General features: G+C 41.8%; 1 protein-coding gene and 1 long non-coding RNA gene across 2 annotated transcripts in view; one reads left to right on the plus strand and one right to left on the minus strand.

Annotated features, from left to right (window-relative positions):
• Nucleotides 1-26,876: 26,876 nt before the first annotated feature.
• Nucleotides 26,877-41,541, plus strand: LOC115478609. The gene is made up of 3 exons (XR_003943554.1): nt 26,877-26,888; nt 28,898-28,901; nt 41,456-41,541. It is a non-coding gene; the product is annotated as an uncharacterized LOC115478609 (long non-coding RNA).
• A 19,687-nt stretch (nt 41,542-61,228) lies between these two features.
• LOC115478393 (ephrin type-B receptor 3-like) overlaps nt 61,229-72,089 on the minus strand; it is a 27,482-nt gene continuing 16,621 nt past the window's right edge. Inside the window, 5 exon segments of the mRNA XM_030215691.1 lie at nt 61,229-64,565; nt 66,974-67,129; nt 68,415-68,608; nt 68,691-68,840; nt 71,016-71,231. Of these exon segments, the coding sequence (XP_030071551.1) occupies nt 64,457-64,565; nt 66,974-67,129; nt 68,415-68,608; nt 68,691-68,840; nt 71,016-71,231 (825 nt within the window). The 3' untranslated portion in view covers nt 61,229-64,456.

Consider the following 72,089-nt stretch of genomic DNA (forward strand, 5'->3'; position numbering starts at 1 on the left):
CCAGATGCAAAAAAAAGAAAAATTAGCCCCTCGATATTCAGTCAGTGGAAGGCTGTGTGCGGTCAGCTGCCGCTGCCAGCACTAACCGCAATATTCAATGCTATGCTGAATCTGGCGACCAGCACTGAATATCTGGTTTCAGTTTTGTCTGTGGCAATTTAACCGGTTAAGCCGATATTCAGAGGTAACCAGTTAAATGTTATCGGTTAAAGATAGAATGCTGAATATTTGATCTTAAGTGGCTAAGTCACGTGACTAACCGTTAAGCGCTAATATTCAGTGGAAATAACGGCTAAGTGTTGTTTAACTAGGCAGGAGCTGTTCCTGGTCGGTTAATAGCTTAGCATTGGCTTTCAGTACTTGTTACCTAAGGGAGTGTTATTCTTTAACTAAAATTAGTATTACCTGCTACAGTACAAGATTTATTCCTATGGGCCCTGCTTGGGATAACATGTGCCAATCCTTAGTAAAAGACTATCTAAATTAGGCTCATAAATCTAGATCAATGTGTGGCAGCCCTATTGAAATCCAGGCTAAAAGCCCCCCTTTTAATAGGTTCCTTTTAAATCTTAACCTCTTTATTCTCCTGTTTTAAAATATTCCCCTCTCTCTCTCTCTTCTCTATCCTGCACTGCCTCCATCCCCCACTCCCTACCCCCAGCACCTAGCAGGAGCTGACTGGTATTTGCATGCATCCTGCCTTCCTCTTCTGCTGAAGTATTGGTGGTCTCCATGCAGAAGTGCCTTCTCACTGACACCAGCAGATGCTGACAACCCCAATGCTCATCAGCTCTGCTGTGCTGTGCCTGAAGCTGCTGGATGACAGAGGCAGGTCCCAGAAATAGCTAAGATTAGTCAAGCAAGATAATGAAGAGGGAATTCTGTCACTCATCCTCCTTGTGTCATTATTTCCCCTCTCTGTCCCATATGGAAATACAGACCAACCCCTCATAAAAAGGAACACTGGAAATACATTTCCTCCTGTACTTTGAAAAGCACAAAGATATCAGAAAGAAAATCAAAGAACAAGCAGACAGAATTCTAGGGGACAGATGAGAAAGAGAAACAGAAATGCATTGGCTCCTGCACTGTTGAAAGCACAAAGATATCACAGACATACATTTCCCACAGCTGAGAAAGAAAATCAAAGAATGAGCAGGAAAAACTCTGTTGTTCTGGGAGACATAGAAGAAATAGAAACAGAAATGCATTTTCTTTTACACTGTTCAAAGTGCAAAGGCTGCACATTTCCCAAAATTAAGAGAAATATTTATTTATTGAAAAGATTTTTAGCCCTGCTATTTATAAACATTTGACAGGAAGCAACTAACATAATCAAATTAAACAAACACAATATAAGAGATGTACTAAAAAAAACTAGACATATAAAAACCTAATCAAACATGTAACAATGATAAGACAATAGATAAAAGAAAAGAAAAATTTGGCTTCACCTGCAAAAACCTACTACTACTACTTATCATTTCTAAAGCGCTACTAGACGTACGTAGCACTGTACAGTTGAACATGAAGAGACAGTCCCTGCTCCACAGAGTTTACAATCTAATTAGGACAGACAAACAGGACAAACAAGAGATAAGGGAATATTAAAGTCAGGGTTCTGAACAAGTGAACAAGGGTTAGGAGTTAAAAGCAGCATCAAAAAGGTGGGCTTTTAGCTTAGATTTGAAGATGGCCAGAGATGGAGCTTGACGTACCGGCTCAGGAAGTCTATTCCAGGCATATGGTGCAGCAAGATAAAATATGATATTATCATCATATTTTTTAATTTTATTTAACTAGCCTGTTGAAAAACAGACACTTTCAGTTATTTATAAAACAGAATTACATTAGTTATCAATAGCAATCCATCTCAAAAAGGATATAGTGGAATTAGAAAAGGTACAGAGAAGGGTGACGAAAATAATAAAGAGGATGGGATGACTTCCCTATGAGGAAAGGCTGAAGCAGCTAGGGCTTTTCAGCTTGGAGAAAGACAACTGAGGGGAGATATGATAGAGGTCTATAAAATAATGAGTGGAGTGGAACAGGTAGATGTGAATCGCTTGTTTACTCTTTCCAAAAATACTAGGACTAGGGGGCACACAATGAAGCTACAAAGTAGTACATTTAAAACAAATTGGAGAAAATAGTTCTTCACTCAATGTGTAATTAAACTCTGGAATTCATTGCCAGAGAATGTGATAAAAGCAGTTAGCTTACCAGAGTTTTAAAAAAGGTTTGGATAGCTTCCTGAAAGAAAAGTCCATAAGCCATTATTAAGATGGATTTGGGGAAAATCTGCTGCTTATTTCTAGGATGAGCAGCATAAAATGTATTGTACTTTTCTGGGATCTTGCTGGGCAATTGTAACCTGGATTGGCCACTGTTGGAAACAGAAGCTGATGGCTTGATGGACCTTCAGTCTATCTCAGTAGGAAGGAAATTGGCTTCCTCTCTCAATCACCCCTCCCCTTCTATTTGCTCTCCTCCCTTGTCAGTTTCCTTGCCTAATTTTTTCCTTCTTTACATCCTTCCCCCTCATGCTCTCATCACCTCTTTCCTTCCTTCCTTCCTTCCTTCCTTCCTGCATCTTTCCTCCAGCTCTCCTCCCTTTCTTTCTGCCTCTCTCTCCTCTCTTCCTGTATCTTTCCCTCTTGCTTTCCTCACCTTCTCCCTTCCTACATTTCTCCCTTGTCACGCTCCTTGCCTAATTTGTTCATTCTTCTTTACATCTCTCCCCTCTCACTCTTCTCATCTTTCCTTCCTTCCTATCTGCATCTTTCCCCTCTTGCTCTCCTCCCCTCCTCCCTTCATTTCTGTATCTCTCTCACCTTTCCTTCCATCCTTTCTGCGTTTTCCCCCTCATTCTCCTCCCCTTCTCCCTTCCTTTCTGCCTCTCGCTCTCCTCATCCCCTTTCTTATTTTCTGTATCTTTCCCCCTCACTCTCCTCCTCTCTTTCCTTCATTTCTGCATCTTTCCCCTTTCACTCTCCTCACCTTCATTCCTTTCTGCATCTTCCCCTCTAGCTCTCCTCCCCTCCTTTCTTCCTCTTTACCCTCTTGCTCTCCTCAACTCTTTCCTCCCCTCCTTTCTGTATCTTATCCCTCTTGCTGTCCTCCCCTCCTTTCTGCCTCTCACTCTCTTCACCTCCTTCCTTCCTTCCTGTATCTTTCCCCTCTTGCTCTCCTCCCCGCCACCCTTCCTTTCTGCCTTTCTCCCATCTCACTCTCCTCACCTCCTTTATTCCTTCCTTCCTGAATCTTTCCCCTCTCACTCTCCTCCCTTCCTTTATTTCTCATCTCATCTCTTGCTCTCACCTCTTTCTTTCCTTCCTTCCTGTATATCTCCCATCTCGCTCTCCTCACCTCTTTCCTTCCTTCCTTTCTTTCTGTATCTGTCCCCTCTCGTTCTCCTCACCTTCTCCTTTCCTTTCTGCCTCTCTACCCTTTTGCTCTCCTCACTTCCTTCCTTCATGTATCTTTCCCTTTCGCTCTTCTCCTCCCCACCCTTCCTGTCTGCCTCTCTCCCTTCACCTCCCTCCTTTTTGCTTATCCTCTTTGTCCTATTCCTCTTTCTTTTGAGATCTGCTTTCAGGTATTTCCTCCTCTTCAGTCCTCCGTTTCAGCTCTCATCAAAGTTTTAGTCTAGCAGTCACCTCTCAGAAGCAGCATGATGAAAAGATCAGACTAGATTAAAAGTCCCAGATATTTGGGATTGATTAATCAATAATTAATTAACAGTGTGACACCATTTATCACCTGATGCAGGGGAAATGGTAAGTCGGGCAAAGATCTTAAAAGAAAACCTCAGACTCTACACACACACAAAATGGATGAAAGTAAATGAGGATAGATTCTAAAAATGATCTTGCTCCATTTCCCTTATTCTCTTCCATTCTCTTTTCCATCTTTCATCTCTCTAATCCAAGTTATTTTTGCTCTTTTATTCTTATTCTTTCTTTATTTTATTTGCTTATTGGAATTTATTAACTATCTTTACAAGGAGATTCACCCTAAGCAGTGTACATCAGGTTCAGTTTGTCATCAAATTTACAATTTTGTTAATAGCTTAACAATAGTAAAATGATCATACAAAAGCATAAATATAATCAATGAGGAAAACTTGGAGACTGCAAATTAAATCCTAGTAACAGGAGTAACATGATATACACATTTAACAGCACTGGAAACAACCATGTAACAGAAATATGATGTAACCTGCTTAGATGAGCAGGATATAAATTTGATGTGTCAGCAGAATACAAATGGTACCATGATAGACAGCATAGAAGAACATTCAAGCAACACAGATGTCAACATAACACCAATGAAACACCTAATAGGCAACCATTAGAACGAGGCTACTCAATGCCGGTCCACAGGCAGGAGAGGTTTTCAGAATATTCACAATGAATATGCATGAGAGACATTTGCATACCAAGGAAGCCGTGCTGCAAATCTCTCTTATACATATTCATTGTAGGTATCCTGAAACCTGTCTTGCCTGTGGAACTCGAGGACCAGACTTGAGTTGCCCTGAATTATAACATTCAAATAATATAGATGTGATGCTAACACTGTTTGTACAATACAATGAATAATCTTAATAGGTAGCCGAAGGGGCAAGTGCAGTTTATAATACAAGACAAGATGGCTAGTAAAACGTCATTGAGATAAGTAGATGGGTGGCAAATATGTGTGGAGGTCCAGGTATGGAGTGAGTGTATAGTCAGTCACCACATGTAGTAAAGGCTGGGGAGAAGAGCCAGGCTTTCACCTGCTTTATGAAGTAGAGGTAGTCTTGAGTTAGAAGTAGCCCCTCTTGGAGCGAGGGTTACTCCTGAGGAAGCTCGCTAGCAACTATCATATTGTTCAATTTTGATTTGATGAGGGTAAAAAGAGAGCTTTCCCTTGAGAGGACCTAAGGATGATAGACTACATCTATGACATCCTTGTTCATTCTTTCATTATCAGCAAACTTGACTATGGTAATGCCTTGCTAAATGGTATTCATACTTCTGATAGTCAACAAATAGTTCAGAACATGGCCATAAAATTAATTACAAATTCATGCAAATTTGACCATGTGAGCCCCTAGTCCTAGTATTTTTGGAAGGAGTAAACAAGCGATTCACGTCTACCCGTTCCACTCCACTCAGTATTTTATAGACCTGTATCATATCTCACCTCAGCCTTCTTTTCTCCAAACTGAAGAGCCCTAGATGCTTCAGCCTTTCCTCATAGAGAAATCGTCCCATCCCCTTTATCATTTGAATTGCTCTTCTCTGTACCTTTTCTAATTCCACTATATCTTTTTTTAGATGTGGTGACCAGAATTGTACACAGTATTCAAGGTGCGGTCACCCCATGGAGTGATACAAGGGTATTATAACATCCTCATTTTTGTCTTCCATTCCTTTCCTAACTATACCTAACATTCTATTTACTTTCTGAGCCACCACCGCACACTGAGCAGAGGATTTTAATGTATCATCAATGATGACACCTAGATCTTTTTCCTGGCGGTGATTCATAATGTGGAACCTTGCATCATGTAGTTATAGTTTGGGTTTCTCTTTCCCACATACATCGCATTGCACTTGCTCACATTAAATGTCATCTACCATTTGGATGTCCAGTCTCCCAGTCTTGTAAGGTCCTTGTGCAATTTTTCACAATCCTCTTGTGATTTAACAACTTTGAATAACTTTGTGCCATCAACAAATTTAATTACCTCACAAGTTTCTCTTCATATTCTCCTTTAGCTTTCTTTATCAATGCTTTTCATCTAACTTGCCAGTGCTTATGTTGCTTCTTATTTTCTTCATTTGAAAGATGTTGTTTTGACTCTAATAGCCTCTTTTACTTCACCTTTTAACCATGCTGGCTGTTTGCTTTTTTTTCCACCTTTGTAAATACATGGAATGCATCTAGTCTGGGCTTCCAATGCCAGACCCTGGCATCTACCCAGCAGACAGAACCTGGACCAAATTCGAGACACTATCAGAGGATATCATATCCCAAACGCTCAAAAGATATGCCAAATATCATTGCAAACTAGACATATGTCCAAACAACCTAATGACATCTGCTCCTCAACAATTTATAACAGACATAACAAAACACTTGAACTATATGTTACAAAATGGACTCTTCCCGAAAGAGAAAGGAAACATTCTACTCACCCCCATACCCAAAGACGCAAAGAAAAGTGCCAGTGAACTAACCAACTATCGGCCAGTAGCATCCATTCCCTTAATAACCAAACTAACGGAAGGGCTGGTGATCAAACAACTCACAAATTATTTAAATAAATTCTCAATACTACACGACTCCCAGTCAGGATTTCGGGTCAAACCACAGTACTGAAACAATACTAGTTACTCTCATGACTAAATTCAAACAAATGATTGCAACTGGAAAGAACATACTACTTTTACAATTTGACATGTCAAGTGCTTTCGACATGGTTGATCATGGAATACTACTACATATCCTTGAGTACTTCAGAATTGGAGGTAACGTTCTCAATTGGTTCAAGGGTTCCTAACCACACAATCATACCAAGTGTCATCTAACTCGACTACCTCAGCCACATGGATACCTGAATGCGGAGTCCCACAGGGATTCCCCTCTCGCTGACTCTATTTAATTTAATGATGATACCCCTGGCCAAACTATTATCAAACCAAAACCTTAACCCATACATTTACGCAGATGATGTAACGATATGCATCCCATTCAAACAAGATCTAAAGGAAATTTCCAATGGCATTAACCAAAGTCTCCATATCATGCACTCATGGGCGGATGCATTTCGGCTGAAACTCAATGCAGAAAAAACCCAGTGCCTAATACTCACCTCTCAACATAACAAGAAGAAATTCACCGCCATTAATACACCAAACCTGAATCTTCCAATTTTGGACACCCTAAAAATTCTTGGAGTTACCATTGATCGACACCTAACACTCGAGAGCCACGCAAAAAACACAACCAAGAAGATGTTCCACTCAATGTGGAAATTAAAAAGAGTAAGACCTTTCTTCCCAAGAAACGTTTTCCATGGCCTGGTACAATCAATGGTGCTCAGTCATCTAGATTACTGCAACGCACTCCACGCTGGCTGCAAAGAGCAAATAATCAAGAAACTTCAGACAGCCCAGAATACTGCAGCTAGACTCAAATTCGGCAAAACAAAACATGAAAGTGCTAAGCCCCTATGAGCTCCCACTCAAAGAACGCATCACGTTCAAAATATGCTCCCGAGTTCACAAAATCATTCATGGAAATGCACCAGCCTACATGTCAGACCTGATAGACTTACCACCCGGGAATGCCAGAAGATCATCCCGCACATTCCTTGATCTACACTTCCCGAACTGTATAGGTCTAAAATACAAACTAATGTATGCGTCAAACTTTAACTACCTGATCACACAGCTATGGAACGCACTGCCGCGCAACTTAAAAGCGATCCACGAACTAACGAACTTCCGCAAACTACTGAAGACCCATCTTTTTAACAAGGCATACCTCAAAGACCAACCAATGTGATTATACACAACTCCTACACATATTAGAACTGTCTTACAATATCTGATTGTTATATTATTTTCATGTTTTATCATTATCATGTTGCCCAGTATCCTTCTGTAACACTAAATGTCTATTTTTTAGCATATTCCCAGTACACATGATGTATTGTAAGCCACATTGAGCCTGCAAAGAGGTGGGAAAATGTGGGATACAAATGCAATAAATAAATAAATAAATAAATAAATAAATAAATAAATAAATATGGTATTTTTAAACATCATCCATAACTGATTTAAAATCCTAACCTTTGCAGCTGATCCTTTTAGCTTCTTTTTAACCATTTTCCTTATTTTATCGTATTTGATACAGTCTTAGTCACTAGGTTAAACAGTTTCTTATAGCAATCCCAAAATATGTACATATATACAACTCCTCCAGTTCATTACCCATCCCTTTGGGCTGTATAATCCTAGGCTGTACTAACAGTCACCAACAATTTCCTCCAGTATCAGACCTCCTTTTTTGTCCTCTCCTCCAGAGCTGCACTTCACTGAGCTGCATCCTCTGGCCTTGAACAGGCTCTTCCCTGTTCCTGCTCTCAAGCTGGGCTCCCCTTGCCCACCCAGAGCACTCCATTCAAACAATTACTGCCTTTGGCTAACAACTCCCCCTTAACTCAACCTTAGGTCCTGGTGGGGGTGAAGGCAACCAAAGACCTTGTGCACTCTCCATCAGTAACATTATCTCTAACCTCCCCCCCCCCCCCACCACCACCACATACTGTCACTCAATATCTATTTCACACTGTCACTCAATACCTATTTGGAGAGGATCTGGAGAAGCTGGTCAAGAATTTAGACAATTCTTACCTGAGGGTAAGCCCTGGTCTTCATTCCGGATGGTCCAGCTGCATTCTTGGTTGCATGAGGTTAAGCACTACAGGTCTGGCCAAGATCAAGCCTTTCAGAGGTCCAAGTACCAACTGAAACAGTCCATTCAGCGTAACAAAAATGGGCTCATCCCAGTCCTCCCGATCTTCATTTCTTCCCATCCAACCCAATGATGGGGCACTGGTCCACTCTTCCACAGAGAAGATGACAACTTAAGGGGGAGAGTGAGCCAAAATTACCTCAGACCAGTGAGCTTTAGAACTCATTGGAAATGGCTACAAATTAGAGTTTTCTGCTTCAATCTCAGATTTTTATTTAGAGTCCTCATGCAAAGCCACAAGTAAAAGGCAGGCGGTGTTGAATACTCTTCAGTTTGGAGGATTTGAGAGTGGTATCCCCCTTTCATCCTTCTGAGTGGGGCCTGGGTTGTTATGTATTTTATGGTGCTGAAGAAAGTGGGAGCCTTTCAGCCTGTGCTGGACCTCAAACACCTCAACAGATTGCTCTGATTGAGACATTTCAACATAGAGGCAGTTCGCTCGGTTATAGCAGCTGTGTGTCCCTGGACCTCAAGAAAGCTTATTTCCACATCCTCATCTGGCCTCTTCATCAGTGTTTTTTGCACGTTGTGGTCCTCGGTCGTCACCTTCAGTTCTCAGCAATGCCCTTCAGACTGACTACGGCCCCCAGGATCATTTCCAAGATCATGGTGGTAGTGGTGGCCTGCGAGGGCATGAGAGTTCACCCATATCTGGATGACTGGTTGATCCAGGCCTCCTCCATCCAGGAGAGTGTGCGAGTGACAGTCAGCATGCAAGTTGTTCCAGTCCATTGGCTGGGTCATCAGATTCCCATAGAGTCAGTTGATTCCTTCCCAGGACCTGGAATATCTGGGGGTTCAGTTTGACACCTGTCAGGGAAAGTTGTTCCTTCCGGCTGCCCCGCGGAGGAAGCTGCAGGCTCAAGCGTGGCTCCAGCATCTGAATGTTCTGAATTAAGTAAGGCGTGGGGGGGGGGGGGGTAGAGAGTGAGGCTTAGACATGGTGGAGAGCTGGAACTGAGAATGAGACAGAGCCTGGTCAAGAAGGGACAGCAGAGGAGGGGAGTTTCTTTCTCTCTTTCCTGAGCCAATTTCTGTTTACCACAGTAAACAACCCCCTCCTGGCCCTCCTTCTTTCTTATCTTACACATTCCCTGCTCCTTCCACTACCACCACCATTAAGATCAGGTTTAGCACAGAACTAAATCATAACAATTTAGAATAATATAAAGTGACACATTTTTATTCTACCTAGATAATATAGTCCTAAATCAAGCAGGTCAAATTTTACCCAACTAGACTTAAAACAACTTTCCAGTCAAAACCTAGTTCAGGTTTTGCTGAAAAGTCATCTAAGAATATGTAGCTGAAATTGACCTCTAGTGATCCCTTTATACAGTAGCAGGTACACTGCCAAATTAGCATTACCCGCAGAATATCATATATTATTGTCAGCCATTTCTTTCAATGGAGGAGGGTGAATAGTGGAGTGCCTCAAAGATCGGTACTGGGACTGGTGTTATTTAACGGTATATAAAATGAATAAATAAATGAAAAAATAAAATAAGTGATCTGGAAATCAGAATGACCAGTGAGGTGATTAAATTTGCAGTTGACACAAAACCATTCAAAGTTGTCAAAACACATGCAGACTGAAAAACTGCAGGAAGACCTTAGGAAGTTGGAAGACTGGGCATCCAAATGGCAGATGAAATTTAATGTGGACAAATGCAAAGTGATGCACCTTGGGAAGAATTATCTAATAGTTACCTGATGCTAGGGTCCATCTTAGGAGTCAGCACCCAAGAAAAAATATTTAGGTGTTATTGTAGACAATAAGCTGAAATTTTCTACCCAGTGTGTGGTGGCGGCCAAAAAAGCAAACAGAACGGTTGAAATTGTTAGGAAAGGGAAAGAAAATAAGACCAAGAATATTATAATGCCTCTTCATTGATTCATGGTGTGACCTCTCCTTATGTATTGTAAGTTATAGCAGAATAGAAAAGGTTCAAAGAAGCGCAACCAAAATGATAAAAGTGATGGAACTCATTTCATATGAGGAAAGGCTAATGAGGTTAGGGCTGTTCAACCTGTAAAAGAGAGACAGCTGAGGGGGGATATGATAGAGTCTACAAAATCCAGAGTGGTTTGGAGAAGTTTTTGGAGGAAAAGTCCATAGTTTGGTATAGACATGGAATTGGTAGCATGGAATGTTGCTACTATTTGGATTTCTGCCAGGTACTTTTGACCTAGATTGACCACTGTTTGAAGCAGGATACTGGGCTAGATGGACCATCAGCCTGACCCAGGATGGCTATTCTTATGTTATATGTTTGAGTTTATTTTCCTGTTTTATTACTATGAAGTTCTTTTTTTATGTATGTTTGGTTTTACTTTGTAAAGTACCTAGATATGATGTGGACTGTGCAGTATTTCAATTCTAATAAAATTAAATATGCTAATTAAGGGGACCTGCAGTATAAATAGGCCTTTCCCACATGCTAAGGCCATTTTTACCGTGACCGTAAAAACCCTGGGGGTTGATATTTAATTTCTTGTTCAGTGCTAACCAGTCATATTCAGTAGCAGATAAATGAATAGAGTCACTGAAAATGGCCAGTTAGCTACTTTGGTGGCATTTCAGGGGCAGAATCAGTCAATATTAAGCAATTAATCGGCCAAGGTAACTGCATAAACAGGTCCATATAAAAGTCAGCGCTATCTTTATGCGGTGCCCCATAGCCAGTTAAGAACCAACTGTCGCACGTAACCAGCTGGCTGTGTAGACCCAGAAACTCTTTCCGAGAGCTGGCTTATCACTGGTGGCTGACTAATGACTCCCCAATTTTCTATTTTTTCCATTAATGGTCAGGCGTTAATTACTGTGCAGCCATTTTTTTTTTAATTATCGTGGTAGGACACTGAGACACCCATCTTGTAAGCAAGAACAGTTCCTGCAGCATCATCCATGCATGGTGGAGGTGGTGGAGATGAAAACAGTAATGAAATTCAAACATACGTGGAATAAACACAAAGGAATCCTGTTTAGAAGGATTGGATCCACGGAATCTTAGCAGAGATTGGGTGGCAACACTGGTAATTTGGAAGCAAAACCAGTGCTGGGCAGAATGGGCAGACTTCTACGGTCTGCGCCCTGATCATGGCTGAATAGATGTGGATGGGCTGGAGTGTAAAATTTTAAGGGGCTTTGACGTTAGCTTCAGAACTTTTAGTACAGGAACAGTGCTGGGCAGACTTTTACAGTCTGTGCCCTGAGAAAGGCAAGGACAAATCAAACTCGGGTATAAATTATCACATACCATGTAAAATGAGTTTATCTTGTTGGGCAGACTGGATGGACCGTAAAGGTCTTTATCTGTCGTCATTTACTATGCTACTATGCTTTAACCAGTTAGTGTGTGATAATGTACATGTGCTAACTGGTTAGCACAGGAACGCCCAATCTCCATCCTTGACATGCCCCCTAAAAAAAATTAGCACAGTGAGGACACACACATTCTCAAGTTACTCTGGGACCTGTAGCATGTACAAATTCTCTAGTTTTTATGGGACAGTGTAGCATGCACACATTTTTCAGTTACTGCGAAACAGTGTAGCACATATACAGTCTCAAGTGGACACGCGACAATTTTCATTTTTTCGCAAGTCCATTTTCACAAAAAATCGTAAAAAGGCATTTTTTTACAGGTGCGCTGAAAATGATTCTGTGCGCGTCCTTAACACAAGCCTACACTAACGCAGGCCATTTTTTAGTGCACCTTAGTAAAAGGACCCCCTAGTTTCTATGGGACGTGTAGCACGCACACATTCTCTAGATACTTCGGGATGCTGTACAGCACGCACACATTCTCTAGCTAATGTGGGACAATGTACCATGCACACATTCTCTAGTTACTGAGGGAGGCTGTAGTATGCGCGGTTAGCTTAATTTAACGATTAGTTAGCTATGCAACTGGCACTGATCTATACTTTGTGCACGAGATGGAAATTCAGGCAGAAAACTTTAGAGAATTTAGGGACTGTGTCTCAGAATTTAGCCGTGCTTCATACTTGGAAATTATTTCCCATTAAAGGAAGAGGAGATTATGTCTGGCCTTTCTCTTCTCCTCTAGGTCTCTTGTTCCTGAGCTGGAAACTCACCATTTGTCCCACTACAAAGTCATTGTAATTCCTCTGTGGAAAGAAAACCCTGGGCACCTCCTTACTTCTCTCTAATTCTTAAAATGCACCTACCTTAGGGCTTTCCTTGACTAGACCCCCTTGGACTCTGTTCCACTGCTGTTCTGTTCCTCCTCTTCTTTTTACCAATCATCTGTATTAGAAAAATGTTGGTTTGTTAATGTTTTCCCCTGGAGGTTGTATCACATTCTACTTCTGGAAAGAACTGTGGGGCCAATATTCCGATCATGGTTAACGTCCGCGGTTGGCGCTTAGCCGATATTCAATGCTGGGCCATTTCCGGTGACCGGCATTGAATATCTGGTTTACTTTCGCTGGTTTAAAGATAACCAGCTAAGTCAATATTCAGACTTAGCTGGTTAACTTTAAACTGGCCAATGATATACCAGGTTTTCATGCGGGCAAATATGGCCACAAAACCCAGTTTAAAAATCGGTGGATAGCTGGTTATGTCGGCCGCTGCTTACTGGGGATATCCAGCAGTGGATAACCGGGTATCCCCTTCTGAATATTGATGGATAGTCGGTTAAACGCTATTTAACTGACCAGCAGCTGTTCTGACCAGTTAAATAGTGCTGAATATCGACCGGGGGAAGGGGGTGTCTTAGTTTCAGATAGTCTCGGTCAGGTGATGTTTCCATCAGCATATAGATGTCCAGGATGAATGTTGCTTTGTCTGAAGGATCCTGTCTCTTCTCACTGACCCAGAGAAGCAGTGACATGCCTGACTGCTCAGCTCTCAACACCTGCCTGTAATCTTTCCCTCTGCTCCAGGTGAATGGCTGTCTATTTCCAGGTAAGAAGTTCAAAGCTGCCCTCAGCTCCTATACTTACTGAAACTGGACATTCCAGGGCTAAATAACCTTATGTATATTGAAGTTACAGCATTCCAATGACAGGGAGAGCTGGGTGGATGAGAGACAAGGAGAGATGGATGGCTGATATGAGGGTGGCAAAGCAGTAGAATTTTATGGTTTAGAGTGGGATAGAAAGTCCAGATCCCTGTTGTCACCTAACCCACCCCACCCTCTTCCTGTGAGACTGTCGTTGCAATGGTTTTGTGTTTCACTTATATATTCTGGTATTTGTCAACATTTGCTTATTTCTGATGTGAAGAAGAAGGGTTACCTTTGAAAGCTAATTGAAAATGTATTAACTTAGTCCGATAAAAAAAGGTATCATCTTACTCAAAAAATACATAAGTATTGCCACACTGGGACAGACCAAAGGTCCATCAAACCCAGCATCCTGTTTCTACAGTGGCCAATCCAGGTCACAAATACCTGGCAAGATCCCGAAAAAGTTCAATACATTTTATGCTGCTTATCCCAGAAATAAGCAGTGGATTTTCCCCAACTCAATTTAATAATGGTCCATAGACTTTTCCTTTAGAAAGCCGTCCAAACCTTTTTTAAACCACGCTAAGCTAACTGCATTTACCACATTCTCTGGCAACGAATTCCAGAGTTTAATTACATGTTGAGTGAAGAAAAATTTGCTCCAATTCATTTTAAATTTACGACTTTGTAGCTTCATTGAATGCCCCCCTAGTCCTAGTATTTTTGGAAAGAGTAAACAGACGCTTCATGTCTACCATTTCCACTCCACTCATTATTTTATAGACCTCTATCATATCTCCCCTCAGCTGTCTTTTCTCCCAGCTGAAGAGCCCTAGCTGCTTTAGCCTTTCCTCATAGGGAACTATCCTATCCCCTTTATCATTTTTATCGCCCTTCTCTGCACCTTTTCTAATTTCATTATATTTTTTTGAGATGCAGTGACCAGAATTGAACGCAGTATTCAAGGTGCAGTTGCACCATGGAGCGATACAAGGGCATCATTTTTGTTTTCCATTCCTTTCCTAATAACATCTAACATTCTATTTGCTTTCTTAGTCACCGCAGCAAACTGAGCAGAAGATTTCAACATATCAACAACGACGACACCTAGATCCCTTTCTTAGTCGGTGACTCCTAACGTGGAACCTTGCATTACGTAGCTATAATTCGGGTTCCTCTTTTCCACATGCATCACTTTGCACTTGCTCACATTAAACGTCATCTGCCATTTAGACGCTCAGTCTCGTAAGGTCCTCTTCTAATTTTTTACAATCCTCTCGCAATTTAACAACTTTGAATAACTTTGTGTCATCAGTAAATTTAATTACCTCACTAGTTACTCCCATCTCTAGGTCATTTATAAATATGTTAAAAAGCAGCAGTCCCAGCAGAGACCCCTGAGGAACCCCACTAACTACCCTTCTCCAATGGGAATACTGACCATTTAACCCCACTCTCTGTTTTCTATCTTTTAACCAGTTTTTAATCCACGATAGAACACTACCTCCTATCCCATGACTCTCCAATTTCCTCTGGAGTCTTTCATGAGGTACTTTGTCAAACACCTCCTGAAAATCCAGATACACAATATCAACTGGCTCGCCTTTATCCACGTTTGTTCACCCCATCAAAGAAATGTAATAGATTGGTGAGGCAAGATTTCCCTTCACTAAATCCATGTTGGCCTTATCTCATTAATCCATGCTTTTGAATATGCTCTGTAATTTTGTTCTTTACAATAGTGTCTACCATTTTGCCCGGCACCGACGTCAAGCGCACTGGTCTATAATTTCCTGGATCTCTTCTGGAACCTTTTTTAAAAATCGGCATTACATTGTCAACCCTCCAATCTTCCCGCAGCTAAGCAGGGAAAGTGGTCTAGAAAGTAAGTGGAAGTTTTCAGGAGCCTAAGGAAATGCTGTGAAAAGGGGGTACCTTTTTTTAAAAGGGAACATTTTATAGGCTGATGTTTTGGAATAGGGTTGGGGAAAGTATTGTTCAACTTATGATATGAGGATACCAATCTTGAAGTTATTTCTGATTCAAAAAATGTTAGATAATGAAGGAAAGTATTCAGTAACAGGAAAGGATGTTTAGCTATTAACCCCCAGAATCTATATAGTGCAACTTATGTCTGGATTTACGTACTCAACTTAATTAGTTAACAAGCCAATCAGTGCCGATAATTGCCAATTAACAATTGATACTAATTGACATTAATTAGAATTTATTCACACAACTGTCTAAGTGTATTCTGTAACGTGATACACCTAAATTCTAAGTGGCATTGTTGAATATTGGGTATGGCCATGGGTGTGAAATAGGGGAATCGTGGGCATTTCTCAAATCTATGCACATTGTTATAGACTATGCCTGATCTGCACATAATTTAGGCATCAGCATTTACACCATGTTCTACTTTTAATTGCCCACTACTAAACTTAGTTGCGCAGATGGGAGCCCAACATATGCTATAAACTATAGAATCTAGTCCTAAATGGGCATGGAAGTGTAACTATGACCTCTTATCACAGATCACACACAATTAAGATGCGTGCTCTTAATGCCAGATAACTCTCTGGTGCAATGAAGTTTATAATGAAAAACTACTCCATAGGGCAAGAAAGGAGCATATGAATGAACAGCGGCAAAAAGGGGTACTTAAGGAGATGGGAGGAGATCTGGCTCTCATTTACCAATAATTTTCTCTACCTCTCACTAATCCAGTCAATCCCTTTAGAGCCTACAGCCTTGGTCTTCACTCTAAGGCCTCTAATGGTTCAGGTTTTCAGGATATCTCTAATGAATATTCATAAGAGAGATGTGCGTGTCTACTACCTCCATTTTATTCAAATCTCTTTCATACATATTAGGGATATCTTGAAAACCTGACCCGTTGACAGACCTCGAGGACTGGGAGATAAGGTCAAGGGTTTACAGAAAGGATGCTGAGTTTATTTATATGCTGCCTCTGCAGAACAGAATCAAATACCTTCTTAAAATCTAAGTTCAACGATCTAGCACTCTCCCATTATCAACTGTCTGTATCCTCATCAAAGCAATTGATCAGATTTGTCTGGCAAGGCCCACCTCTGATAAAAATCATATTGCCTCAGATCCTGTAATCCAATTAATTTACTTAGCATCAAGATCAGACTAACTGGACTGTAGTTCTCAACCTCTCCTTACTTCCATTTTTATAAGGGAAAGGGATCTGGGACGACATACTGCCTTTTTTTGAGGTTTTTGCAACTACATTCAAAGCGGTTTACATATATTCAAGTACTTATTTTGTACCAGGGGCAATGGAGGGTTAAAGGAGCTGCAGTGGGAATCAAACTCAGTTCCCCAGGATCAAAGTCCATTGCACTAACCACTAGGCTACTCCTCCACTCATTCCACCAATAAGAGCCAACCTCATCAGTGATGTCACAATGGCTTGATTGCCCGATACAGTTCCCCAGGATCAAATCCACTGCACTAACTACTAGGCTACTCCTCCACTCATTCCACCAATAAGAGCCAACCTCATCAGTGATGTCACAATGGCTTGATTGCCCGATACTTGGCTCACTTCTGATATTGTGATGTCATAAGGGAAAGGGAACTGGGACTTGATATACTGCCTTTCTGAGGTTTTTGCAACTACATTCAAAGCGGTTTACATATATTCAGGTACTTATTTTGTACCAGGGGCAATGGAGGGTTAAGTGACTTGCCCAGGGTCACAAGGAGCTGCAGTGGGAATTGAACTCAGCTCCCTAGGCTACTCCTCCACATCTGCCTTTCTCCAGAACCACACCCAACGCTACAGAAGAATTGGAACGGTCAGATAGCAGAGCTCCCAGATCCCTTAAATTCATCCCTTCTGGCCCCATCTCTTTGTCTATTTTTAGTTTAGCTCCTCGTGAACAGAGTCTCATGAAAATCATTGCAGGTCTGCCTCACTTCCAATCCTATTTGTGCTTCTTTGCTATGGTCCTATCCCTATTTGTTAAGCAGTTCTGCTTTTTCCTGAATTAGCCTCTACATATGTCTTCCCTTTATCCTGTCACTAACATATCTAAAATATATATATATATATATGCCCCTCTATTTTCCTGTATTAGCTTTATTTTCTTTCATTTGCATCTTTGCTCTCATGACTACTTTCCCAACTTCTCTTGGTTTTCACACGTGTTATTGCCTGCCTTCCTCTTTAGCACTGATAAGTTACAAGAGATTATAGAATCTGTTTTCCTTACTTTTCAACTACTTCTTTTTTTTTTTTTTTTTACTTTATTTTCTTCTTCACTTTCCTAGCAAAAAGTTTTGTTACTCTTATAATATTTCCTTTCAGTTTTGGATCGTCTACTTCCTCTTGATGTTCCCCACCTAGGACTCAATTGCAGGTTGTTTTCAAAGAGAAATTATACTAGTAATTTCCATTTGAAAATGGCCTCCAAGCAAGGTTCATGGTCTGAAAGAGGATCAACAGGTACAAACTTGTGTAACCAGGAAATGGCTATAAAACAAAACCAGATTTGTGTATATTATTTCTCTTTCCTGTCTCTTCCTCATCCACAAAGACAGCTCTTCAATTCAGATAAAAGTATGCATCCTTTGGGAGCACACATATATTTTTAGCCAAGCAAAGGAGAGTAATTTTCAATCAGGCTATGTTTTGAAAATTGTCCTCTCCTGGCCACTATTTCAGTATAGTAGGCTGTTAACCTTACAGGCATTAGAACTTTCCTTTGTTTTGCATGAATATCATATTGTCCAAGAAAGAAAGTCCATGATTCTTTATAATGTATTAATGCTGTTGGTAAACTAGTATTGAAAGAACAATGACTCATTTGTTACCATGTTGCAACCTGACACTATACTTCATTGTTCTACTCCTGGCCCTTTCCCAATGGTAACAGAATTTCTTCCATTAATGTCTTTATGTATCTATTTCTCAGCAGTTAAAGAACATATTCAAGGTCACAAAAAGCAGAAAATAAGCTTCCTCATAATGCTGCTGAGCTCTAAGAAAGCTTCAAATGGGCAGAATAATAAGTAAAAAAATATTTTTAATGTTATTAAAACAATGATTTACCTGACGAAAGGCCTTTTTAAAAAGTGCTTATTCCAGAGGGATTTCCTGGGGCAAAGTCTGGACAGCACCTTCATTTAAGTACTTGCTTGTGATGGTCAGAAGCATTCATGTGGTTAGCATCAGTTGCTAACTATGTAAGAGTTTGGACTTTAAAATTTCCCACCGGGAAATGGATAAATTCTGACTGTCCAGACCAACAGACAGTTGAAAGTATAGGATGGCAAGAAACAGGAATATAATAAGCTCTGCAGAATCAGCAAACAACACGAAAAGCAGCAAAGGTGGTCCAAGGTGTAACAACCTACAATGTAACATAAAATGTCACTGAAGGAGGACCCAACTTGGCCAGTTTCAAGAGTCTATAAATACATAATCTCTCTATATAAAAGGCAAAACCAACGTTCTATGAAGCCTCCAGCCGGAAGTGTGAAGGGGGCGAGATATCCGGTTTCCCTATGAGTGTCTGCCCCGCCCTCTCTGTAACACAGTCAGTGAAGGAAATCAAATCGCTGGCTCTGTAACAGTGAAGGACTCAGAGGGGGGAGGGGAGAGAGGCCAGAGGGCAGGGACACACACACTCCCACATGCACACAGAAGAAAACATTGCTAGCCCCCGTTTCATTTGCATCAGAAACGGGGCTTTTTTACTAGTGAAACAATAAGAAAATCTTACAACACATAGAAACGATAGAAGCATGAAGAATAAAACCAAACGTATACAAGGTTACCATCAGCTTCTTCAAAAGGGAACAGAAATTATATACACAGTCGTAAACAGTCTCCCTAAAAAGAACAAAACAACTTAAGTCACATTTGCAAATCAAACTAAACAAAGTCACAATTCATACTGTGAAAAAATGGTGGCTGGCCTCAGGAAATGACAAGCTGTGACCTTCTGTGGCAGCTCGAAGTACTTGCTGTTTTGGACATTTTTAACTGAAGGACTTTTTTTTTTTTTTTTTTTTAGGTATTTTGAAGAGACCATCTGCTTTAAAAATGAGCACCATTATGTTCAGATACATTATGCAAAGGGCTTTTTTTTTTTTTTTTACCAATAACTGAAGTTCTTATTACTTGCTGTATATAGTGGTGATTTTCATTTGGCTGAGGTCTTTTTTTCTCCACATTATTTATATGATAAACTTGAATATACTGTGAGGTTCACATAAGACAAATTGGAGCAGTTTGGTCTGATTTTCTAGGTTATGTGCTGCTCCACTTCTGCTCCCTTTCCTCAGAGTGAGCTCCATCTACCACTATCACCTTCCACTCAATCAGTTCCTAACCCAGTCAGTCAGTTTAGGGCCCATCCCAAGGGCACTCAGTTTATTTATTAGTGTTCTATGCATTTAATATATAAGAGTCAATCGTAGTTTTTTACTGGACTTTGGCAAGCTTTCAAGAGTTATCCTCTCCTCATCAGGTCAGTGGAGAAACAATGATAATGACACTTGGTTTAAACAGTGCCAAGTGATGAAGGCTTTAGGTTTTCTGCATCTGTTAGTGTAACTGAGAGAAAGACACATTGGCTTCCTCACCTATAATCCAACCTAGGGGCCCATATGATCTTTAAAGTGCTACAGACTCATCACCTCTGTATGTCTCCCATCCCCTTTCAATTTTAAGTTTGCATTATTTACGTTCAGTGTAATTGTTTCTTCACTGATCTCATGAAAAGGGGATAACTTAGAAGCTTGTCAAAAGATATACTAATAGTCCAACTTGGCTGTTGACCCTTATTTCTGCTTAGATTGTGAACCCACCAGGGAAAGGGAAAATACCTGTGTGTCTGTATAAGTAAACTGCTTTGGTTGTACCACAGAAAGATGGTATATCAAGAATTTAAAACAAACATATTGGTTGGACTAACATATGACAATTACAATTCTTTGTTTAATATGTCGAAAACCTTTTCCATAAAACCCAGACGTTTGCTACCATCATTTTCAGCAAGACAACACAACTTGCAGATCTGTGTTAAATTAGCAGTCCCTCGGAAACAGTGTGACTAGCTACGTTTAAAAAGTACCAAACATTTGCTTTTAATTCATCGATGCAGTGACTTTGAATTAATTCTGGGAACAGTGTACGCACACACACACACATTATCTATCTGCAATCTCAGTGTCTGCACCTGGCTTGCATTTGGGCCAGTCTCTGGCACAGGACAGAAAGGTTAATATTAAAAGGCTATGGTTGTTGTTTTTTAAGCACAGGCTGTGGTATTAAATAAGTCACATACAGTGTTTTCAGCACCATTATCTGAAAAGCGAGCAACGCTAAATATCCATGTCAATGAGATTTAGCCTGCTATCCAAATAAATTTAGAACAGCCTTCTGTCCTAAATGTATCCATATAACTATATGAATAACAGACTGAATATCTCTGCTCTCCACACTCCGCTTTCTCTCCACCTCTTTTCTATCCAGATAGTGTCAAGGTGACCTGTAAAGATTTTCAGAGGTACTATCTGAATATCCATGGACAGGACCACCTGGGGCATTCATCCAGATAGCAGCTGCCATTATCTGGATAAGGGGTGGGGGAGGGGAGTTTACCACACCTTGACTTACCATAGGTGTCACCAGCCTGTGATATCTCTGTCCTGCACGTTGCTAGCTCTTGTGCTAAAGGCCACCTGACCACCAGCATTAGTCCATCAGGCCAGGAGCACCAGGCCTTAAAGTGTGGCCAAGTGCTCCCAGGTCGAATCTTAAAGGAGCCACAGTGCTGCCCCAGTGCTCCCTAATCACATCTCTACCTTGAACAGAACCTGGATAAAGCTGCCCTCCCATGAAGAGACCCCTACTCCTGATCAAAGCCTTTCTCCAACATAAAATCAATCACACAGTTAAATTGCATTGTTACTAACAAACTCTATCCAAGGATTCCAGTAAAGACATTAATCGGTGCCATAAACCTGCTGGAATTACCAAGTTTTCAATTTTCTTCTAAATACCCTCTCATTTTGAATCACTCATCTCAAAAGGTACAGAGTTCCAGAGCTTAGGTCTTACGATGCGAAATATGAAAGATCAGTATTGAACCAGTCTTACAATATGAAATGAAGGTATTTCCATTATGACCATCCCAGCTATCTTAATGTTCCAGGCGGTTGATAGGTTGGCTGAAATGATTGCAGAGATTCTATTATTTAATTCCTTAGAAACTAATAGTACAATTTTAAACGTAATTCTCTGTTGGGAATTCAATTGGGAGCTAACGTAGCATCTTTACAATTGAAGAAATATGGGTAAAACGATAGCAACCAGTAGGAATCTTGCAGCACCATTTTGAGACACTCCAGCTTATTTTCGAAGGAGATCGCCGGCCATCTTCCGACACAAATCGGGAGATAGCCGGCCATCTCCTGAAGCCGGCCAAATCGATATAATTGAAAGCCAGTTTTGGCCAGCTCCGACTGCTTTCTGTCGCAGAGCTGGCCAACGTTCCCGGGGGCGTGTCAGAAGGGTAGCAAAGGCGGGACAGGGGCGTGCCAGGGTGTGCTTAAGAGATGGGCACCCTCGGCCGATAATGGAAAAAAGAAGGACGTCTCTGGCGAGAATTTGGTCCACTTTATTTGGTCCCTTTTTTTTCAGGTCCAAGTCCCAAAAAAGTGCCTGAAATGACCAGATGACCACTGGAAGGAATCGGGGATCACCTCCCCTGGCTCCCCCAGTGGTCACTAACCCCCTCCCACCCTCAAAAAAAACAACTTTAAAAACTTTTTTTGCCTGCCTTTATGCCAGCCTCAAATGTCATACTCAGGTCCATAGCAGCAGTATGCAGGTCCCTTGAGCAGTTTTAGTGGGTGCAGTGGACTTCAGGCAGGCGGACCCAGGCCCATCCCCCCTACCTGTTACACTTGTGGTGGTAAATGGGAGCCCTCAAACCCCCCCCCAAACCCACTGTACCCACATGTAGGTGCCCCCCTTCACCCATAAGGGCTATGGTAATGGCATAGAGTTGTGGGGAGTGGGTTTTGGGGGGGATTTGGGGGGCTCAGCACCCAAGGTAAGGGAGCTATGCACCTGGGAGCTATTTTTATTTTTTTTATTTTTAGAAGTGCCCCCTAGGGTGCCCAGTTGGTGTCCTGGCATGTCAGGGAGACCAGTGCACTACAAATTCTGGCCCCTCCCACGACCAAATGCCTTGGATTTGGCCGGGTTTGAGATCGCTGGCCTTGGTTTCCATTGTGGGCAAAAACCGAGGTCGGCTATCTCAAACCCAGCCATCTCTGACATTTGGGCGGCCCCAACCATATTATCGAAACGAAAGATGGCCGGCCATCTCATTTTGAAAATACAGTTGGCCCCGCCCCTTCGCAGCGCTGTCCTCGGAGATGGGTGCCCTTCTTTTAAAATAGGGAAAAGACTTTCAAGGGTTTAAAAATCCAAATTTTCCCGGATGTCTCAAGAGATACCCAGAAAAGACGTCAGCAATTTCTTCAAATGAAAACAGAACTGCTTCAGTTAGGAGCTAAGTTCTTCTTAAGATATCCCTGCAAATGTGAGATTAGATACCGATCAATCAAATATGTTTATTATAACATCTAAATGAAATTCTGGGGGTGATTCACCCAATATATGCTCTTGTATTGTAAAACAGGATCTACTGACGTTTAATATAAATATGTTTATAATTTCCTTGATCTCCATTGTTTAGGAATCTTGGACCCAGATTGTGGACTTGAGTAAGGTTAATAGAAATATTTTTCCTTTTCATTATTACTTAACTATATTTTTTTAAGTAACCAAACTTTTCTGTACAAGTGGTTTGATTGCTTGTTTAATAATAGAAATGTGGATAAATTAAAAAAAAAAAAAAACAAAGCAAAAGAGGTTTAGCTCAAAACATCTGGATGATTTTGTTTTGTTCCATTATGGCAGAAAAACATCCAAGTGTTAGGAACACCCTAATCTCATCCTTAACACTCCAACACGCCCCTTGAGATTTCGATGCACTGCAGATGAAGTACATAGGTATACATATGCAAAATAGGTTTTGAAAATAACGATTTGAATGTTTTGGCAAGCAAAACATCCACATGCTGCTTTATGACACTTTTTAAATGATTTTCTCTTTCAAAAATGAGCCCCTAGGGTGCTCATTTTCAAAGCAGATGGGTGCTTCAAAATGCCTTTAAAAAGTCCATCTGCTAAAAAATGTGCAAATCCTGATTTTGGGAAGTCAAAATTTGGACGTTTTACACTGCAGTTGTTCCAAATAGCATGGAGGTGTGTTTTGGGTGGGACTAGTATGTCCAATTTTCAAACTGGAAGAAATATCCATGACTAAAAAGAAGGACAATTTTACTCATACCTGTTTCAGTCATCTCCAAGTTAGAAAAAGTTGCTCTGAGCAGCTGACCACTGGAGGGATTAAGGTGTGACCCCTTCTTAATGGCTGCTGTCCTCCTCCCTCTCTCCTGAAAGGGAAGCTGGAAAGGAAAACCAGACTCTGTTGTATCAGCTACAGGTATTATGGCCATTCTGATCAAAGCAGTAAGCAGGTCAGAGGAGTAGACTAGTCTTTAGTGCAGGGGACTGTAAACCAAGGACACATGTTCAAATCCCAATTTAACTATTCATTTTTTTTCCTGGGACTCTCTCTTCAGGAACAGAAAAATACTTACTGTACCTAAAGATATGAGACAGCCTGAAGCAGTGGCGTAGGAAGGGGGGATGGGAGGGGCGGTCCGCCCCGGGTGCACGCGCTCAGGGGGGGGGGTGCCGGCCCTGCTGGTTCCCTGCTCTCTCTGCCCCGGAACAGGTTACTTCCTGTTCCGGGGCAGAGAGAGCAGAGAACCAGTGGGGCTGACGCAGCTCCGAGTGACGTGCACTCGGGGCAGATCAGCCCTCCCGCAGGTAAGAATGCGGTCCGGGGGGGTTGCGCTCCGGGGGTGGGGTGCGCCACAGAGGGGGGGTGCGCAGCAGCGACCTGCCCCGGGTGCCATTAGCCCTCGCTACGGCACTGGCCTGAAGGTTATTGAGGTGGTGTACATTCAGGTACAGTAGACACTTTTCTGTTCCTAGAGGGATCACATTTAGAAAACAAGAAAGTGTTACAGTGGGATTTGAACCTGTATCCCTTGGTTTACGGTGCGTGACACTAATCACTAGGTTATTCCTCTGTTCTGCTAGGACATCTGTGTGGCAATTGTCATAAGATTGCTGCCAGACATTCCTGTTCCTTGTTCCCCCACCCGCTTATAATTTAAATGTTACAATTTGTAAAATAGTTGTTCAGGATGGATGTCTCCCGTGTAAGGATGTCCTGCTCATGTATTTTCCAACAGGAAATCTAGACATCTTTCTTGATCAAAAATTGTTACACGATGGGTTTGGGTTTTTTTTTTTTTTGGACATTATGAGCACGATGCCCCAATTCTAACTTGGACGTTCTTTCAAAAATGCCCCTCCATGAGACTGGGCATGTTAATGACAGAGTAAAATTATTTATTTTTAGGATTTATTTACCGCCTTTTTCAAGCAATTCACTAAGGCGGTTACAGCAAGAATAAGTCAAACATAAGCAATAGAGAATTAAAGAAGTAAAAATATTCAAACAACAATACAAAGTATTGCATAATATGCTAAATTACAATGTCAACAACTACTACTACTACTTAACATTTCTAAAGCGCTACTAGGGTTACGCAGCGCTGTACAATTTAACATAAAAGGACAGTCCCTGCTCAAAGAGCTTACAATCTAAAGGACAAGTGAATAGTCAGTCAACACAATAAAACATTTAATAGACAGCATAGGGTGTAATCAAAGATGGAACAGATAGACAGAGTAACAGGAGTAGGAAAATAAGGGACTAGTTTAACGAAAGTTACTTGAACATTATCTTAGGGTAGGAGAAGATAAACATGTCCTGCTATAGTATGTGCAGCCGGTGTCATTTACTTCTTCCGTTAAAGGCCTGGTTGAAGAGCCAATTTAATGTGGACAAGTACAAACTTATACACATGGGAAATGCTAGTTTCTGAATTAGGAGTCACCAGTCAATAAAAAGAACTTGGAGTCACTGTGGCTAATAGAAACATTAAAAAAATGTAGGCAGATAAAGACCATATGGTTTATCCAGTTTGCCCATCCATGCTACCTACTCTCCCTTAAAGATCCCATGTACTTGTCCCAAGCTCTCTTGAATTCAGATACAGTTTTTGTCTCCACCACTTCCATCAGAAGGCCATTCCACAAATTCACCACCCTTTCCATGAACAAGTATTTGTCCCCTTTCACCTTCATCCTATGCCCCTCGTTCCAGAGCTTCCTTTCAATTGAAAGAGACTCGCCTCCTGTGTATTTATGCCGTGTAGGTATTTAAATGTCTCTATCATATCTCCCCTCTTCCGCCTTTCTTCCAAAGGATGAAGACCACTGGCCATTTTAGTAGCCACCCTCTGAACTGACTCCATCCTGTTTATATCTTTTGGAAGGTGCGGTCTCCAGAACTGTACACAATATTCTAAAATGAGGTCTCGAGTGTGAAACAGTGACATCATCCAGGGCCGTGCCTAGGGTCTCCGGCGCCCCCCCCCCCTCTCTGGCGCCCCCCCCTGCAGTTGCCCCCCCCCCCCAAAAACGATTGCTACACTACCCGCCATCTTCTCCCCAGATCCTTTTCCTTTTTTTTTTGTTTAAATTTACCTCTGTCCAGCGGCAGCGTAGCATTAGTGAGAAGGAGGCGGCGCTCCCCCGCCCCAACATGTCAGTCTTCCCTTCGCTCAGTGTCCTGCCTTCTTCTGACATCATTTCTGGCCATTCCTCTTCCTATGCACCCAAGCATTCTTCTAGCTTTTGCCATCACCTTTTCTACCTGTCTGGCCACCTTAACATCATCACATACGATAACACCAATGTCCCACTCTTTTTTTTTCATGCACAAAAGTCCATGTTTCTGTTTATTGCAACTTGTTAGACCGCATATACCAAATAAATGGATCTAAGCAGTGTATAACCTATTAAAATTATAAAACAAAGAGAACAGAAGAAAAGGAACGCCATAAAAAAAAATTAGGACAGAACATTTCCACACAAAAAAGACCATTCAGCTAAAATCATTCAAAGGTTACTCCCAGAAGAACAGGGCAGATTTTCACCCCATAAACTGCACCGTTCCCTCAGTTTTTGCAGGCCAAATGCATGACCCTGCAATTTTCTTAGCATTAAATCTAAGCTGCTAAATTCCAGACCATTCCTCTAGATTTACTAAGTCCTTACTCATGTTACCCACACCATAAGGGGTGTCTACCCTATTGAGCTGTTTAGAGCAGTGTGAAGTGTCTGCTAAAAAAGCAAATAGATTATTAGAGATTATCTGAAAATGAATAGAGAACAAACCTGACAATATCTGTATAGGTCCCTGGTTCTAGCATACATTGCTTGTTGTCTGCAGTTCTGTTTGACCAGTCTCAAAAAGGATACAAGGGCTCAGAGAAGAGTGACAAAAGTGATAAAGGGAATGGAACACCTCCCTTATGAAGAAAGGCTAAACAGGTTAGGGCTGTTCAACTTGGAGAAACACAAGAGGGGATATGAGAGAACTTCAGAACATTATGAGTGAGGTGGAATTGTTAAATAAGGAATGGTTGATTAACCTGTCAAACAACATAAATACAAGAGACCACACCTTGAAAAACTAAGAGAACACTTTTGCTCTGGAGTGCTGCTAGAGACCTACGGTTTGAATGTATATATTTTCAGATTATTGTTTGGTTTGATTCATAGATTCTAATCTGCTCTTATCCGTATGTCCTACTCTCAATACCTCCTTGATAATCTGCTGACTTGACCTCCATCAATCCTATTAAGAAAAAAAAAAAAAGACGCCGCCCTTTCTTTTCACTTACACAGGGTTCTGGTCTCTAAAATGTGCTATATCTCTCTTCATCCTGACTTTATAGTCCCTTTCTATATAGGAAAATCAAAAGACAAGTATCTTCAATAAATGCTAAATTGGTCAATCCTGCTCATTCTACTACTACTACTACTATTTAGCATTTCTATAGCGCTACAAGGCATACGCAGCGCTGTACAAACATAGAAGAAAGACAGTCCCTGCTCAAAGAGCTTACAATCTAATAGACAAAAAATAAATAAGTAAGCAAATCAAATCAATTAATGTGAACGGGAAGGAAGAGAGGAGGGTAGGTGGAGGCGAGTGGTTACAAGTGGTTACGAGTCAAAAGCAATGTTAAAGAGGTGGGTTTTCAGTCTAGATTTAAAGGTGGCCAAGGATGGGGCAAGACGTAGGGGCTCAGGAAGTTTATTCCAGGCGTAGGGTGCAGCGAGACAGAAGGCGCGAAGTCTGGAGTTGGCAGTACTGGAGAAGGGAACAGATAAGAAGGATTTATCCATGGAGCGGAGTGCACGGGAAGGGGTGTAGGGAAGGACGAGTGTGGAGAGATACTGGGGAGCAGCAGAGTGAGTACATTTATAGGTTAGTAGAAGAAGTTTGAACAGGATGCGAAAACGGATAGGGAGCCAGTGAAGGGTCTTGAGGAGAGGGGTAGTATGAGTAAAGCGACCCTTAACACAGTTCACCTTTTCACATCAACATGACTTTCATTCAATGCAATACAAGTTGTGCTTTAGTCCTAAGGCAAATCATCTGGAACCTTAGAGCTTGCCCCATCTGTCTCCAAATATCAGCTATGAGAGATGACATCAACAACCTCAAGAAGGAATTGGCAACAATTAAGGAAGCATCCAGGACTTCAATTCCCAGCCAATTTACCAACGGCACTGCCACAGAGAATAAAGCAATAGAGGACTAGATGGGTCATAGTAGGCTCAGGTAGATTATGACCTCCAAACCTTTGCCCCTATATAAATCCTTTACTGCACTGGAGCATTATGATGATCAGAAAAGAAGTACCGAGGAGGAGCCAGAGGCAAGCAATGTAACTCAATCCAAGAGACACCCCCAAAACAATGTATTGGCTCAAAGCAGAAGACTCTTACTACTAGGAGACTCCATTATAAGAAGCATTAACTTAGGAGAACAGTTCAAAGGACCCACCCTAGTGAAATGCCTTCCAGGATCCTCAGCTACCAGAAGTACCAACCAAATACTGAATGTGATCTGAGAAGAGAGTAAGGATTCTAATACTGATATTGTAATCCTCCTAGGGACAAGTGATCTGGCCAACAATAGCAAGTTTAGAGCACAGAGAGTGTTCCAGAAGCTTGGAGAGGGACTCAAGTCTTTGGTTCGGACTGCAGCTTTTTCTGAAGTAATTCCTACATGTAGGAAGGGAGTAGAAAGAATTCAATAAGTAGCTTGAAGTTTGGTGTAAAGAAGAAGGTTTTAGATACATAAGAGGGTGGAGTAGTATGTGGAAAAATAACAGACTGTACGGTAAAGATGGGCTACATCATTTTGTGATAGGAAAAAGGATCCTTTGGGAGAAATTCAGACAGTATGTTTCTAGACATTTAAATTAGAGGGTGGGGGTGACAAAAGGAAACAAGAGAATTCAGAAAGTCACCCCCCAGAAAAAAAAACATGATTGCAGAGGGAAAGGTTGTGTAAATATAGAAAACCATCCAAACTCACAGCATATGGATAGCCATGAGCACAAATGCCCATAAGTCGCATTTAACTCTTTATGGGAAGATTGGCAACTAATAAGAAGTAAAGTAAAGTAGTCTGAGTAAAAAAGGTAAGAGATTTGCAAGCTCTTGTTGCCATTACAGAGACATGGTTCAATAACTCCCATGAATGGGATGCAACCATACCAGGCTATAATATTTTTAGGAAGGATAGGGAAGAGGTAGAGGAGTGGCACCGTATGTGAAAAACAATATCAGAGTGGCAGAAATGTATGGATCCTTGGAAAAGGAATAAACTATATGGATCATCCTAGAAAGAAAAGATGGAACCTATATCCACATGTACAGTGGTGGAAATAAGTATTTGATCCCTTGCTGATTTTGTAAGTTTGCCCACTGACAAAGACATGAGCAGCCCATAATTGAAGGGTAGGTTATTGGTAACAGTGAGAGATAGCACATCACAAATTAAATCCGGAAAATCACATTGTGGAAAGTATATGAATTTATTTGCATTCTGCAGAGGGAAATAAGTATTTGATCCCCCACCAACCAGTAAGAGATCTGGCCCCTACAGACCAGGTAGATGCTCCAAATCAACTCGTTACCTGCATGACAGACAGCTGTCGGCAATGGTCACCTGTATGAAAGACACCTGTCCACAGACTCAGTGAATCAGTCAGACTCTAACCTCTACAAAATGGCCAAGAGCAAGGAACTGTCTAAGGATGTCAGGGACAAGATCATACACCTGCACAAGGCTGGAATGGGCTACAAAACCATCAGTAAGACGCTGGGCGAGAAGGAGACAACTGTTGGTGCCATAGTAAGAAAATGGAAGAAGTACAAAATGACTGTCAATTGACAAAGATCTGGGGCTCCACGCAAAATCTCACCTCGTGGGGTATCCTTGATCATGAGGAAGGTTAGAAATCAGCCTACAACTACAAGGGGGGAACTTGTCAATGATCTCAAGGCAGCTGGGACCACTGTCACCACGAAAACCATTGGTAACACATTACGACATAACGGATTGCAATCCTGCAGTGCCCGCAAGGTCCCCCTGCTCCGGAAGGCACATGTGACGGCCCGTCTGAAGTTTGCCAGTGAACACCTGGATGATGCCGAGAGTGATTGGGAGAAGGTGCTGTGGTCAGATGAGACAAAAATTGAGCTCTTTGGCATGAACTCAACTCGCCGTGTTTGGAGGAAGAGAAATGCTGCCTATGACCCAAAGAACACCGTCCCCACTGTCAAGCATGGAGGTGGAAATGTTATGTTTTGGGGGTGTTTCTCTGCTAAGGGCACAGGACTACTTCACCGCATCAATGGGAGAATGGATGGGGCCATGTACCGTACAATTCTGAGTGACAACCTCCTTCCCTCCGCCAGGGCCTTAAAAATGGGTCGTGGCTGGGTCTTCCAGCACGACAATGACCCAAAACATACAGCCAAGGCAACAAAGGAGTGGCTCAGGAAGAAGCACATTAGGGTCATGGAGTGGCCTAGCCAGTCACCAGATCTTAATCCCATTGAAAACTTATGGAGGGAGCTGAAGCTGCGAGTTGCCAAGCGACAGCCCAGAACTCTTAATGATTTAGAGATGATCTGCAAAGAGGAGTGGACCAAAATTCCTCCTGACATGTGTGCAAACCTCATCATCAACTACAGAAGACGTCTGACCGCTGTGCTTGCCAACAAGGGTTTTGCCACCAAGTATTAGGTCTTGTTTGCCAGAGGGATTAAATACTTATTTCCCTCTGCAGAATGCAAATAAATTCATATACTTTCCACAATGTGATTTTCCGGATTTAATTTGTGATGTGCTATCTCTCACTGTTACCAATAACCTACCCTTCAATTATGGGCTGCTCATGTCTTTGTCAGTGGGCAAACTTACAAAATCAGCAAGGGATCAAATACTTATTTCCACCACTGTATGTTATCTACAGACCTCCGGCACAAATGGAGAAGCTGGACAAGGATGTGATAGAATATATCCATAATCTTGGTATGAAAAAGGAGGTGCTCGAAGGACCTTGATGTGACTCAGGCTCTTCTTACGTTTAAGTGTCTTTATACAATAGACTTCCAGAACCAGTGCAATTGTACACAGATCCTCACACACAAATCTAGAACATGTAAATGTGTGTGTGTGTATGTTCTCTACACATGTACTCACCTTCAAACTATGCTCAGCTCCACCCCTAGGGATGCCTATGTGCAGATCATGTACGTTTCATGTGCGTTACTGCGCAGAATCTTATAAGAGCCAATTTCCATGTGTAAAAACATGCTTTAAATGTGGACTGCTCGTGCTTGTGTGGTAACCCTGTGATTCATTCTCCTTTAGCAGCCTTTTCATGTAATCCTGAAGCAGATCATTGTAACACTGCAATGAAACTAAAACCTTTCCCTCAACAGATGCCATCTTGTTCTTATTAGAAAGGAAAAGATTTATTGTGGTGTAAATACTTTGGAATGTTTTTGAAGTCATATAATTGTCTCCTGCTCTCTTCTGTTAAAAATCTTAGGGTGTATGTAACAAGGGATTGTAATTCCAGTCAGCTCTGTTCAAATCAAATAGATGAAGGAGAGGAGGAACATGAAGATGCTGAGATGTATTTTTTCCTGTCTACCATCTGAGCATTGTACTGGGGATGGGGACTGTGGACATGGGATGCATGAAATAGTTCTCTAGGTGAAGGGCAGAGATAACCCTGCAGGAGGTAAGGCAAACAACTATTTTATGTTTCTGGACTGGTTCTCAGAGGCTGCTCGATCAAGAACAGCGCCAGCAGCAGAATTTTATCCATGTGTGGTATCACGTGTAATCATGTAGCCACTTGTATGCATAACTTAAGCCTCCATCTTTGCTAGCCTAACATATAAGTTGAAGTCATTGACTGACTTTCACTGCTCTCTGATAAAGTTTTATGTTGGCTTCTTGCATACCCTGAATCCCACTTCTTAGCTAATGCACACTTCCTATGTCTACAACCAACCAATAGACAAAGAGCTCGAAAACCTGTCTAATAGAACCCAATTACCACACTACCGTACCCAGATCACCCTTTGGAATCACAGTCCTGGTGAATGCCAGATCAGCTACTACGAAAGCCCAATGAATCACTATCCTGCTTATTTTCGAAGGAGAAGGGCGGCCATCTTCCAACACAAATCAGGAGATGGCCAGCCTTCTCCTAAAGCCGGCCAAATCAGTATAATCGAAAGCCGATTTTGGCCGGCTTCAACTGCTTTCCATCGTAGGGCCAGCCAAAGTTCAAGGGGGCGTGTCGGCAGTGTACCGAAGGCGGGACAGGGGCAATGGCTGGCCTAGGCCAATAATGGAAAAAAGAAGGCAGGCCCTGATGAGCATTTGGCCGGCTTTACTTGGTCCCTTTTTGTCCATGACCAAGCCTTGAAAAGATCGCCAAACTGACCACCGGAGGGAATCGGGGATCACCTCCCCTTACTCCCCCAGTGGTCACCAACGCCCTCCCACCCCCCAAAAAAAATTAAAAATCATTTTTTGACAGCCTGTATGCCATCTTCAAATGTCATACCCAGCTCCATGACAGCAGTATGCAGGTCCCTGGAGCAGTTTTTAGTGGGTGCAGTGCACTTCAGGCAGGTGGACCCAGGCCCATCCCCCCTACCTGTTACACTTGTGGTGGTAAATGTGAGCCCTCCAAAACCCACCCAAAACCCACTGTACCCACATGTAGGTGCCCCCCTTCACCCATAAGGGCTATGGTAGTGGTGTACAGTTGTGGGTAGTGGGGGGGATTTGGGGGGCTCAGCACACAAGGTAAGGGAGGTATGCACCTGGGAGCAATTTTTGAAGTCCACTGCAGTGCCCCCTAGGGTGCCCAGTTGGTGTCCTGGCATGTGAGAGGGACCAGTGCACTACAAATGCTGGCTCCTCCCACGAACAAATGCCTTGGATTTGGCCGGGTTTGAGATGGCTGCTATTAGTTTCCATTATTGGCAAAAACCAATGGCGGCAATCTCTAACTCCGGCCATCTCTAATGCCAGCCCAAATGTTGAGATTTGGCCGACCCCGACTGTATTATCGAAACGAAAGATGGCCGGCCATCTTGTTTCGATTATACAGTTGGGTATGCCGCTTTCCGGGGCCGGCCTTAGAGATGGCCGCCCATATAGATGGCCGGCCCCGTTCGATTATGCTCCTCTATGTCATCTGTGAATACCATTTAGACATGGCTTAGCTTAGTGCAGTTCAAGGTGGATACAATTATATATCCATGTCAAGATCAGCAAAAAGAGGTAGGGGCTTAGCTTTTTTTAAAAAATTTTCTGTGTATTTGTAGAAGTAGCAACAATTTCTCTCTCTCTCTCTCTCTCCATTACAAAGGAGTTTTAATTGGGAGAGTTATGGTGACCTCTCCTTGTTATCTAGCTTTGATCTATGTCTTTCCAGTTTACCAATAAAAGTCTAGGATAATATTTTCAGACTATTGCAAATTTACTTATTAATTTCCCAGATGATTTTAATGTTCATTATGACAAATTAATTTCATTTAGAACTGAGTTTTTATTTATTTATTGGGGGATTTAGATTTGAAACAGTGTGTTCTTTAATCAACACATAGGGATATGTCATATATCAGCATCAATTCATAGATTATAAATGTGTAGTTATAGATCAGATAAAACCAACAAATCGAGGAGGCGATATAGACACAAATAGAGCAAAGATGGATTTTCAAATTGCAATCCTTAAGCCCAAAAGGCCTAAACATCAAAATAGAATAGAAGGCATTTTCTTAAAGATTGTACAGCGCTGCGTAACCCTAGTAACGCTTTAGAAATGTTAAGTAGTAGTAAAGAATTGCCCTCCTTCCAAGTAGTATATGGTAATTAATACCGGAAAAGGAACAGTAGGAAAAACGTTCCAATTGATTGGTCACCACACATAGGCGTCTCTTTAAAAACGCCTGAACGCCATCAACTTAAACATTTGCCAAAGTAATTTGAAGAGCAACAAAGGGTAAGAATAGATGACTCTAGCTGGAGAGACAGCGGGATATGATTCAAGATTCTCATGGTTTATCTTATTGTTTGCAGGATTTAGCAAAATCAGGTTTGACTCCTGAGGAAGAACCGAAACGGAGACGCTCTATTGAGCAAACCGATACTGCAGATAAAGAAAATGAAAGCTAAGTAACTGAAAATTTGATACTGTGAATATATACATAAAAGTGACTGTATATTTTCAAAGACATTAATATATACAAAAAAAATAGAATAGAGGTATAAAAAAACGAAAAAAGAATATTTTACAGAAAAGATGAGAATTTATGCTGCTGATGAAGAGTGGGTGTCGTCACCTGGAGCTCTTTGAGGCTTTTCCTCCCACCCTCAAAATTCAGGGACAGTAAATACTGTTTTGAAAAGTGTGGAATCATCTTCCCCATTCCCATTTTGTGATATACAAATGATCTTAAATAAGTTTTGAACATGTTAGATGTGGATAATATATTATTATCTAAATTGTTTTACCTGTAAAGTTCAGCTACTGATTCAGTGCAGGGAGAGCAAGCTGTTAATGATCCCACGATTGCTAATTTAACCCAATTTCTGGAAGCCTCTCCGGATGTTTCCACTTGGGTTACATTGCTTGTTACTTTTGCTACAGAGGACAAACTGTTAGTTTTGAAGGCTTATTTCTCAATGAAAGATTTGGTGTATTGTGGTCAGAAGATTACTATTTTACCTGATGCTTGCAGAGCTACCCAGCTGAGAAGGCAGCGATTTCTTCAATTGAAATCTAGAGTGTTTTAGAGTAAGATTTCCTACCAGCAGGCTAATTATGTTTTTAATGATCCTTCGCAGCTGGAAGCCTTTTTCATGAATAAATAATTGATATTTAGTTTTGCTTTATTTTTTCCTTTGGAAAATGGGTAAAGGGGGAGGTAGGATAAGACAACTAAACTACTCTATTATATTTTATAATTCTCTCCTCTGTCTGCGTTGGGGTTAGCTTCTGTATTATGGTTAATTGATTAAGTTGTTTGTTTTCCTTCCACTGTTGTAATGATGGTATATCTTGATTGTAAAGTATTTAGTTCTTACTGTATTCATTTTCAAAATTAAATAAAAATAATGTATAAAAAAATTGGGGAAAAAATTACTGACAAGCAATGAAACAGGTCAATTATTATAAAATAAAACCGTATTATCTACAAGCAAATAAATAAAGCCCAAGATAAAACAGAGGTAGCTAGGAGGCAAGACTAAGGTACAAATGCAAGATAGCTCATAAATGCTCTTATCAGAAGATGAGTCATAGTAAAAACGTCCAGAAATCGGACCACCTGCTGCATATTACCAGCAGCAATACAGAACTTGTGTTTATACACCTTGACAAAATTCTTTTCGATGTCAGTGTAGGATAGCAGATGAACAGCTGGTAGGAACAGCCCTGGATTGTGAACAGCGATGCAGAGATGAGAAGAGGAGTCCAGTGGAACTCTACGAACTGACAGGTAGTTGACGGTGACAGTTTAAATCTGATGAGGTCACCAGAGATTCTTCTCTTATACAAGTCTGGTCAAGGCCTTATCTCTGAAGATAAAGCAAATGTCCCCCTTTGTTCTGGACATTTTGACCTCAGAGACCTCAGGAATGTCTGTTTTATGTCCCTGAAGATGCAGTTCTTGAAATTCAGGGAAGTCCTTAGACCCAAGCTCTGTCTGTCTGGGGTAAGTCAACCAAAGGTCCTTATCTCTGCTACAGTTCACCCTGCATTGGGGTACTGTTCGAAGCACGACTTGCAAGCTGTGTATTATAGCTACATAGGCAGGGGCCTAGACCCCTATATCCCCAGGAAAATTCCAACAAACATTTCTGAGAATTTAACTCTTAGGATTTTCTAATCCTCTATTATCTGTGACCTGCACAACCCTTACAGGTTGCACAGATTTCACAAAGCAAGGAAAATCACTCTGTGTTCACTCTTTTGGAACCTTGGCCTTCTTTTGGCCAAGTTCTGTAGCTGCAGTTGTTCAAACACTGAGGAAAACTCCTCCCCCTCCGCTCAAGTACAGATATATAGAGAGACTGAGATTATCCCTCTATTTTATCTCCTTTAAAATAGCAGCACTCTGTAGGCTAATCTTTATAACTATAGCCTTTCAGGAAAACCCATCTAATTCAATCCAATCCTCAATCTCTCTTTTTTTTTCCCCCTTCATCTCCCACATCCATTCCTGAACAAGATCACCTTGGGCTACCTTACAGGCACCCTCTTTCTCTCAGGGTGAAACATTTATCTGACCAACAAAAACACTTCCGTTATTCCTGCACAATTTGTGCCTTTCTTTAAGTATACTCTAATCATTTACTTTTAGCAGTTATAATAAATTTATATGTACAGTTTGATCACAACTAACGATCTCTTTTCACACAGTAAGTTTAGCAATTTGCATATGGTTGTGACTCTTCCCTTTCAACTCTACACTGAAGGATTAGAATATATCAATTTAGTGCCTGCCAGTGAGCCATGATCACCTGCACCTTCCCCCTCCCCCCAAAAAGCACAACTCCTATCTCACTGAGAACCCCTCTTGAGGGGGTTTCACTTATGACGACAAACTTCCTCAATGTTCTCTTAATTGGGATAATTGATTATAAATTAAGAGATGTGACTGGGATGGGTGGGAAAGTAGAATTAACTAGGCCCTGCCTAGCTATCTATTAGCTATCTCTTAATGTTCTAGACTGTAACAGTTAATACAGGAGAAAGATTTTTAGACTAAAGTTAATAAAAAAATGTTGCTTTTTTAATTAAATTCAAACTGTATATCAAGAATCCTATCGAGTGAAGTGGTGCGGTAGCTGTGTTAGTCCACTTTTAAAGATAATAAAGAGATATAACAATACAAGAAAAGAAATTAGTCCAATAAAAAAGGTATCATTTTGTTTTCTTTGTTTTATCTCTGTTTATTATCTAGAAACTTAGAAATTCTCTTCTATCCCAAGCTTTAAGTCACCAAATCGCAGAATAAAATAATGGTCACTTACCCAGAGAGACATCCTCTTCTCTTAGAAAAAATTGTAACAAACAAAAACTTTCAGCTACACTCACAGACCACCCTGACACTGCTAGGAGGTCTGCAATTCATTACCCTACCAGGCAGCACTAATCCAAAACTTTCTTCCTTTATCTATTAGGGGAACTACAGATTATCTTTCCTTTGGAAAACTAGGCCTGAAATGATGATGTACAGACTAAAAACAAAAGAAATGAAAAAAGAACTCAAATTTTTTTTAACAGGAAAGATCAGCAGTCAACCACTTTGAATGTAGTTGCAAAAACCAGAGAAAGGCAGTATATCAAGTCCCATTTCCCTTTCCCTATACAATGTTACATTAGTCTAATCGGGAGCTTGTGATGGAAAATATTAAGGATTGCTTTTCAGTCTTGCTTTGATTGATAATATATTTTTAAAATCTTCTGTCTTTGACCAAATGTGACTTTCCTTGTATATCTCAAAGAACAGGCTGGAATGTAAGGCACATCTCAAGAACAATGTATGAGATAAGGCACATCTCAAGAACAATGTATGAGATAAGGCACATCTCAAGAACAATGTATGAGATAAGGAGTGGAGTATAAATGCAACAAATATACATGCAACAAATAAATAAATAAATAAGGCACATCTCAAGAACAGGTTGGAATATCTCTGAAGCCAGCTTGTGCAGGAGGGAGGCGGAGTATGCTTGAGGTTCGGGAGATAAGCCACCTGGCCAGTGGTTTGTTTACCTGAACTGAGAGCGTATGACTGAATCCTCATGTACCTTCCTTGATAAGTTTTAGCTTAATAAAAAGGGGGCTTGTTGCAGCAGAGCTTTGAGGCTCATCTGTGAGTGGATGCACTGCGCAGAGGACTTGTTCCTGGTCATAAGGAGACTTTGGACTTTCGCTGCAACAGGCCTCCCGGCTGATAAGGACCTGAGATTCCCATGGCTTTCAATACCATCTCTATGCTGATGACTCTCAAATCTACCTCTCTACCCCCATTGAGCCTGCCATGAGTGGGAAAGTGCGGGGTACAAATGTAACAAAAAAAAAAAATCTCAACCAACATCCAGACCAATGTCTCAGCCTGCCTATCTGATATCGCTGCCTGGATGTCTCTACGACGGCTGAAACTTAGCATGGCCAAAACCGAGCTTCTCATCTTTACCCCTAAACCTACCTCTCCTCTCCCCCCTTTCTCTATTTCAGTGGATGGCACTCTCATTCTCCCTGTCTCATCAGCTTGGAACCTTGAGGGTCATCTTTGACTCCTCTCTCTCCTTCTCTGCTCACATTCAACAGATTGCCAAAACCTGTCGTTTCTTTCTCTATAACATCCACAAAATCCCTTCATCTCTGAGCACTCTGCCAGAACCCTTATCTACACTCTTATCACCTCTCATCTTGATTATTGTAACCTACTTCTCACTGGCCTCCCTCTTAGCCATCTCTCTCCTCTTCAATCAATCCAAAACTCTGCTGCGCAACTCATTTTCCGCCAAAGTCGCTATGCCCACATTAGCCCTCTCCTTAAGTCACTTCACTGGCTCCCTATCCGTTTCCGTATTCAATTCAAACTTCTCCTATTGACCTATAAGTGTATTCACTCTGCCGCTCCCCAGTACCTCTCCACTTTTGTCTCCCCATACGTCCCCCCTCGAGTACTCCATTCTGTAGATAAATCTGTCTTATCTGTCCCTTTCTCCTCTACTGCTAATTCAAGACTCCATTCCTTTTATCTCGCTGCACCTCACGCCTGGAATAGACTTCCCGAGTCTGTACGTCTAGCTCCATCTTTGGCCGTTTTCAAGTCCAAACTCAAAACCCACCTCCTTACCACTGCATTTGACTCCTAACTCACTTTTCCTGTCCTTTATCCTCACCTCTTTATTCTCTACCCTTAATTGTTCTGTCTGTTTACCTGTCTTATCTAGATTGTAAGCTCTTTGAGCAGGGACTGTCTTTTGTGTATATTGTACAGAGCTGCGTATGCCTTGTGGCGCTATAGAAATGATAAGTAGTAGTAGTAGATTCCTGACCAGTGATGTTGTATGCAGGGGCGTAGACAGACTTCGGTGGGAGGGGAGTCCAGAGCCCGAGGTGAGGGGGCACATTTTAGCCCCCCCACCTCCAACTTTGACGACCCCCCTCCCGCCACCAACCCTCCCCCGCCGTCGCCTACCTTTGCTAGCGGGGGACCCCAATCCCCGCCAGCCGAGGAGGTCCTCTTCTTCCCGCGAAGGCTTCATTCTGTTTCTGACGTCCTGCACGTTGTACATGTAGAACATCAGACTCACAGAAGCAGAACAAAGCCTTGGCTGGCGGGGATTGGGGTCCCCCACCAGCAAAGGTAGCCCACGGCAACGGTGGGGGAGGGTTGGCGGCGGGAGGGGGGGTCGAGAGGGTCGTCGGCAGGGGGGTCCAGGGCCAATTCTATGGGGGACAAGGCCCCCCCTGGCCCCACGTAGCTATGCCACTGGTTGTATGTATATGTATCTTTCTTATTTTACTTTTCTATAGCCTTCCTTTAGTAATGCACTCAATTAGTGTGTGTATTTCTTAATCATCGTGTAGTTGGAACAATAATGACTTATACACTCTCCAATTAAAGTGCAAATAAAGAGTGTTATTTACCTAATACAAATCTAAAAGAATCTGTAGTATTTTATTTTCTGAGCAGTCTGTGGTGATTAAAGTGAACAGGCTGCAATACCAGAGCAATACAGAGCTGAAGAAAGAGAGAAGCAGTGAACGCTAATCACTGAAACTGAAGTAATGATGAACAACTCGGAGCTGCCGCAGAAGAGGATATTGATTGTACAATCCAGATAGTGTAGAGGTGGATTGGAAGGATATTGAGTGTAGTATCCGGATAGTGTCGAGGTGGTCTATAAGGATACTCAGAGGCATTATCTGGATAGTATAGAGGTGGTTTGTGAGTATATTGGATATGCTATCCGGATAATGTAGAAGTGATCTGTAAGGATATTCAGAGGCATTATCTGGATAGTGTAGATGTGGATTGGAAGGACATTGAGTGTACAATCCGGATAGTTTAGAGTGGTTTGGAAGGATATTTAAAGGCATTATCCGGATAGTGTAGAGGTGGATTGGAAGGATATTGAGTGTAGTATCCGGATAATGTAGAAGTGATCTGTAAGGATAGTTAGTGGCACTATGCAGAATAGTGCTGCTGAATTCTGCAGATAGGATCGACCACGGATTTTATCTGGATAATAGTATTATTCAAATAAATCCACTGAATATATAGGGTAGTGAAGGGAAACTTAGAAGGGGGAATGTATGAACAATCCTGATATCTCAGTCAATTAGGGGGTCATGTAGTAGAAGAAATCCTGGACGTGAGGATTAGTGCAATTCTGTTGGCCAGGGATATATGAACAAGTCTAACTTTACTCACACTTGTTAGTTAACTAACCCTCCCATTCACACTATCACAGTTCTTGTTTCTATCTCTTACACCACATCTTTTATTTTTAATCCCCAGCAGTTTCTACTTTTCCCAATCTCAAATTCACAATTCTCTGAGTTTTTTGATACTTCTTACATTCCTGAGTTATTCAGTGTTATGGCCTCAACAATTCCTGCAGCTGCCATTCTATTAAAGATTAAACAACTTGCCCCACATGACTTCAGCTCCTCCTGTTTTCTTGCCCCAGGGCTAGTGTCTGGCAGCCAAATCCATTCAGTCAGTGTTTGCCAGTTAGTGTGGATTTTGGCTGATGTGAACACCAAGTGTCTCCACTCTGTAGGAGCTAAAAATCTAGGATTGTCTTTTCAAAGCAAATTTCTTCTTCTAGTCTGTGCTGTTAATTTTTTTTTTCTCATAACAAAGACTCAAATCTACTAACGGGAATGAGAAAAGATTAGCAGAGAGTGGAAGGAAGATGGATAGGAAACATTTGAAGGGAGAAGTTGCAAAAAAACCTCAGAGTAGGCTTCATAAGAGAGAAGCAATGAGTGCTCAGAGGGAGAAACCTTGGTCATCCTGTATCTACAGAAAAGCAGAGATTGCATAACCATCCTGTATGGAAGGAGGGGGAGGTGCACAGTTAAGAGTGGTATGAAGGCACTGGGAAGATGCAATCAGTATGCACCAGTGGCATAGCCAAGGGTGGGCCCAGGCCCACCCACTTTAGGTTCAGGCCCACCAAGTAGCAGCACACCTATAATGTGGCTGGCAGGGACCCCAAGCCCCACCAGCCAAAAACTCCCAACAGCTGTTTGCTGCCGGTGAAAAACTGCTATTTTAAAGGTATACGGAGGAGAGGGGATGTTTGAAAGACCATATGGCATGCAGGCGAGAGAGGGAGAAACCAAATCACTTGTAGGACAAGGTGGAGTTCTGCCCACCCACCTTGGGTTCAGGCCCACCCAAACTTGGGTGTCTGGCTACGCCCCTGTTATGCACAGAGGGAGGGGTAAAGGGAAGTTGGATTTTGGCATTTAATTCTTGCTTTTCCACAGCTGATCTTCAAGCAAGTTACTCATTTTTCTTTCCAGATTTACCTATTCCCCTTAGATGAGTTACAAGTCAGGTACAATAAATAGATTTCCAAAGCCATAATGGAGGGAGGGAGGGAGTGAGTGAGTGAGTGAGTGAGTGAGTGAGTGAGTGAGTGTGTGTGTGTGTGTACAGGAAAACAGTGAAAGCCAAACAGCAGGCACTTGTTAGATTGAAAGAAACAACTAATCAAGAAAATCAACCTAAACAAATTGATCAGAAATGAAAAGTCTCTACATTTTCTGATTTAAGGGAATATTAAACTCAATGTCAATGTCACCCTTTCTCATACATCCCTCAGTAAAACACCCCAATCACACTGAGCCATTCTCACCCCCCCCCCCCCGCTCACACTCACCCATTCTAATACAGCACATAGCAAAACACTCCACTCACCCATTTTCATACACCCCTCAGCAAACCACCCCCACACCACAGAATAGCACCCCCCCCCCACTCACACACCACAGAATAGCACACCCCCACTGACACTTACCCATTCTCACACACCCCTCAGCAAAATACCCCCACTCAAACCCTCTTCACCAGTACACCCCCATTCATTCATGCTCACACTCACCCCTCAACAATACACCTCCCACTCACCCATTCTCACATCCCTTTAGTAGCACACCCCCATTCACACATTCTAACCCCCTCAGTACCATATCCCCATTCTCACACCTTCCCTCAACAGTACAACTCCTCAGTAGCACACCCTCACTCACACTCACCCATTCTAACATACTCATGCACACTCACTCTCACCAGTACACCCCCACTCAGCCATTTTCACACATCCCTCAGCACTGTCAATGTTTAAGACTCACTTAAAGTAGAATATATTTAAAGCAGACCATAGTTTTTGGGCCAGTCATGCATCCAGATACTAAATAGTTTGTTTTCTATCCAAGACGGTTGAAACTACAATGGAAAATGCAATACGGCTTGCAGATTAGCGAAAAAGGCAGGATAAACGAAGAGTGTGTGTGTGTTCTGTTTGTACAAATGAAAATATATCTACATACATATATCTATACCTATTCTTTATGTTTCATTTCTTGCATTAAAGACAATAAAACGTAACAACCATCATAAACGAGTTAAAAATACATACTTATACTATGTGTTATTACACACAAATAAACCTTGCTTTCAAAGTACTAACCTATCGCTGAGCATTGCCAGTGGGGACAGCTAGTTTAACGTATTTATAAATGATCTGGAAAACAGAACGACGAGCAAGGTGATTAAATTTGCAGATGACACAAAACTATTCAAAGTTGTCAAAACACATGCGGATTGTGAAAAATTGCAGGAAGACTTTAGGAAACTGGGAAGACTGAGCATCCAAATGGCAGATGACATTGAATGTGGATAAATGCAAAGTGATGCACATTGGGAAAAATAATCCGAATCATAGTTACCTGATGCTAGGGTCCACCTTAGGATTTAGTACTCAAGAAAAAAGATCTAGGTGTCATTGTAGACAATACACTGAAATCTTCTGCTCAGTGTGTGGCGGCAGCCAAAAAAGCAAACAGAATGGTAGGAATTATCATTCCATGGTGCAACCTCACCTTGAGTGTTGCTTTTAATTGGTCTTGAATTTCCTTGTAAATGTTTGCTTGGTTTTCAAAGTGAGGATTATATATTTTGGGATCCAGTTCTTTAAGGGTCATGAGAAATGATTGTTTTTGAAGGTTTGAGAGTATTTTAGTTGAAACTAAACTGTAAGTATTAGAATTGTTTTATTCTAATTGTTTTCCATTTTTTAAAAATGTCCTTTTCACTTTGTAACACTGTTCTCCCTTGAAGTGGGCTAGAAGAATTTTCTTTAAGAAGTTGTATGTTACTTTTGTTTTGGATTTTCATTCTTTGCACTTTGTTATAGATGTGTATCACTTTAGAAAATTAGAATTCCAGGAATAACATGTGTAGAGTGTTTGTACGTTTGGGAAGCTTGCCAGGTGCCCTTGGCCTGGATTGGCCGCTGTCGTAGACAGGATGCTGGGCTTGATGGACCCTTGGTCTTTTCCCAGTGTGGCATTACTTATGTACTTAGAATACAAAAGGTTCAAAGAAGAGCGACCAAAATGATAAAGGGGATGGAACTTCTCTCATATGAGGAAAGGCTAAAGAGGTTAGGGCTCTTCAGCTTGGAAAAGAGACAGCAGAGGGAGGTTATGATTGAGGTCTACAAAATCTTGAATGTGTAGGATGGGTAAAAGGAAATTGATTTTTCACTCATTCAAAAAGTACAAAGACTAAGAGGCACTCAATGAAATTACATGGAAATACTTTCAAAACAAACAGGAGGAAAAAAAATTCACTCAATGAATAGCTGATCTCTGGAACTCATTGCCAGAGAATGTGATAACAGCAGTTAGCGTATCTGGGTTTAAAAAAGGCCTGGCCAAGTTCCTGGAGGAAAAGTCCATAGTCTGCTATTGAGACAGAAATAGGGAAGTCACTGCTTGCCTCAGGATTGGTAGCATGGAATGTTGCCACTGTTTGGGATTCTGTCAGGTACTTGTGACCTGGATTGGCCATTGCTGGAAGGAGGATACTGGGCTAGATGCACCATTGGTCCGACCCAGTATAGCTATTCTTATGCTCTTAAATGTTTCTGTCATATCTCATGATTTTAAATACATCTATGTTTTAAAATCTCCTCTATCTTATTTAATGCAGGTGTTCTTTCCTGTCTTTTTAGATTCTTTGTAAACTGCCCAGGTGGTCTTACCAATTGAGCAGTATTTCAAATAAAAGCAGCTACCACTGGATACTCTTCTGGTCACAATGGATGTAGAATCACACTATACAGCAACATTCCCCATGCAGATGACATAGCTGTGTGTGTTAAACTCCTAAAAACATTCACCCTGGACCACCAATACTCAGAAACTATTACAAAATTAATCAAATTTATTCTTACTCATAATTATTTCTGCTTTAACAATGATATCCATCTGCAAATCATGGGCACTGCGATGGGCACCAAAATGATAACCTTTTTTCATGGCAGAACTGGAAGAGACATTTTTAAATATATATCAGACTAAACTCTGAAAATGCTACTGGTATTTTCATGATTTGGACTGAGGAGGAAGAAACTTTAAAACAATTTCACAGTTCTTTCAATACATACCATCCTATTATGTTTGCTATATATATCTGCAATCATTTGAAAATTTCAATAAAATTTATTGAACTAAAAAGAACAAAACTGACTACTCCCCAGAAAAAGTCAATTTTTTTGACACCACAGTTTCCATCAGCAATGGTTATATCCAAACATCTATACTGTATATAACCATTGCTGATATTCCACCCTTCACGTACAAAAAAAATCCATTATACACAGCCAAGCCACAAGATACCATCATATCTGCTCTGGCCCAAGATACAGAGATAAACACCTGAAAATCCTGACTGAATCCTTCAAACAAAAAAGCTACAACCCCAAAATAATCTCAAAGAATGTTGCCTCCTCCCTTAAACCACCCAGGGAAAACCTATTACAGTACAAGGAAATGAAAGACAGAAAGAACCCCCCTTGTAGCGACATACAACCCAGAGCTAGAAAAATTGAGAAAAATCATTAAAGATTTACAGCCACTACTCTAGGTGGAAGAACTACTGAAAGACATATTCCCATCCCCACCAGTGCTGTCCTTCCGACAGCCACCCAACTTAAAACACAAACTAGTGAAAAGCAAGCTCCTGATAGAAAATCAAAAAGAAGAGATTGGCACATATCCTTGCAATCTATCAGGCTGCAAACTGTGCCAACACATTTCAGAGGATCCCACAGTCATTCCCAAAGGAAATATATTCAGCATAAAGGAATCCTTCACATGCTCATCTTCAAATGTGGTATATATCATTCAACGTAAAAAGTGTGAAGAAGGGTGCTATATTGGAGAAGCAAGCCAGAAGCTAAAGAGATTTAATCTACACAGACATCATATGAAAAATGCTAATGCCAACCAGGATGTCACCTCTCTGGGACAGCACTTTACAAAACCAGAACACTGCATCAATGATTTTTATGGTAAGAATACTAAAAGGAAACTTTAAGATAAGTCAGGAACGTAAAACCTTTGAAGTCAAAATGATTAAATATTTTGACACCCAGCAGACGGGATTTAAAGATCTGGGTTTTCTAGCTCATTATAAACCATAAAATTCTACTGCTATGTCACCCTCTTATTACCATGTATCTCTCCCTGTCTCTCATCCACCCAGCTCCCATGTTTCTCACCTTACCCACCCCACCCTCTTCCTGTGAAACTGTTGTTGGAATGCTTTGATGTTTCATATACTGTTATTTATCAACATTTGCTTATTTCTGATCTGAAGAAGAAGGGTTACCTTTGAAAGCTAATCAAAAAATGTATGGTTAGTCCATTAAAAAAGGTATAATCTTATTTTCTTTTCTCTGTTTTTATTTCTATTTATTACTAACATGGCTACCACAACACATTAATTAACTTTGAACTCCTCTCTTCCCCCTTTCTTCCAAAGTACATATTGAGGTCTTTAAGTCTATCCTTATGTGGTTTGGAGTAAATTCTATAAATTGCACCTAAAAAAAAAGAAAATTGGCGCTGAAAGTTAAGACATGGTTTATAGAATTGTGTTTAGTGCCGGGACCTGCAACTGCTTTTACACAGGACCATTTATATCAACAAAATCCTGGTATAAATCTCCAACCCTAATTTAGGTGCAGATCCCTTTTGTTCTAAAACTATATGCGTGAATCCGTCCATAACCCTCCCATGACAACGCCCCCTTTTTAGACCTGCATGTAAATTTTACGCAAGGATCTCGGCACCTAAATTTACATGTGTAATTTCTAATGGAAGCCAATTAGCAGCAATAGCTAATTGGCTTGTTATTCAATTAAATTGGGCTCACACCCAAAATTTGCCTGCACAATTTGAAGCACCATTTATAGATTTTAGGAGTTTATGACAAACACTACTAACCATTTTAGTAGCTACCCTCTGGACCACTGGAGCCGACTATGTGGGTGCTGTGAGTGCTTGAGCACCCCCAATATTGAGAAAATTCCTTGTATGTGTCCAGGGAGGGGTTATTTCCATTGGATTTAGCACCCCCAATAATTTAAAAAAGTTGGCTCCTATGCTCTGGCCCAACTCCATCCTTTTTATATTTTTTTTGAAGGCTCACCTCCAGAATTGTATACAGTACTCTAAAAGGGGCCTCACCAGAGACATTCAGAAGCTCTATCACCTTCGTCCCACTTGCCATTCCTCTCCCTATGCACCTAAGAGATGTTTAAACACTTATATGGCATAAATGCACAGAAGACAAGTCTTTCAATGGAAAGGAAGGTGTGAAATGAGTGGGCATAAGATGAAGGTGAAAGAAGAAGTAATCTGATGAGATACTTCTTCACGGAAAAGGTGTTGAACATTAACAATATAGCTTATATTCCAAAACATACCTTGTGGTTCAAAGCAGATCACATTACAGAAGAAGCTGGACATTTCCAGGAAATACAGTCATCAAACCTCTAACATTTAAAGAAAAACAATTAATCTACTTACTTTTGCAGAATAAATAAATAGGTTTTGTTTTCAAAACCTCTATATAATCCACCCAAAAATGTCAAAATGTCCAAAATAAATGCAGATAAGTTCTAAAGTTTTTTCAACCTATTTTGGACATTTTGGGGTAGATTATATTCTGCTGTAGTGCACATGATATTATAGACCAGTCACAGAGGGTTTTTTTGCCCATGACTGAATTGGGAAGCATGATAGAGTTTTCCTGTATACCTCTGAGGCTTTTTCCTCTATTGACTCAGTCAAGCTTGCTTGGACCTTGAGCATTAACACTAATTTCTAGTGGGGTGGTATAGATTTATATTTTTTGGGTTAAGTGACTTGCCCGCAGTCACAAGAAGCTACAGTAGGGACTGAACCCAGTTCCCTAGGTCCTCAGTCCGCTGCACTAACCATTAGGCTACTCCTCCACTCCTGCCTGTGGAGTGAACTCCATTTACCACTACCCTCTCATCTTCTAGTTAATCAATTTTAAACCCAGGCAGTTTAAGGGCCCATTCCAAAGGCACTCTGTCCATTTAGGAGCTGCCTATGTGGGACTGTGTCATAGGCTTTGCTAAAATCTAAATACACTACATCTATTGCTCTGCCTAGACCAGGGGATCTCAACCCAGTCCTCAGGACATACCTAACTAGTCAGATTTTCAGGATACCCACAATGAATATGCATGAGAAATTTGCATGCACCGCCTCTATTGTATACAGATCTATCTGAGACATATTCAATAGGCCTGCATTTCTGAAGTAGGTTGTATTTCTTACCTTTTCATTACTTTTTATTCTTTAATTTATTTAGGGCTGCATTTTGATTACAATATTGCACTTAATTGTGTGATTAAAGGTGTGGGTTTTTTCCCCTCTGCAGCTCCTTGTGACTCTGGGCAATGGAGGGTTAAATGATTTGCCCAGAGTCCCAAGGCGCTGCGGTGTGAAAAAATTATTTTTAATCGAAATGCAGCCCTAATATTCACTGTGGATATTTCAAAAACCAGATTGGCCTGATGTGTCCCAAGGACTGGGTTGGAGAACCCCTGCCCTAGACTGTTTAGTCACCCAGTCAAAGAAATTCATCATATTTGCTTGACAACACCTACCTCTAGTATAGCATTTTTCAACCAGTGTACTGCGGTGGCTCCCCGGGTGTACTGCAGTCGAGAGGGGATCTGGCAGGGGTCTCCTCTGGCCTGCCCTTCCCTGGCTCTGCAGCTGTGTGCATTGGCAAAAAGCTACAGCCGGCTCTCAATGATGAATTGGCCTGGGTAGTGCAGCACTTCCTGCTCTACCTCCTATGGGAGTGTACATGTCTCTCACTGACCACTCACATACCCAGGGTCCTCCAAGACATCCAAGTACCACCTTTTCCTCCCTCCAATAATTCAGTGCAGCCGCACTTGCTCTCTGTCCAGGCTGAGGCAGCACGGCTCACACTGACACACACACTGGCCAGCAGTGTCAGAGGTCACCTGATCTACTGGTGCATGTGTGTGGCAACCTCCACGTGCAGCTGGCCCATACATGTGTCAGTGTGAGCCTTGCTGCATTAGCCCAGGCGGCACTGAATTACTGAAGTGGGGACTCAGAGGACTTGCACAGTAGAAATTAACTGTGTTTTGCCACCAAAGTGGTGTTTGTTTGATGTTTGAGTCTCAAATGAGGACAGAGAGGGGGCTGGAGTGTAGGTGCAAGGAGGGGGGCTAAAAAAAGATGGATGGTGTGTGGATGCAGAGAGGAGGGCTGTGTGTGTGTGTGTGTGTGTGTGTGTGTGTGTGTGTGTGTGTGTGTGTGTGTGTGTGTGTGTGTAGGGAGAGGGTCTGGGAAAAAAAAAGGTGGATGGAGTGTAGATGCAAAGAGGAGGGCTGGAAAAATATGGATGGGGTTTGTGTGCATCGAGAGGGCTGGAAAAAAGATGGATGGTGTGTGGTGGGAGGCCTGCAAAAAAGGTAGATGGAATATGGGTGCAGGAAGAGGAACTGGAAAAAAGGTACAATGTGGTGCATGGAAGGGGCTAGAATGTGAGTACAGGGAGAGGGACTGGAAAATAGGTGGAGTGTAGGTGCAGGAAGAGGGGCTGGAAAAAAGATGGATGGTATGTATGCAGAGAGAGGGGCTGGGAAAAAAGGTAGATGAGGTATGGGTGCAGGAAGCGAGGCAGGAGAAAAATAGATGGTGTGTATGCAGGGAGAGGGGCTAGAAAAAACGTGGAGGGGGCTAGATATAAAGGTGAATGGAGTCTAGATGTAGGGAGGGGGCTAGAAAAAAGATGCACTGTGTATGTGTGCAGGGACAGGGGCTGGAAAAAGATGGGGTGTGTGTGTGTATGTGTGCTGAGGGGCCTGAAAAAAATGGTGGATAGAGTGTGGTTGCAGGGAGGGGGGGCTGGAATAAAACATCAGCAAGCACAGATTTCCCACTGATTTTATTTGTGGTTATAAAGAAAACACAATGTTAAAATTTTAGTTATTCAACTTTATACACAATCTTAATACTCGTTTGTTAAATGATAAAATATATATACCCTTAAAAAACTGATGGTATGCCTTGACAATGTTTGTGCCTTAAGTGTGCCACAAGATGAAAAAGGTTGAAAATCACTGCTCTAGTAAATCCATTCTGCCTTGAGTCCTGCAATCTCACTATTCTCCATTTTGAAAGTGTTTCCATGATTTAACTAAGGTCAATCTAAGTGACCTGTAGTTCCCAACCTCCTTACCGCTGCTCCTGTGGAGAGGAACCACATCTGCCCTTCTCCAGGCTCCAAAGAAGCATTGAAATATGTAGACAGCGGAGCCAGAAGAAATTCTCTCAGCACCCTCAGACGCATTCCATCAAACCCCGTCACCTTGTCTACCCTTGCGTTAGCAAGCTCCTCTGAAAATCAGTAAAGTGTACCACACCTCAATTTCTATTGGCACTTGCCTTCTGTGATCCTACTCCTGGCTCTCCATCTATGAACATAGAACAGAAATATTTGTTAAGAAAATTCTGCTTTATCCTTGTCAGCTTGTGCATATTCCTCCCCTTCACTCTTGAACACTTCCCTCCTGTCACTAATATATCTAAAAAATGTCCTATCCTCCCATATGACCTTATTGGGTATTTTTACTTCCATTTGCTTTCCTGACTACTCTACCAGCTTCGCTTAGCTTTTCCAGATATTATCACCTGTCTTCCTCTTTCTGCAATCTCATGTAGCTTATGAAGGGTAACCTCTTTTTCCTTACTTTTTGAGCTGCTACTTTTGAGAACGAAAGCGGCTTCCTTTTCCAAGTTTACTAGCCTTCTGGGTAGCTTACAATCTACATAATGCTATTTACAAATTAACAGAAGACAGATGAAATAGAAATTACAATTTGCCCAAAAGAGTAGGCAAGCGTAAAAAGACAATATCCTGCAACCTGCTGCAACCCCGTTTTTTTCTACCCATATTTTTTCTTGCTTTCATTTACTTTCCTAATAAATAGGTTTGTTGATCTTACTATTGCAAGCCACTTTGATTATTAGGCGGGGGCAGAAGTTGTAAAATAAATACATGAAATTGTTCCTTTCAGTTTTGTCCACTGCTTTTCTACTTCTCCTAGATGGTGAACTCCTTTAGGTATTCCCCCATGTTGACAATGCTAGCTATTTTGAGGTCTAGAACCTTCACTTTTGAATAAACCCTCTGCATGTGTGTCTGAATATTGAACCACAGCATCTGGTGATTACTAGATGCTGAATGATCACCCACTGTAACTTCAAACACTCTCCCCATTCATAAGCACTAAGTCCAATATGGCCCCACCCCACATGGGAACAGTTCTCCCTGTAGAGAATCCAGAACCTCCCTACTTCTAGACAATCCTGCAGTGGATACACCCCAATCAATATCTGGCATATTAAAATCACCTATTAGTAGTACATCCCCTTTGTGATAAAGTCACCTCCAGGATAGTTGGATTAAGGCAGCTTCAGTCTGAAATACAAGTCCCAGAAGGCATTGCAGGCAAGGAGCCAGAGGGGGAGATGAAGAACCCGGTCTGGACTCCTAGCTGCAATCAGGGAAGACATGGGGGTAAGCTGGCAGGTTGTGTAGAGTGGCTGCCACTAGGTGGAAAGAGAGTTAGGAAACCCTGTGTGCAGGAACTCATCATTGGTCTCATTAGTCTAATGCTTAACTCAGCTGGTTTGGGTGTGAGGAAGCTAATGGAAGGAGAATGATTGGTGGTGGTAGCTGAAGCCAGGGATTGATTAGGCAGGTGGGAAGGAGTCCCAGCAGGGGAGTTCAGTTCAGGAGAGAGAAGCAGAAGGAGAGAAGCAGTTGCAGGCTGAAAACCCTCGGGCAGGGAGGTCCCTAAAGTACTGAAGCAGGCTGAGATTCCTTGGGTGAGAGGAAGTCCCAAAAGTATTGAATTCACTGTGAAGCTGATGCAGGGGAAAACCCTTGGGTAGAAGGAGTCCCTAAAATATTGAACTCTCCTGAAGGTAAAGAGGATAGAAGGTAGAAACTGCTGCGGGGTGACTGAACTGTGATGATGAACTGAAGGAACTGTTTGTCTTGGGAATTGAATTACTGTTTATTGGGCATTGGATAAAGAGCCCAGACTGGAGCCTGTATTGAATCCTGGTATGTGCTATGCTGCTGTTGGAACTGTGTACTAGAAACCTGCATGGAATAAAAGTCCTTAAGATTTAAGTTACTGGTGGACATCTATTTCTTCATTGTGCCGGGAGCCTGTGGCTGGAGGAGATTGTTCTATCCTTGGCTGCAGCACAAGAGAGGTACCTGGTTACACCTTTCATAGCAATATTGTGAATTTCCTCAATTAAATCTCTGCCCACTCATTTTGCCTGTGAAGGAGGCCTGTATTTGTTACATTTGTATCCCACAGCAATGTAAATTGTTTTTCATTCCCTCGCTGCAGATTAACCCACGGTACCTCTTCCTTACCCTGTAACTCCTACAATTGTCACTTTTATCTTATCTTTATATAACAGTTCTTCTCCCTTTTTCCCTACCCTGTCCTTCCTGAATGTATTATATAGCCTGGTATAACTATTTCCCAGTCATTGTTCTCCATGAACCACATCTCCATGACTGCCAGTAAGAGGTTTCCTGAAGGTTTTTTGTAATTACCTGGCAGCTTCGTTCAGCCATCCCCCATTTTAATTTAAAGCTCTGAAATGAGGGGGCTCTGGAATGAAGGTAAAAGGAAATACTTCTTTAAAGAAAGGGTGGTGGATGCCCAGATAGAATTCAAAAATCTCAAATTAACTGAGTTGTACACTCCGGTATACCCTTCCTCTTTAATTATCCCCTATACCTGCAAGAGTATTATGTTTGCTTAAAAATCTTTGCCTTCACACCCCCCACCCCACCCCCGTATCCCATGCATGGCTCAGTTCCACATGCTGTGTCTTCTACTGCACAGCTCCCCATCCTGTGGACTGCTCGCCCAGGCCTCTCGTGGACCTGAAACATCTTTCAAAAGCTTTAAAACTGCCCTATAAACCTCAGTTCATTAGTGTTGTCAGAAATCAGGCCAGCAATGCAGTGAGATATTAAGATACCTCAACTCCTTCTTCCATTCTCTCTCCTCTACAAGTATAATCACTATAACATTTCACTTGCCTGTCTCCCCTCTTACCACACTATCGTTTGAATGGAATTCCCTTCTTTTTAATGTTTTGCCTTGTAAACTGCCTTGCTATCTCACTAGGAAAGGCGGTAATATTAAACTTAATAAGGGGACTGAATAGTGCAAAAAAACTAACAAAAAAACCCCAAATACTAGATAGGCCCACGTAGTCTTATCTGCAGTACAAGCTTCTAGTAATAGCTTTTCTCTGAATGAGGTTAAAATGGAGTCTTTTGTGCCTGGTGGTAAGTGTCTCTGTGTATGAGACGTGTCCCTACAGTGAAACAGATGAGAGATTTTAATATAGTTGGTTGCTTAGACCCTTGGATCAGATCTTTCGGGGTGGACCTGGACTGGCTATGCCATTAAGGGATGATCAGAATGTAAAAATTCTCATTCCTCAGCATCCTTAGGAATGATTTGGGACTTTCTGAATATGGTGTTAGTTCCCTGATGGAGGAACAAAAGAGGCTACTGGGAGAGATGATCTCACTGCAGTTGGAAGTCATGTGTCAAAAATATTGGTCAATTTCTATGAGCATGGAAGTGCTGTAGAGGAGCATTTTCAAAGCACATAGACTTACCACGTAACTGATGGAATTCTGTAAGTCTAAATGCTTTGAAAATGAGCCTCTTAGTGTTATTTGGACTTTATCTGCTAGCTACCTTTTCTTCCATCTACATCAGGGTTCTCAAACCAGTTCTGGGGGACTACCAGCCAGTTAGGAATTTAGTAGGGCTACATTTTGATCAAAAAATTTAATCGCAAATAATCACACAATTAAAGGCATTTTATTTATTTCCTACTGCAGCTCCTTGTGACCCTGGGCAACTCACTTAACCCTCCATTGCCCCAGGTACAAAATAAGTACCTGTATATAATAAGTAAACTGTTTTTATTGTAACCACAGAAAGGCAGTATATCAAATCCCATCCCCCTTCCCTTCTCTAAAGGACTGATAAATCTCCCTCCTTCTCCTCTTCCCCCAGGTCCATTCTCTCTCTCTCTCTCTTCCCTCCACCCCCATGAGCAGTACCAAACTCTTACTGAGGCTGCTAGAGCTTACCATCTTGGCCATCGCTTCCTCCAGTGGCCTCCAGTTCTGTTTGTGGGTCTGCAGCTCATTCCCCTTCCCCCACCTGGGGCTCACCATCTGCCTCTCCCTATCCCTCTCAATCCCCCCACTGATCTGCCTTAAAGGTGGTCTTCTGTTGGTCCCCAGCAGTGGCGGTGTTGCACATATGCTGCCTGTGGCCTGTCTCACCTCCTCCGACATCACTTTTTGTTTCTGCATGGGCGGGATAGGTCAGAGGGAAAGCAACACTGCCAGAGACCAACAGTAGACCACCTTTAAGGTAGACTTGCATAGATTGGGTGGATGATGTGGAATAAATCCAGTTCACCTTTAGTACACTCCCTCACAATGCTACTTTAAAAGAGTTCCAGCTCTGGACTGCTTAGTCAGGATGGTGTGATCCAGCCAGGGAGAAGTAAAACCAGTCTACAATCAAAACAGGGAAGCACAAAACAGGAAGGAATACCTCTTCAGGGTAGGCATCCACGAGTTAAGGACAAGGAACCAGAAGATTTCTACTTTGGCCAAAGTTCTCAGTTGAACATTGTGAACTGTTGATCTTTAAGTTGACCTTCTGGTGTACACAGGTTCTACTCCCTTTGTACTAGAACTGAATTACAAGAGGATTATGCTTACTCCTGAGTAACCGGGCTTGCGACATGAATAGGTCTGGGTATGTTACTTCATACACAGCCCGATAAAAGTTTTATTGTGGCTCGGTTGTGTCTGTGGAGAGTTTCTGCCTTACGTTCGCTGACTATCATACATCTCCACATGTAACTAGCAGCTTCTACACTTGTAGATTGGATTATTCGTGTAAAGCAACTTTTGCACCTGCCATATTCAATCTGTTAAAATCATCAAAGCAAAAGATACAGAAAGGTTAGGACAGCTGTTGTACTTGGTGATTCGATCATTAGGCATATAGCTGGGTTGGCTGGTGGACGTGAGGATCGCCTGGTGACTTGCCTGCCTGGTGCGAAGGTGGCGGACCTCACGCGTCACCTAGATAGGATTTTATATAGTGCTGGGGAGGAGACGGCTGTCTTGGTACATGTGGGTACTAATGACATAGGAAAATGTGGGAGAGAGGTTCTGGAAGCAAAATTTAGGCTCTTAGGTAGAAAGCTGAAATCCAGATCCTCCAGGGTAGCATTTTCTGAAATGCTACCTGTGCCACGCGCAGGGCCCAAGAGACAGGCAGAGCTCCAGAGTCTCAATGCGTGGATGAGACGATGGTGCAGGGAGGAGGGCTTTAGATTTGTTAGGAACTGGGCAACATTCTGGGGAAGGGGGAGCCTATTCCGAAAGGATGGGCTCCATCTTAACCAGAGTGGGACCAGGCTGCTGGCATCGGCGTTTAAGAAGGAGATAGAGCAGCTTTTAAACTAGAAATGGGGGGAAGGCCGACAGTCGCTCAAAAGAGCATGGTTCGGGATAAGGTATCTTTCAAAGATATCACCATAACAGGGAAGATAGAGTATCCTGATAGTGAGGTTGCAAAAGAGATTGTAGTAGATCGGGTATCTTTAAATAACAATAAAAATCAGACAAAAGATTGCCAATTAATACTGTCAAGTACTAAGCATGATGTACTTAGGAACAACAAACATAGTTTGAAATGTCTATATGCGAATGCCAGGAGCCTAAGAAATAAGATGGGGGAGTTGGAATATATTGCACTAAATGAAAAATTAGATATAATAGGCATCTCTGAGACCTGGTGGAAGGAGGATAACCAGTGGGACACTGTCATACCGGGGTACAAATTATATCGTAGTGATAGGGTGAATCGGATTGGTGGAGGGATAGCATTGTATATTAACGAGAGCCTTGAATCAAATAGATTGAAAATTCTGCAGGAAACAAAACACTCCTTGGAATCACTGTGGATTGAAATTCCATGTGCAAAGGGGAAAAGGATAGTGATAGGAGTGTACTACCGTCCGCCTGGCCAGGACGAACAGACGGATGCGGAAATGTTAAAGGAAATCAGGGACGCAAACAAACTGGGCAACACAATAATAATGGGGGATTTCAATTACCCGCATATAGACTGGGTTAATGTAACATCTGTACACGCAAGGGACATAAGATTTCTTGATGAAATCAAGGACAGCTTCATGGAACAGCTAGTTCAGGAGCCGACAAGAGAAGGAAAAATACTAGACTTAGTCCTTAGTGGTGCTCATGATCTAGTGCAGGGGGTAACGATACGAGGGCCGCTTGATAACAGTGATCATAATATAATCAGTTTTGATATTGGCATTGAAGGAAGTGAAACTAGGAAATCAAGTACGCTAGCGTTTAACTATAGAAAAGGTGATTACGACAAAATGAGAAAAATGGTGAAAAAAAGACTGAAAGGAACAGCTCGCAGAGTAAAAAACTTGCATCAGGCGTGGATGCTGTTTAAAAACACCATCCTGGAGGTTCAGGACAAATATATTCCACGTATTAGAAAAAAGGGAAAAAAGACTAAACGTCAGCCGGCGTGGCTAAACAGTAAGATAAAGGAAATCATTAGAGCCAAAAAACAATCCTTCAGAAAGTGGAGAAGAGAACCAACTGAAAGTAACAGGATAGATCATAAGGAATGCCAAGCCAAATGCAAAGCGGAGATAAGGAGGGCAAAAAAGGACTTTGAGAAGAAATTAGCGTTGGAAGCAAAAATACATAGTAAAAATTTTTTTAGATACATTAAAAGCAGGAAACCGGCCAAAGAGTCGGTTGGGCCGCTGGACGAAAATGGTGTTAAAGGGGCGATCAAGGAGGACAAAGCCGTAGTGGAGAAATTAAATGAATTCTTTGCTTCGGTCTTCACCGAGGAGGATTTGGGGGGGACACCGGTGCCGGAAAGAATATTTGAAGCGGGGGAGTCGGAGAAACTAAACAAATTCTCTGTAACCTTGGAGGATGTAATGGGTCAGTTCAGCAAGCTGAAGAGTAGTAAATCACCGGGACCTGATGGTATTCATCCCAGAGTATTAATAGAACTAAAAAATGAACTTGCGGAGCTACTGTTAGAAATATGCAATCTGTCCCTAAAATCGAGTGTAGTACCGGAAGACTGGAAGGTAGCCAATGTTACTCCGATTTTAAGAAGGGTTCCAGAGGAGATCCGGGAAATTATAGACCGGTGAGTCTGACGTCGGTGCCGGGCAAGATGGTGGAGGCTATTATTAAGAATAAAATTGCAGAGCATATACAAAAACATGGACTGATGAGACAAAGTCAGCACGGATTTAGTGAAGGGAAGTCTTGCCTCACCAATCTAATGCATTTTTTTGAGGGGGTAAGCAAACATGTGGACAATGGGGAGCCGGTTGATATTGTATATCTGGATTTTCAGAAGGCGTTTGACAAAGTGCCACACGAAAGACTCCTGAAGAAATTGCAGAGTCATGGAATCGGAGGTAGGGTATTATTATGGATTAAGAACTGGTTGAAAGATAGGAAGCAGAGAGTAGGATTGCGTGGCCAGTATTCTCAGTGGAGGAGGGTAGTTAGTGGGGTCCCGCAGGGGTCTGTGCTGGGTCCGTTGCTTTTTAATGTATTTATAAATGACCTAGAGATGGGAATAACTAGTGAGGTAATTAAATTCGCCGATGACACAAAATTATTCAGGGTCGTCAAGTCGCAGGAGGAATGTGAACGATTACAGGAGGACCTTGCGAGAATGGGCGTGCAAGTGGCAGATGAAGTTCAATGTTGACAAGTGCAAAGTGATGCATGTGGGTAAGAGGAACCCGAATTATAGCTACGTCTTGCAAGGTTCCGCGTTAGGAGTTACGGATCAAGAAAGGGATCTGGGTGTCGTCGTCGATGATACGCTGAAACCTTCTGCTCAGTGTGCTGCTGCGGCTAGGAAAGCGAATAGAATGTTGGGTGTTATTAGGAAGGGTATGGAGTCCAGGTGTGCGGATGTTATAATGCCGTTGTATCGCTCCATGGTGCGACCGCACCTGGAGTATTGTGTTCAGTACTGGTCTCTGTATCTCAAAAAAGATATAGTAGAATTGGAAAAGGTACAGCGAAGGGCGACGAAAATGATAGTGGGGATGGGACGACTTTCCTATGAAGAGAGGCTGAGAAGGCTAGGGCTTTTCAGCTTGGAGAAGAGACGGCTGAGGGGAGATATGATAGAAGTGTATAAAATAATGAGTGGAATGGATCGGGTGGATGTGAAGCGACTGTTCACGCTATCCAAAAATACTAGGACTAGAGGGCATGAGTTGAAGCTACAGTGTGGTAAATTTAAAACGAATCGGAGAAAATTTTTCTTCACCCAACGTGTAATTAGACTCTGGAATTCGTTGCCGGAGAATGTGGTACGGGCGGTTAGCTTGACGGAGTTTAAAAAGGGGTTAGATAGATTCCTAAAGGACAAGTCCATAGACCGCTATTAAATGGACTTGGAAAAATTCCGCATTTTTAGGTATAACTTGTCTGGAATGTTTTTACGTTTGGGGAGCGTGCCAGGTGCCCTTGACCTGGATTGGCCACTGTCGGTGACAGGATGCTGGGCTAGATGGACCTTTGGTCTTTCCCAGTATGGCACTACTTATGTACTTATGTACTTATGTACTTTGTTCACTTACAAAATTAACTGAGATCACGTTATGCATATCTAGTATTGCATGATAACATGCTACGAGTTTATCTTGATGAGGAGACTGGATGGGTTGTACAGATCTTTCTCTGCCATCATCCACTATGTTATTAGACAGACATACAGTTTGATCTGGGGTGCCTAAATGTTTGCACATAACTATGTGTGTATACAGTTAGCTATGAAAACCTTGCATTTCATCACACTAGCCTCGCAATGGATCTAGAAATTAAATTCACTCATTTCATATACAAGTTTTGACTGAATTTCATTTAGTTTTTGTGCTTTAATAACTTAAACATTTTATTTATAGAAGAATCATAATTATGACTATGCATGTGCGTGCATACACACGTACATAAAAATTTGCTTATGTACAGACAGTAATTCCTACTGGCTTCAACTCTGGGAGGTGGGATGTGCTGTACCTGAACAAAAGTTTATAACGAGAGGGTGAATACTCAGAAATGCAGTTCTCTGAATAAAACCAGAACACACTGAAGTTCCATAAATTTCTTAAATAATTTAATTGCAAAAGTTAATTTTTACAAAAATATTTCTACAATGCAAGATTGCATTCTTTGTTTTTGCCATTAAATATATATCTGAACAGTTTACTTTCCACGTAGAGAACACCTGAACCTGTTGGAAGGCTATGAGAGGATGACAGCAGTCACAGAGGGGTAAAAACGTGAAAAGGGCCAAAGCTGAGGGGATGTGCAAGTCTACAAATGAAGTTTGCAGGATACCAGAAATAAAATATGACAAATATTAGGAAATAGGGTGGTGAGGTCCAGAAGGTAATGGAGAGCTATAATGGAAATGCACATGAGACAAAGTTACCCAGGCAATGTCCCCTTTCTTTGTAGCAGTCCCACCTCCAGTAAAACTAAAGAGCAGGAGTCATGCCCAGGATTTGAACCCGGTTCTCTCTCCGGGCAATGTCTCCAAATGGGTGAGTTTTGAGATGAAGACTTTTAAGGTTCACTGCCGTCATGGTATGTGCAAAACTCACTCTTAAGCAGAGAGCTTCCTTGTGCAGTTGATGTTGGTGGCTCAGGCAACCTACGTGTCTGAAGGTTCTTTTTGATGAAGCCTGAGGCATCGAACAGAAAAGGAACTATTTCTGTAACTTTCTGCCACATTTTCTTGGTCTCAGACTGCATTTCTTGATATTTGAGGATCTTCTCTACCTCCCCACCCGAGTGCATGGATCTGACACCTCTATAATTGGTGCAATTCTGGTGTTTTTCCCCTTTAACATTCTGTACCATTTTCTTTCATCTAGCTTTTTTATTGTTCAGAACTAAAACGTTCCAGGTAATCATAACGTCTTCATTCTCCATAGTTCTCTAATTCATGACCCCAATGCTTTTCCCAGAGACAGTGTAATGTTTACAAAGTTTTCAATGGATAAGACATGACACTTTGTGCCATCCTCATTTCACAGCCAGCTATGAGCAGAGAAAGCATCTCTGGCTCTTTCTTACAATAGATAGATAGATATATGTTGTGACAGGACATAGTCATGTCCTGGTCACGTGGGTGAAATTAAGTTACAGGATTCTGGTTTCTCAGCTCATGATAAATAAAGCAGAAAAGAGTCCTTTTAAGAGAGAGGGAACTAAAATCCCAGAAGGGGTAAGCTAGGAGATCAGAGAACCTGTCTAAAGGGGAAGGAGTTCTCTAGGAATAGCTCAGCCCAGGAGGAAGGACCAAATGGAAGAATTATCCCAAATAGGGTGTCCCAGCCCTGGGAGGGGAGATTCTTTTGGTCCTGAGTAATGAGAATGGGCTGAGCAAATTGACTGGCAGAAATAAGGGGAAGGGGAACATTCAAACTGACTCCTGCATTCCTGAATGAAAGGGATCCATTTACAGAGGAGGGACAAGGGAGGTGTTAGCTCCCCTGGGACCCATATTAACTTCCCTGAGATAAGTGAAGGGGGAAAAGGAGGAGCCCACAGCCTGGGATTCTTGGAAAGAACCAGCCTGAGAACATGCCCAAGCAGCTCAGAATGGAAAGGCGGAAAAGGAGCAGGACCTACGTTGCCAGGCATGGACAATTTTTAAAGTAAAAAGTACCTGGTACTTGTTTTCTGTATTAACATTGTGGAAGACAGCAGCCAAGGTAGGTCACCCTTAAACTGCTAGGAAAGTGAAAGCTGCTGTTAAGACCTGAGGAGTGGCCTAGTGGTTAGGGTGGTGGACTTTGGTCCTGGGGAACTGAGTTCGATTCCTGGCACAGGCAGCTCCTTGTGACTCTGGGCAAGTCATTTAACCCTCCATCGCCTGCCGCATTAAGCCTGCCATGAGTGGGAAAGCACAGGGTACAAATGTAACAAAAAAAAAAAAAAGAGGAGAAATCAGGTAAATGTTTTTGTAAGACAGATGCGGGTGGAAACTAGTACCTAAGAGCTTTGGTGTTTTACTATCCTAAGGGGAGGTGGCTGATGAGGTAGCCAGACTTATTACACTATAAGAAAGTCTGTGAAAGGAGGATTACCAAGAAGTCTTAGAGAGCCTTACTTGCTAGAGCCTGAAGTGGTTAAGAAGCTAATTTGCATATCTGCTGAACTAACCTCTTGATTTTTTTTTTTTTTTTTTGGGGGGGGGTTCCTCTTTGGGAGAGAAGAGAGCCATGCAAGCTCTGAAACCTAAGAACATCAATGAAAGCTTTCTGGCAGTAAGTAGTTTGCTACTTCACTGTGGAAGGGTTAACATGTTTTACTTTTCACCCTGACAGATCTAGTAACAGCAAACGAAGACCACTAGAAGCTAAGAACTGCAATCCAGTGGTCCCCAACCCTCTCACCTCTGATGTGCTTGTGGCTGGTCCATGTCACGTTGTTTTTCCAGTTTTTTCTAAATTGTTTAATCCCTAATTCCCTGCCCCAGGCTGCAACAATCAACCAATCTCTCATCCTTAGGTTTCAGTTCACCTTTCCTTAACCATTCATGTGTCCAGTTTTAATTAACAAATAGTTCCTCCGGTGATACTTCGTACTTCCCCACTGTACTTATGCATTTGCCAGTTGTTTTTCTTGTTTGTTGATCTCATTCTTTTGAGTGTCTCTCTTCTTTCAAAATCCTCTAGCTTTCTTTCTTGTGAGTCCCGCTGGATCCTCACTAATTTCTTATGCTTGCCTAAGTTTAATGACAGATAAGGATTCTGGAAATTGACTCATCTTTACACGGCTTTTGTGCATTTGTGTTCCTTGATGCTGTTAAGTAGGTCTTGGAAGTCTATGATGGAAGCTATGAGACCCCGTCCTCTTTTAGCACTAGGAATGTACGTTCCTACAGATGACTGATGAGCACAGAAGGGCTTTTCTTGTTTGTATATCCAGTCTCTCTAGACAAAGGCCAGTCTACAATTGAAAGAGTGCAGGACTGTAAGCTGATTGATGACACCTATCTTGTTCTGTGATATTAAAGCACTTTTCAATACTTATTTATGCAGTATTTGATATACTACTATTTCAAAATATAAAACAGCAATAAATCAGTTTACAGACCAGGAGAATGAACTGCTAATGACACATATCAAGATGAGATGGAAGGACAAAAAACTGAGGATATCTTGGTAGGTGGGACAGACTAACAAAAATATAGCAAAACCAGTAGAAAATCTAAGGGGACACAGATGAAAAGAGAACATATGTATAGATTTTATCTGCTAAAATTTGTTTCCTGATTTTTGTCTCAGTAATTTATTTTGGGTTGTTGCTTTTTCCTGTGTTCCTAGATATTAAATACACTTTCCCATTCAAGCTGTAGTCAATTTTTCTGTAAGGAAGATTGTCTTAGCACATTTGTCCAACTCAAAAGTCATCTAGATATCAGAAAAGCATTTCACTATACCGAGTTGTTCCACTAGCTGTTGATTGCTGGGGCAGTAGAGCTTCAAGTCATTTACAAAGGGTTAAGTGTGACATCATATCTGAATTTGTACTTGTTGTAGGATCAAGGCTAAAACTGTAGTCCAAAGAGTTAAGAGTACTTAACGAATAAAGTACTATAGAGAACAAGAGTCTTCCTGAAGTATTCCTCACTGGATCTTGATTTTATGGGTCACAAACTATCCATATTCATGCATTAGACAGAGTGTAGTTTGCCACATTTTCACATTCTACTTAATCAATCCAGAGTTTATGTTGTACGTTTCAAAGCAATTTATTATCCAGGAATGTGGGATACTATCAAAGGCTCTCTTATAATGAATCCATGCTCTATTGATATTTCTGCTTTGCTTTGTACTGGCCACGGTGGCTTTAACATGAACTGGTCTTTGCCATATGCTCCTCTCTTTGTGTCCTCTGGGTCTCCTATATTGATGTTCTCTGTGCTAATTAATGTTCTTTGTATTTATGGGTGTTTCTTATACTGCTCTTCTCTCCTCCTATATACCTCAAGAACACTCTGCTGCATGGCAGGAGGGGTTCTGTTTGTACAGACTTTCCATACTCACTCATCCTTTTCTAAAAACAAATAAACATAAAGGAACCAGGTTAAGGACCAGCTAGGGTTTCCACCGTTCACTCCAGACATATCGGGGAACAGGAAACAAGTTCAAAAATTCCCAGGATGGCAAGCTGGCAGAAATTCACCATTGCACAGTTTGTATCCAAACCCTTGGTAGATAGAAAACCTTATAGCAGAAAGGGGGAGACAAGTGCATTTATAGAGAAGAAAAAAAATCTACACAGAGCAAAACAAGAACAACATGGGGTAGGTGAGAGATGGAAGAAGAAAGAAAGACAGGAAGATGGAAACAGGTGGCTTCTGTACAGTGCTGGCACAAGCCGCTCCTGCACAGCTGGAAGAAAAAAAACTGTCATAACAAAGGAACATTTCTTATTGCCTTTAACCTGTGGGAAGAACTCATGCCTTCACATTCTTGCAGGCACACAAGCTTGTCTGATTTTATGAATATAGTGCAGACATCCTGAAAGGAAAAAACAGACCATTAACACGGCTTTTGACAATAATCACAGCATTTAGCATAGCTGGAGTACATTGGTCAGGGACAAAGTCCCTGATGTATAAACATGAAGATAGGTGGGGGTGACAGAAGAGGCCTCTGTACCACCTACAGTTTCCCCTAGCTATCCAGCCTTCTTCTTACCCCAGCAATCCCTGTGCAAACATATGCCTGGATTTCAGGTCCACTCAGCCCATAGGGAGAGATGCAGAGCTGAAGAAGTCCATGAAACTCAGATCAGTTCCTGCATAAAAGTTTCATTCCATTTTGCTGTTTCAATCCACTTTGAAAGTATGTAGGAGGTTCCGAGGCATGGTTCCAGTATATGAACTCTGCATTCCCTCTGGTCATGTGGAAACATCTCATGTATGAAAGCAGAAGAAATGCAAGAACTCTGTCTTGGCAGCTCCACACGTGTCTCTTCTGACTTCACGACACCCACCATACTGCAATATTGAAAGGACACATCATGGGCTGTAAGGGTACTGCCACAATTCTTCCTCTTGTTAGACAGTCTGGGGGAGGAATTGTCCCATCTATCAAATTTCAGTAATCAGTCTTCAATATGAAGATTTTTACTGACTGGGGACCAAGGCCTTCTCTTTCTAATATATCAAATCATTACAATTCCTCCACAAAAAGAATTAACATTTAAGTGAAAATCTTTTGTTTCCTCTTTTCTTTCTGCTCCTTGAACTACAATATGCAGCCCAAGACAAACCACAAACATTTCATTCCGTGGAGAAGACTGAAGGTGGACACAAGTGAGTGTCCTGTGGTCAGATTTCTTCCTGTATCGTACTCTCTCGTCATTATGTCAAAGTTTCAAGCAGTCAGACCTGGACAGGAAGCGTCTGATTCATCTGTAGACTTATATCTTGGACACTGCTCATGATCTTCTTGTGATGTCCAGCTAAAGTGATTCCTATCCGGAGCAGATCCCTGTAAGGGTAAAAGGATTATTCTGAAGTTAACATATGCACAACATTAACACAATCTCCCTTTATCATCCCACTATTAAAATCTACTCTTAACTATTCTCACTCCCCAATAATCTCTCCTCCCATTCCCAAAATCTCCCTGTCCACCTCCTCTTATTCTCACAGTTCTCTCCTACCCTACAAAAACTTGTACCCAATGTTCAAGTCTCATTTGCATCTATCTGTTCCCCATTGTTCCACCTATCAACCCTTGGTTTTTTGTCTCAGTTTCTTAAGGGAGAGGAGCTTATCAGAGGGTTGGTTATCTCTGTGTTTTCGTAACCCCTTGCAACTTCTAAAATGGTAGAACTAGCTGAACCAGACTTGATGTTCAGGTGGGGTGGGGTTGGAGGTCATCTGACTTTTCTACCTTTCAAAGTCTGCAAGTGATCTGAGGGGCACAAGAATAGGCCAAATTCAGCAATTTTCCCATAAAAAATACATGGGAGGAAATACAACATATCTAAAACCTACTGTGTCACATCTAACAACTCAATTGGATATACAGAAGATAATTTAGTTGGATAGACTCCGTAGTCTGTGTCCAATAAAAACAGTAGATACAGCCCAAACCTACATCATCCTGCAATATCCCACCAGCTACAACTTAGTCCACACTGCTGAGCTCTTCCAGGCTACTGTGTACCAGGGGCGTATCTGGACTTCGCTGGTAGGGGGGTCCAGAGCCGAGGGGGCACATTTTAGTCCCCTACCCCCAGCGACGACGACGCCCCCCACCGCCATTGCTGCCGCCAGAACCACCTCCAACAACTGTCGCCCGCCCGCCCGACGACCCCCTCGACCCCCCCCCCGCCCGCTGTCGCTTACCTGTGCTGGCGGGGGACCCCATCTCCCACCAGCCAAAGCTGTCATCCTTCGTTTGTTTGTTTTCTTCTTTCTGAGTCTGACTCTGACGTCCTGCACGTTGTGTACGTGCAGGACGTCAGAGACGAGTCAGACTCAGAAAGAAGAAAACAAACGAACGAAGGACAACGGCTTCGGCTGGCGGGGGTTGGGGTCCCCCGCCAGCAAAGGTAGGCGACGGCAGGTTGGCGGTGGGAGGGGGGGGTTGCGAGGGACGTCAGTAGGGGGGTTCAGGGCCAAGTCTATGGGGGCCCTGGCCCCATTACAGATACGCCCCTGCTGTGTACTGTAGCCTAGATGAAGACCTTTCTGGCCACCATCTACTCGTCAAATTGGACCCATCTCCCCCTTTGCCCTTCCAGGTTCCTTCCTTCTCATAACCAATATTCACTGACATTCATCTTTTCCTGCTGTTCTCTCTTAACCAGCATTAATGACAGCCCTACCAGATCCCCTCTCAACCAACCACCCTGTCTTGCCCTGTAAGGCTTCTTCCAGACAAGCACTCAAATGTTCTGCCAGAACTCCTCCCAAACACTACTGGGTTCTCTCCCAACCAGTGCTCACCACTCCACCCCCTATCAAGGCCCAGCTGAATCAGCTCTATTGACTACCCAATCCAAGCATCTCCCACCTAACACTATATCTTTCAGGGTACTTCTCAAACATTATTCACCGCTACCAGGGGCGTAGCCAGACCTGACATTTTGGAGTGGGCCCAGAGTTAACATGGGTGGGGGGCAGTAGGCATGAGTAGTGCTTGGTCTACTCCTAAATAATGCCTGAAAGTGTACTTGATAATGGATTTCTAAGTAAAAAGTCTGCCCTGCATCAACATAAACAACATGCACACTGATGGATACCTCGGAAGCACTGACATTTGTAAATGAAGTTGAATTATCCCATAACTTAAACTTTGCCATTATAGTTGACTTGAGTCTGGTCAACCTCTCAATACACATCACAGTATCCTGGAAAATAATTACTGCAGTGGCACACATCCCTCAACTTTACTTTATAAGAAATAAAAGAACCTTATTAAGCTGTATTAACAAAATAAGTCTTCTTGTCCCTTCCTCTGGTTCTACTGGTTTTTCTCCTTTCTGAAGCTGACATGAACCAGCTCAAGTCCCTGGAGTTCCTGACAGTGATCCTTCTACCCCCTTCTCCTTACAAAGTGATGCTATGTTGCAGTGGGTTGAGATCCTGGGGAACCGGGTGCAATTCCCTCTGCAGCTCCATGTGATCCTGAGCAAGTCACTTAACCCTCCGTTGGCCCAAGTGCAATATATAATACTTGGATTGTGAGCCCATGAGGGACAACACTAGTACCTGAATAGAAAATTGTACTTAACTGATGCACACCTACATGAAGGCACTAAATACATTTCTACATGACTATACCCCATATGGAAAACATGCATTATATATGGGAAATCCTTTATATAAATTATCCTTTTCCAGACACTTTCCCAGCCTTTGAACACAGTAGGTTCTGACACTTACTCTGCAGTCATCTGTACAACCAAATCAAAAGAAGCAAAACCAGCGTTCAGAAAGTTCTCCTTGTATCGCCCCATTTTAATGGCATCCAGCCAGTCACCAACAGTGGTAAATGTTGTGTAGTCTGGTACAGTCCGGTCCAACAGGGGCTGTGAGATGCTGCATCAAGAACAACACAGGGTTAATAGAGAGCACTAAGATCCGGGAATCTAAAACAGTCCTATAAATGCACCTGAAGGATATACTGAGAACAGCACTCGCATATCAGAGCCCCCAGGAAGCTCAGAGGCTTAATCAGGATCTACCAACCACACACAGAGCAACATAGGTAGATTTGTTAAATCCATGCTGCTAGGTTTTCAGTTGCCTGAATGTATGTATGTGGTTCCACAAAAACGTAGAATAAACTTTCAGCCAAATTAAAAAAAAAAAAAAAAAAACCCAAACAGGAAAAAAAAATGTACTGGGAGACAGGGGAATTTTAGGGGTGCATTTGGAAACTGTGCAGAAATACTAAAGAAATATTCCTTTCCATTGTTTACTGGAGGCAGGTTTGGTATAAGGACCATAGATAAGGACTGGCAAGAAAGATGCAAAACACTGATGAAGAAGGCCATAAGAGAATATGAAGAGAAAATTGCCTCGGAGGCAAAAACTCGTAATAATAAGTCTTTTAGGTATATCAGGAGCAGGAAACCCGTGAGGGAATCTGTGGAACCGTTAGATCACAAGGAGTATAAGGGACACTCAGGAGGACAGGGCCACAGAAGACTGAATGGAATTCTTTGCCTTGGTCTTTATGATGTAAGATATCTACACATACCACTGGTTTTATTTATTTGCTATATTTATATCCCGCCTTTATCCAGGGCAGGTAACAATAGGTAATGATAGAACATGATCAATAAAATGGTTGCAACCGAAAAGAAAAAGGAACAGAGAGAGAGAGAGAGAGAAAAAAAGTCAAACAGACAAGTCCTCGTGCAGCTAAGAAAGCTTCCACAAACAGATGTGTTTTTAGCATCTGCTTGAATTGCTGAATATCTTCACATGATCTCAGGTATCCAGGTAACGCAGGCATTTTAGACTGGCGTCACAAGGGACAGGAGCGAGTGGGCTGCGCTCCTGCCCCCAACGACCCCACTGGACCACCAGGGAGGGCCTGTCTGCACAGCTGGAAAGGGTGGGGGGTCTTGATGTAGGCTGGGCGGGGGAAGGGAAAGAAGGGAACACCTTCTACATCTCTGTGATGCTCCTGAAATTTCATCACTCTCAAGCTGGCCAAAGCATGGAGTGGAAGAGAGAGCTACTGTCCCTAATGTGAGCTGGGGACAGGGTAATAGGCTGACTGAAGGATTTTGTGATTCTGAAATGGCCTTGAAGGGTCTGTATAATGATACGCAGATAGTCTTGGCAGATTAATATACTGTGAGGAGATACTGACCCTGACTGGACGTTGCTGACGACCTTTAGGCTGGCCGCATTGCGGATAAGTTTATCCAAGGTGTTCACAATCTGTGCAAACTTGGGTCGCAGATTCCGATCTCGGACCCAACAGTCCAGCATAAGTTGATGTAGTGCTGTAGGACAGTCCATGGGAGGAGGCAACCGGTAATCCTGCTCCACAGCATTAATGACCTGAAGCAGACAGACAAATTATTACTCAAAAAGAAAGCTATCAAATTCTCCAGGAATTTCTACACTACCCCTCCAAACTTACATCCTGATTGGACATGTCCCAGTATGGACGCTCCCCGTATGACATCACCTCCCACATGACAATACCATAGCTCCAGACATCACTGGCAGAGGTAAATTTACGATATGTAACAGCCTCTGGTGCCGTCCACCTGATGGGGATCTTTCCACCCTGTTTGAAACACATCATATCTATGTTAGTTGAATGTTCTAATGCATGTTTATTAGGTGTATCATTAGTATTATGCTAACATTGCATTATATTTCTGGTATTTGAATTCCAGTGCTGTTAAGTGTATATATTTTTGATATTGTTTCATGGAAGTTATTATTATTAGGTTTCAAGCTCAATTGTCAATGGATAAGAAATCTCTTTAAAGTTACATGGATTTTCTTGAAAATCCACAAAACAATTAAAATGGATTTCTTATCTTTTAAAGTTAGACCTGTTATTCATGCTTTCAGAGATGAATGCTTAAGTTATGAGAGCAGTTGAATATAACTTTCTTCCACGTATGATACACCCCAAATCCCCCCTCCCACCCCAAAAAACATTTATGAGTCACTATTCAAACACAAGGTCAGCATGTTTTGTAAATGTATTCCGTATACTGAGCTCTGCTATCTAGATACAAACGATTCTGAGAACGGTGACTGATACTGGCTCTACAGAAAGTAGCGAGATTCAGCTACGCACTTTAAACGAGGGTAGCCTTTGTACTTGCTTAGGCTGCAGTAGGGGGGAGCAGGGGTGTTATTTGGATAGAATGTTTGTGGGAAGGGTAACATATCTGTGTGTGGGGGGGGGGGGGGAGTTTTCCAGCTTTTTTATTTTTATGGTTATTATTTTAATGATAAAGACATTACCCATGTTAGATTGTTTTCAATAAAAAAATTGGTTAAACACTGAATATTGCTGACTGTCCTTAGAGTTAAGCAGGATGTCTGGATAGTATCTCTGAATAGCTATACAATGGCTGCTGCTCCATGGATAAGTTGCTTTTGAAAAGCTTGTCCCTTACCTTTTGGCTGTATAGTGATTTATATGTCCAAAGATTAACAGTCACAAACCCAATATTGCCAAAAATTCAACTTTGTTTTGAGAAAGTGGAACAGTGGCCGATTAATATGTAAAATTAAATAAAGAAAACAATCTAGGAGTTTTGTGGTTGAGATTCAAAATAAGGAATTTCCTTTGGAAATCTCTTTAAGGGTCCTAAGGGTAGTCTTGGATTCCATCGTATTCCTGCTACCACAAGTGAATCATTTCATTCAAAAAGTATTTGTTAAATTACAACAATTTCAATGTATACATTTGGTCATTTTAGAATTACTCAAGCCACTGTATAGTCACAGATTTCAGTAATTTAACAATTGCAAATTCTACAGAACAGGAACATTATGTGATGTCTATAAATCTGACAGAGCTACCCCTAAAATACACAGTTTACACTGGCTTCCTGTCCCAGCTCCTTGTTACTTCAAAATGCACATATTTAGAATTATTTGAAACATTTTGTAATTCTATCTTCCTTAAACAGATCTTTGTAGAAATAATCTTTTAGCATTACATTTTCCATCAACTAAATTATTGAAATTTAAGAGGATTTATATCTCCACATTTTCTGTTCAAGCAACAAAATGCTAGAATGCTTTTCCCTTCACACATCAGAGACCCATTATCTGACGTTTAGAAAGTTACTGAAAACGTCTTCATGCAAGAGATTCCTGGAACAGTGTTAATCTGAGTATATTATAAAATGCATTTTGTAATTGCTAGACATGGCTTGTTATCTTTTGTTGTAATCTGCACTGAAGATTTCGGCTTGTAGCGGAATATTTTATACTGTATTGTGTGGTTGGCAAGGCTCCTTTTAAACAGTGACCTGAACTTGCTGAAGTCTGACTATATCCAGCTCTAGCTCTGGTCTCTGTTCTTCAGGCATGTAAGCTCCTTCCTCTTCCTGTTACATTAGACCTGACCTTACTGCCGTTTGGGAATTCCTCAGATTCCACAAAAGGAACGAACCTGTGTTTCTCTATGTGCTATACTAACCTCTCATCTGCCTTTTAAAATCAAGCTGTTTTAACACCCTGAGGAAATCTGTAGCTCACTTTCTTCCTTTCCCTCCCCACCTATGAGAACACTCAGTTCAACAGGTGCACTGACAGGTCAAATACTGTATCTAGGGTTATATAGCTGTGGAGCTGGAAGTGTGACTATGAGTTTATGTGGGAAAGTAGTAGAAATACTGTCAGTCCTTAATCCATTTCATTATATGGTTCCTGAAATTTCTGGTCAGGAAATGTCACTGTTCTCATGTCAGGAGGAAGAGCAGAGGCTTACCAGGGAGCTGGTGTAAGTGGGGTCATTGGGATTATTCTCCAGGAAGCGGGAGAGTCCAAAATCTGAGACTTTACACACCAGGTTGCTATTGACCAGAATATTGCGTGCAGCTAAATCACGATGTACATAGTTCATCTCCGCAAGGTACTTCATCCCGGCTGCAATCCCACGAAGCATTCCAACAAGCTGAATCACTGTGAACTGTCCGTCATTTAACTGCGGAGGAAGCAGTGAAAACAAATGAAAGAAAAGGTACAACTGACACTCCTAAAACCTGTTTAAATTCTAATCAAATGGAAGAGCTCAGTTATGAGAAAAAATAACATGAAGAGAAAACTCTTTAAAATAAGAGAAGGGAAGAGGACGTCCAAAGAAAGACTGAAAGGTACAAAAATACTGAGTCACTGAAATCAGACAAGCCAAAATTATTGAGAGAAATATTTCCAAAGACATGACCTGGGAAGTGTTCACCCACAGAAAAAAATCATTTGAAATCTGCCACTCCCTCACCGCTAGACAGCAAAAATAGCATGTGTACCCCCCCCCCCCCCCAACAGGGAAATGCTGAAAAAGCATCAACCCCCTGCAATTCAGTATTACTGTGTTACACTAGACTATTGAACATATAATGTATCCTTGGATTAAGGGACTGCATGGGGTGAGGCAGTGTCCATTGCCCTGAAAATCTGTGACTCTTGAAGGCTGCTCCCAACAGCATCCCCTCCCCCCTTAAAAATAACAGTCACAAAGATCTCCCCCAAGAGCATTCAGCCCCTTCCTGATTAACTTCCCCACCCCCCACCCCCATACCTTAAGGATGCCCTGGTAATCTACGATAGGATGGGCAGAAACTTCCCCAGTCACTCCTGCCCACGATGGTTCCAAGTTCATCGGAGGTCCTGATTTTTTCTTCTTAATTTTAGCATTATCCTGAATTTTTTTAGTATTACATTTTAGCTGCCAATTTTTAGACCATTCTTTAAGCTTTGTTCGATCTCTTATGTTATCCCCACTATCCAGAGTGTTTACCCTATTGCAGATTTTGCAATGTTCCACAATAGCCCCTGAGCTCTG

Source organism: Microcaecilia unicolor, chromosome 10 (genome assembly GCF_901765095.1).
Source record: "Microcaecilia unicolor chromosome 10, aMicUni1.1, whole genome shotgun sequence".
NCBI classification, from domain to species: Eukaryota; Metazoa; Chordata; class Amphibia; order Gymnophiona; family Siphonopidae; genus Microcaecilia; species Microcaecilia unicolor.